Genomic DNA, 72,089 nt, shown 5'->3' on the forward strand with positions numbered 1-72,089 from the left:
ACTTTAGATGCTGGAGAAAAAACAGCATTCAAAGCATTCAAAGTGGAAACTTCTGTCGTGGCTCAATAATCCAGGATTGGGATGGTGGAAGGAGCAGATCAGAGATCAGGAAGAGATCTACTCGTGCCCTCGAGGAACTGATTTACCTAATGCGTCAAACATTACCAAACATTTTCATCACTCACCTTCATGTCGTTGCAAACCTGTAAGACTTTCGTTCATCTTTGAAACACAAATGTAGATATTTTTAATGAAATCTGAGAGCTTTCTGTCCCTCCATTTCACAGTTTATGCCACTACAACTTTCAAGGTAGTAAAGACATTATAACAATAATCAATATGACTCCAGTGGTTTAAACTCAACTTTATGAAGCGAAGTGAATGCTTTGTGTGTGCAAAAAAAAAAACATGGCATCTTTATTCACAAAATATACATCTCTGACACGTTCACGGAGCACCACAATTCATCAGGGTTGTGTTGGCGAGAGCCGGCCATCTCATGCGTCGGAGATACATCATTTGTGAATAAAGACGTAATTGTTTGCGCACACAAGGCATCTGTTAAAAATATCTTCATTTGTGCTCTCCACAAAAGTATTATGGGTTTGGAGCGACATGAGGGTCAGTAATTAATGACAGAATTTAAATTTTTGTGTGAACTATCCCTTTACTGTTTTCTAATGTGGTTATAATTAGTCATTGTTCTGTTTTATAAACATTTTCAATATTTTAAAGATTTATTGTTTTGAAAAAATGTTTATACAGAAAAGATAGATTAATTTGACCAAAAGTCACAGTAAAAACTTTAAAATTGTTTAAAAAAATAATGATTCAAATAAATGTTGCTCTTTTGAAAGTTCTATTCAAAGAATACTGAAAACTGTATCATAGTTTCCACAAAAATATGAAGCTGTACAACTTATAATAATCATAAATGTTTCTTGAGAATCAAATAATCATATTATAATGAATTCTGAAGGATCATGTGACACTGAAGACTGAAGTAATGATGCTGAAAATTCAGCTTTGCATCACAGGAATAAATTACACACTTTATACTGTATATTTACATGTATATTTAAGAAAAGTTATTTTTATTGTAGTAATATTTCACAATATAACTTTTTTAGGGTATGCTTGATCAAATGCAGGCTTAAGATGTGATCAGGAAAGTGTTTTTTATGTGAAAGATGTATTTGATGTGTCAATAAATGGTTTTATAAACTCTTTCTGAATTTTCGTATTATGAATATTAAATATAATCATGAATTCACGGTTGAAATTAGGCCTGAAAAAGACGTCTTTTCAACTCACTTTACAACCTAATTTAGACGCGATTGGGACGTCATTTTATTGTCGTCTTTTCAACGACCTGAAAAAGACGTCTTTTCACCTTTCACTTTTCAACCAAATTTTAACGTTGTTTAGACGACTGGCAATGTCGTCTTTTCGACGTCTTTTCGACAAGTTTTTGCTGGGTGGGTTAGGCCCCTTTTGAAAGACCCAAAACATCTTATGTTGTAGTGTAGTCTTAATTTATGGTATTTTACTTTATCATAGAGGAACAGGTAGAAGTGGAGGAGCTGCCCCTCACATTGAAACATATGTACCAGGCTGAATTATACATTGTGAGGAACAGTCTTGGGCTTTTCACTGGCCAGGTGCAAGAACCATCATACATGTTGATGGATCATGATGACCAAGTGAAAGCGTGGAGGCAGGGTCGGATTAACAATTTCGTGTGCCCTGGGCAACAAGACTGAAGGCCCCCCCATAGTTAGGGGGGTTCGGGGGCATGCTCCCCCGTGAAAATTTGTATTTCTCTGACCTATTATGTGCAATTTAGGACTTTTGAAGGCCAAAAAAATATAAGAAATATTTTTAAAACCTTGTCATTAGATTATTTGTCAATACCTTCTCTCTCCTCATCTTCATCTTTCTTTTTCTCTCAGTCTCTTTATCCTGGTGTATTCTTCCCTTCCTAAAGCTGAACTTTGACTGATAGTCTTTTCATTTTCATCTGTGTCAGTGACGAAAGTAAACATAGGCTCAACTGATATTTATACGTTTTATGAATCATTTTCTTAAAGTTAATTTACTCAAGGCTACCAGGAAAGCTGTAGCCTAGTCAGTATTGCCATTAGGAACCTTCTGCAAGCTTTGGAATTTGAAAATGTCTGTTTTTAAATGTTAAAAGTAATTTTAAATGATACAAATTATAGGCTACATTTACCGCAGTGCGTGGAATTGGCAGACGTTCCCTTAAGCATTGTGCGCTGTGGAAACGCGTCAAAGCATTCTCAGGTATAATTATGCAGCATGAATGCACAAATGATTTTGAATGAATATTTCATCATGTCGATATATAATGGTCACAAAGCAAACATTTAGGTGAGATTTGCAATTGTAATTGAGCAAAGTTTATATATTAATAAAAGCCTTAATTAAATATGTCATAATGTAAAGTGATCTCTTAAGAAGAAATGACTGATTCCTAGAATTTAAATGGATTGACAAAAAATATATAATATTAAAAATATATGACAGTAGGCCATATATGGCGGTTCTTCCCAGTGCTATTGAAAATAGATACATTTCAAGGTATAGTATCACTGAAGTATCATAACAAAACGTGTGTGGGGTGCTACATTATTATTATTTTATTTTTTTTTTTTCAAAGGGTGCATTGACTGAAAAAAGGTTGGGACACACTGGGCTACACTATTGCATTTAGTTCAAAGTCAAGATCATGTTTATTGTTTCATTTTATGTTGATGCACTACTATATATTCAGATTATTTTATTTTAACAAATGGGCCTTACAACTGGCCTCCTTTCAAGACTGAACTCATAAACACACAAACTTGTTAATTATTAGGCCTAATGGCCTATCTTTGTTTTAAAGCAGGGCTCAGTAGTTTCGGGATTTCTTCGCTGTATTCTCGCTTTTTGCTCGCAGGTTTCTCTCTAGAGCTCCCCCCACAGCTTCGGAATAGATATTTGACAACACTGTTGTAAAAACTCGGTGGCGATTCTCAGACACCAGAGGCTAGTAGATCAATGACATCAAAGCAGACGGGACATTCTTTAAAACATCTTCTTCATTCGGGTTCAAACAGCGTGAGGGAGCGCAAAAATGACAGGATTTTAGCAGATTTCTTTTGGCTGTAAAGCAATTGTTTACATCGCGAGACCTGATATCACGCGATACTTCCTGACGCGGCGGCCCGCCGGCTCAAAGTTGCAAGTGCGTATTTTCCGCTCACGGTCACCAGGGGGGGTGCGAAACGACCACCATTCAACCTGAAATAAGTAATATAACCATTCCAATGACCCCGAAGCTGTTCAGTTAAGGTAAACAAGTTACTTAGAGCACCTTTAAAAGGTGAGCCTAACAACACACTGGCATTCCAGACTATATGTGAATAACTCAGTCTACACAACATTTCATATTAGGCTAATATCTATTAACTCTTATATCTTTTCCTTTTGATTAACAGGTGACCCTAACACACTGGGCTCCCTGAATTTTAATATGTAGCCATGCACAACATCGGACATTAACACACACCTATTCATTCTTAATATCTTTTCTCTTCCTTTAACAGGTGATCATCTTAACACACTGGCCTTCTTGACTGTACATATGTAAACCCATGCACAACATCTCACATTAGCACACATATATTAATTCTTACTATCTTTTCTCTTCTATTAACAGAAGAAGTAATAGAATCCACCTCTAACGGGAAACGGGTAACAGGTAAAAGGGAAACTTGCAATAGGTAAGGATGTCCCAAAGGGAAAAGGTTACCAGGTAAGAACACTAAACTAAATCATGAGATTTTTGCCCTCTTTTTTCATGAGCTGAACTAAAAAATGTGGAGAGTGGAGTGGCCTTTTACTGTGGCCAGCCTAAGGCACACCTGTGCAATAATCATGCTGACTAATCAGCATCTTGATATGCCACACCTGTGAGGTGGATGGATTATCTCAGCAAAGGAGAAGTGCTCACTTACACAGATTTAGACAGATTTGTGAACAATATTTGAGAGAAATAGGCCTTTTGTGTACATAGAAAAAGTCTTAAATCTTTGAATTCAGCTAATGAAAAATGGGGGCAAAAACAAAAGTGTTGCGTTGGTTTTTGGCACCACATTAATCTGCAAACTTCCTGAGACACTGATCTCCCCTGTAGTATGTGAGGCAGTGAGGAACAGCGAATAAATATTCAGTCTCTAAATCTGATGATTATGAAGAGAGAGCAGTGTGGTGTGCCAAACAAGAATTTGTCATTTCACGAGTTAGCAACACTGCCACTTTTCTTCCCCTTTTTCCCTTGAGCTCGACCCGCTCAAAGTACATGCACAATTTCTGTTCATACTCAGACAAATTCATTTCTTTTTGTGTGATTGAACAATCTTGTTCCAGGACTCGTCTCCTATTGAAAAGCACAATCTTGGTCAGTGTTGTTCTTGCAACATTGGAATAGCTCTGTGGTGTTGCCACCTCCCCCAGTGCTGGAGTTGCTAACTTTGATTTTATCATCAAGATGCTTGTCAAGCTTCATGTTGTCTTCGGGGAGTGGTAGTTTCGTTGGCTTGTTACATTTTGAATTACTAATCGTGTTTAAGGCACTGTGTGAAAAGTACTCAGATGCTTTCCAGAAGCTTTATCGTGCCAAGTGGTTTGAGGACTTGATTAGGGTTTTCATCTCCAGCCATGAGGGCATGGCAGTGAATTATGTAATTTCCTTTCAACAGGTAGTGGCCAATTTTTAATGCAAGACTTGGAGTCACAGCCTCAATCACATTTAGGAAATTTGATGCTTTAACTGCATCCTATAAAGTTGGGACCGGAGACCTCTTGCACATGGTCTGTAGAAATCTGCCAAGCTGGCGGATTTTTTTGCCGAATATAGTCATGTTTTGAGGGGTCATGTCCGTGTTTACTGTAACAGGTAAAACAGGTAAGTATATTCCAAAGGGAAAAAGGTTACCAGGTAAGTACACTAAACTAAATTATAAATGCAACATTTTGTTTTTGCCCCCATTTTTCATGAGCTGAACTCAAAAATGTGGAGAGTGGAGTGGCCTTTTACTGTGGCCAGCCTAAGGCACACCTGCACTTCCACTTCCAGTGCGCGCTCACACACACACACACACACACACACACACACACACACACACACACACACACACACACACACACACACACACACACACACACACACACACACACACACACACACACACACACACAGTCACCATCAAATCAAAACGGACAATTTGTGCTTTTTTATGGAATATTGCAATGTTTAATATAAATTATTTATCGGTGCACATCAATTCATGTGGCTCATAATCTTGATTAATCAAAATAACTTGTATAGTAATAGCTAATCTAGTTATCGTTATAGTTATCAGTCTTGGTGTGAACGGGCCTTTAACCCATGTAATATTAATTAATAAATACATGAAACCTGAGCCTGTCAAGATCAATAACGTGTCAAATTTAATATATCAAAAGAAACAATAAACTATATACAAAAAGAACATGAAGTTCTACTATATTCATCTACTATAACAATATAACTTTGACAGTGTTAAGCAACAGAGAATGGATTTTGTTTAGGGACTTGTGGTAAGGTCTGAATGTTTATGAATACCTTTTTAATGTACCATGTAGATTGTAAAAGGATGAGGAAAGCACATTTACTATACAAGGATTGTTGCTAAGAGTAATCCATACCGCACCCCGGTTCAAAGCTACAATTTTATTTTATTTACTTTATTTTTTTATTTATTTTTTATTTATTTTTTGTTCAAAATTGAATGTCTTATCAATAGGGGCATTCAAGGAAAACCTGCTGTGACTGTATTAAAGTATTGGCTGTGTTTTGCCTTGTTATTCTGTAAAATTCACATTGGGAAAAAGACAATAAATTATAAAAAAAAAAAAAACCTTGTTCAGAAGGGCTGTAGCTTTCATCATCATATGATTCCTCCAGCACCAGCTGACCTCTTATTCGGAGTCCCCTGGTCACCATGGTGACGGTGGTGCCTTTAATTAATCACACTAAATTACTTCAAAACTTTAGAAAACACAGCATGTTCCTCAAATAGCATTTACTTACCACTGAAATTATTGCTTAGTAAAGAAACATAGCATCGACATAGAGGTATTTGTGTTTACAAAAGAAAAAAGCTGCTCTTTGTTAATAAAAGCAGATATAAACTGGGCTTTAGTTATTCTCTATTATGTCTAACAAAAATACATGCTAAAACATCATCAAAGTAGTCCATGTGACATCAGTGGGTTAGTTAGAAGTTTTTGAAGCATCAAAATTACATTTTGGTCAAAAAATAACAAAAACTACGACTTTATTCAGCATTGTATTCTCTTCCGGGTCTGTTGTCAATCCGCGTTCACGACTTCGCAGTGACGCTGCTGACGTGTCATCAGATAAGCCCCAGTTAAACTAGAATAATGCATTAGTAATAATAATTACTTTAAAACTGGTGCTCTTAAATGGTTGTGAAAAATATTCAAAATTTGTACCATGTACAAAAACTAGTTCATTTACAGAGAACGGTAGTTTTGATCCTGGGAAAACTGCTGATAATAAAACCCTCCAAAAGAAACATTGTGAATCAATTCCTGCATTTTAATTTTTAGATGGGACAATTTCTCTGGGGCTAGTCTCCTCATGCTGGGGGCCAAGCTGGAGAGAAAGGTGGACACCTCATCAGTTTGCAGGTCCTGTCTGGCCTGACGCTGCTGTCGCTCTGCTCTCTCCTTCTCTCTCCTTTCATCCCTTGCTTCTCTCCATTGACAGTTAGGTTGTCTTCACTCTCTGCCTGCATCTTCTTGCTTTTTGCACCGCAGCTACCTGAAGGAGTTGTGCTGCCCTCTGTCTCTGTCTCCATCACTACACGGTCACTCTCCTTCTCTGTCTGCGTTCTATCATCTTCCCCTATTCCATTCTCATCCTCCTCCTCCTCATCATCATCCACCTAGATATTACAATCTGACCTGTTGAAAGTAGGCTATCTGAGTTATGAAATGATAGGGTACACTGCACTCTGCAAGCTTTCTGTGTTGCATTTATTACCTTCTCCTTGCCAAGGAATTTTGCAAGAAGGACTTCTTTTTTTTTGCTGGCCACCTGTCCACTTCTGCCCTGTCCTTCTTTCCTATAGCGGACATATGTGTCCCGCAGGTTTCGCCAGAAAAGACTAAGACTAAATCAGAATTTGCTGTCAAAATGAACACAAGGAAGGAACATTTGAATTCTTATGACCCCTGTAATGTTTCTAAAAAGTAGAAATAAGCTGTTGGAGCGCAAAGAGTGTCCGGTGTAGACAATATCACTGATTGTAATCAATGCGTTCTGTTTATACACGGTGGCATGCTGATCACTTTCACAACAAATATACTTTAAAACAAACACCAGAGATTGCTTAAACAAATGTTTCACATGCTGAGAGCGCTAACCTAACATATAAATCATAAATGTTTAAGAATCACTTACCTCCGGGTAATACATGATCAGGTAGAACAGAATAACGACCTCTTGAACCACCAAACCTGTGCCAGAAAACACTACTGCAGCTCTGATATTGGACAAAACGCTCTGTTCTACTTTTCTGAGACCCTCTACTCTTCCCTGTGATGACCTCTGATCTACTTTCTGTAGGATGTGAATTTCTGCGTTTTGAATTTTAGAATAATGATTTTGATGTTCCGAATTTCTTCATCTTGAAAACCTGAAGATGTATTTTTAAAAACAGATATTTGCAGTCTAAGAGAAAAATCTGGATTTTTTTAAATGCTTGTTTCCAGATTTCCGTGAGGAAAGTGTTACTGATGAATTCAGACATATTTATGGACTGTTTATTGCTTTTTTTTTCTGTCCTTGTTTTCAGTCGTAGGCTGTAAAGTACATTCACTCATTATAGTACATTTATAGTATGTGTTGACTAACAGATGCTTGTTTTATTGATTAAATGTCCAAGAACAACATTTAAATGTTTTTTCAAGCTTGTCTCAGTGGTTTATTTCCCTGAGGTAGGAGTAAAGTAAAAAAGTTCATAAAGTCATTAGTGTTATGCTGTATGGAAACTTCAGAAGTTGAAGCTTTATTTCTCGTTCATTTAGCTACTGTATCAAATAAATACCTTTACCGTGGTTGTGTTTTTGTTTTCTTCTAAGAGAGTAGGAATAATAAGCAGATCTAGCAGTTTTTAAGGTCTTTCTGTACGCAACTGTGCTTTCCTTCCACAAAATGTGAAAAACCTCTTTTCTTCCAGTTGTGCTCCATTTTTCTGGCTGCTCTCTTGAGGGCCAGAGTGTGCTCGTTGTACCACGGTGTTGGACTATTTTCTTTAATCTTCTTTAAGTTGCTTATCTTCTTTAAGCAACTGTCTTTAAGTGCTGGAAAAAAGAGAGTCAAAAGTTTCTGTTGCAATATCGAGTTCTTCTGAGCTATCTGGGATGCTGAGATGATGAAACTGATCAGGAATATTGTTAATAAAGCAATCTTTAGTGGCAGAACACGGAGTCGGCTTTGCAGCCTTGGCTAAATGAAGTTTACACAAGACTAGATAATGATCTGAGATGTCATCGCTCTGCTGCAGAATTTCAACTTTATCAACGTTGATTCCATGTTACAATATTAGGTCTAAAGTATGATTACGACAATGAGTAGGTCCTGACACGTATTGTCTAACTCCAATAGAGTTAAGAATGTCTCTAAATGCCAATCCCAATGCGTTGTTTTCATTATCTACATGGATATCAAAATCGCCAACAATTAGTACTTTTATCTGCAGCCAGTACTAACTCCCGATAAAAAATCAGCAAATTCTTTGATGCCCTGGTGATATTACTATAAATTACAGCAACAGCCCCTGCCTTTCAGACGAGGCTCATGTTTATAACAGTAATCTTGCGGGGTTGACTCATTTAAAGTAATGTAATTGTCTGGTCTTAGCCAGGTTTTTGTCAAACTCAGCACATCTAGTTTATGATCTGTAATCATATAATTTATAATAAGTGCTTTTGAAGAAAGGGATAGAATATTCAGCAACTTTATCATTTGTTCATCTGTATTATATTTGTTGAACATCAATAAAAATTTTACCCTTAAATGGGTTTGATTTTTTTTTTGTATTTCCTAATTCAGGGAACAGACACAGTCTCTATATGATGATAGCTAGGTGAAAGAGGCTCTATGTGATGGGATTTATCTGACCTCTGTGATTTGACACAGCTAGCAGACGGTCGGTTTTGCCAGTCTGTCTGCTTCCTGACCTGAGTCCAGTTAGTCAAGATTCAACTCTAAAACTATGTGCCATATTACTTGTGCCCTTGTTGTATACATGTACTGGCCAGTAGCATTCACACATTAACATGCACAGGCAGGTTGTGTACTGTTTGAATACTTAAACCGGTCTAAAAACAAAACTTAAATGTTGCTTCAAACAACTGAATTGTTTTAATCCATGATCTGTATCTCTTAAAGACACTTTAAAGTTTACTTTATCATAAGTACAAAATTAATGTTAAACCACATCAGGACAGATTGCAATTGAGAATGTTATTTCTTTTTTAACTTAACTTAAGTTGATTTGACTTTAACAATATTTTATTAGAATAATTCAGCACTAGAAAGATTCAAAATAGTTGAAATTACTTGTAAGTTGATTTAACTTAAGTTCAGTTGCTGCCTTAATTTTAAGTTGAAATGGGTGATACTGTTTAGTGTAACATTACAAAAACATTCAGCAAGTATTAATTACATCACAAGAATGTTGTTCTAAGAACAATTACTCACAACATTACAAGAACATTCCATAAACATTATTTTGAGAACGATTTGTCCTATTAATTTTCAAAGAATGTTAGTTAAAGTTATGGGAATGTTCCCTGTTAGCTGGGATGATGTCCTACTTGCCTGTCAACGTATGTATTTGAAACTTCTGTGCACCTGCTCACGCAGACATCACATCATCAGTGTGTTCCTTGAGTCGTAGACAGTCACCAAGTGCCACAACCAATCAGCCACCTTTTGCAGTTCCTCCATACACAAAACAACTGTTTTCACACCATGTCAAACTTACCGTAATTCAGAGATGGCAACTTAATTTGGGTTTTATTTAGCAAAATCTGCGTGGCAAAGCTGCGTGGTCCCACTGGACAGCACGGAGATGCATTTACATTGTAGCGAAGCACAGACCACTCGATTTAAGAGTAAATACACAGTAGTCATAACTTTTATTCTGGATGGATTTTATTTATTTCATGAGCAGAACGGGCTGATCTTCAGATGACCAATCAGCGGAAAGGGGCGTTTCATGCACATGTGGAAATCGAATTTTCAAGCCGTTTATCCATTTCTACCCCTAAACCTAAAAACATAAAATCAAGCTGTTTTCTCCCTCAAGAGAAAGAGTGTGCCAATTTCTGATTTTTATACTTTCAATGTGAAATAATAAAAAAAACTAATGAATGCAATATACACGGACCGAAATGGCTCCTTTTTCTAAACCTTTTGTCACACTGAAGTACATTGCAATGTATTTACAGGATGAGTTTGCAAATGACGCTTCAGGTCTTTTTGATATGTGAAACTCTTTTTACACTGAAGACACGTGAAAGGCTTCTCCCCAGTGTGAACTCTTATGTGCCTCTCAAGGCTTAATTTAACTGTGAAACTCTTTCCACACTGACAGCAGGTGAAAGGCTTTTCTCCAGTGTGAATTCTCATGTGAGTCTTCAGGCTTGTTTGGTTTGAGCAAGTTTTTCCACAATAATGGCACATGAAAGGTTTCTCTCCAGTGTGAGTTAATACATGACTCTTAAGGTGATTGCTGTCTGTGAAACTCATTCCACACTGATGACATATAAAACAGTTCTCTCTTGAATGAATCCTCCTGTGGTTATTAAGGGTTACTTTATGTCTGAAACTCTTTCCACACTGATCACATGTGTATGGCTTCTCTCCAGTGTGAAGGTTCATGTGACATCTTAAGTTTAGTTCTGCTGTGAAGCCCTTTCCGCACTGGTGGCAGGTGTAAGGCTTCACTCCAGTGTGAATTCTCATGTGCCTGTTAAAGCTTCCCTTTTGAGTGAAACTCTTTCCACACTGAAGGCAGGTAAATGGCTTCTCACCAGTGTGAATGTTCATGTGGATTTTAAGGTTTGCTTTTTTAGTAAAACTCTGTCCACACTCCTGGCAGTTGAAGTAACTTATAGTTTCTGTCTTAAAAGCTCTTTTTTGTGAGGATGAATTTTCAGTCTGTGAGCAACTAAATTTTTCTTCTTCAGTGGTGAAATCATGATGTTTCTCATACTGGTCTTTTTCCATTTCATCTAGTACTTCACTCTCCTCTTTCAGCAGCATCAGGTCTAAGGCGAAAAGAGACAAATACAAGTTTAATGCCACTAACAGACATTAACACATTTAGTCATGTAAAGCATCAAAACCAACAACATGTACCCTACAACATTAGATCCTATACCCACAAAGCTAATAAAAGAGGCGTTACCTGTAATCTCAGAACCTATTGGAAATATAATTTATTCTTTGCTTTGTTTATGACATGTCTCAAATAATTTCAAGCTGGCAGTTATCCAATCCGATATTATTTATAAAGCACAAAATAAAATAACATAATTGACCACAGTGCTGTACAATGTAATAAAATAAAATTAATTACAGAAATTAATTTTATTAATTTTTTGTTATTACCACAAATTTAAAAAATCAAAACACACCATTCAAGGACATCTCAGACGAGTAGCTATAGTGACAATACCACAACGCTCATACCCAATCAAAAGCTAATGTAAAAAAATTAGGACCCTGACTGAAGATTTTCTAGTCGACTAGCAGTCATTCATTCAAGTCATTACTCAACTAATCGCATGTTTATATTTGCTTAATTACTCAAATAGCCTACTGAGGAGAATCCTAAACCATAATGAGCGTTTAATACAGTCGTCATATTATATAGAGTCTATATTCCGAGCTCAAGCACACTCATAAAGTTTGACGGCTAAGCATCAGCAACAATAGCAAGGAGACATTTTAATTATTTATTAATAAACTAGTGTTTTCTGTCTCAGTGTCGCTGCAAAAATGAAGTTGATAATGTTGATTCGCCATCTCCACATGACAATGAACATGAATAAGATCAGCAATGTATAGAGGGACTGTACCATGCAAAGATTTAAAAACAAAGATTAGAGTCTTAAAATTAATTATATAAGGAACTGATAACCAATGCAATGATCTCAAGACAGGGGTAATATATTACCAAGTACCTGCCAGCCAGTAGTCTTGCGGCTGCATTTTGCAAACGCGCAGTTCCATGCAAATGTCAACACCTTGCCATGAAAAAATTACGTTTTTACCAAAAGAATGAAACCCTACTTATGTTTTGCATTTAGGTCTGTATTTTACTGCATTAATGTGCTTTAATAGAAATTTGAAGGAGATTGCTGTTTATCCACCACATATGCATTTTTTCATCAACTATATTTCATGTTTTCACAAGAGAGATCAAAGGCCACCCATCTTTTTATTCATGTCAACAGTAAACATTTTGTAGAAAAATAGAGACCTGAACCGTCACGTCCGTAACACTGATTTTTCTTCCGAAAAAAGTAAGTTATGTTCTGTGATGAGCCAACCCTTTTCCACTCGGTAGATATAGTTGCATTGTAATTCACAGAAAGTCTACAAAATATGTTGTCTCCTAAAACCTTTTTTTGTCACTTCCGTAACGCATGTATTTCCCTCATCTAAAACTTAAAACACATTTATAGACTGATATTTTTCATTTTTATCGTATCCAAGCGGCGCTTAAAAACATAAGAAATCAAATACTGAAAGTTTGCCAAAGATTATAACTTTTTTTAGCCTAAAAATCTAAATGAAACATCTGAAGAGAAGGAAGACCCAACCATGTTGCGGCCGCCCACTAAGCAAGCTGCGCCCGCACCTGTCACCGGAGATGAGTTGCCCTGTCTCTGATACCCAGCCCCCGCCCCACTATTCGGTGGTAAGCGAAATCATGCTTTCCGATGACCCAGTGCTTTGGCCTGAGAAAATAAATGACCAACAAAGATGCAGTTTTGTCAAAAGGGGACCAGTTCAAATAAAGGATTTCGATTTTCCTCAAAATAGTAACAAAATTCCTTATTGTTATTGTTATTACAAAAAATAAAAAACAGGAAAGCTGAAAGGACTACATTTTTTGAATGTACAAGACAGTGGACAAAAAGTAGACTCTTGCTCAAGGTAAAACCAAGAAACCAAGATAGGGCCCCCAAAATGGTAAACGCCCCTGCCAGTACCAGAATACCGATGGAAAACACACCTTCACCCCCCGGGGAAAAACATGAATGCCCTTCCCAGTCTTTGGCCTCTTAAAGGAGCCTAACCACTGCAATCTGGTTAAGTCGTGACGTAACCACTCTCCGATAATAGTGTTTTCCAGGGTTCCCACGGGTCCTTGAAATCCTTGAAAGTTTGTGAATCTGAAAACAAAAATTCAAGGCCCTGGAAAGTTTTTGAAAATAAACATACATGCATACAGGTCCTTGAAAGTGCTTGAATTTATTTTGTGCAAGAAGTTTTCTGGAAAAAATTCCATATTATTCCCTCCGGTCCGCTAATGTGTTATTTCACCAATACTTTGTGGCCTATGCATACTAGCTTGCTTGATTTACGTTAGTTACGCTCATTTACGCGTTACGTTTAGTGTTTTCCGCGTGAGGTACTTTGTGTTGTACGTTGCCATGACAATCAAGAGCACAAAACTACTATAATGGTACCTCAACAACAACAAACGTGTCCCCACATTAAGTCCTTGAATTTGAGGGTATTGGACCTGGAAAGTCCTTGAAAGGTCCTTGAATTTGAAGTTAACCAAGTTGTGGGAACCCTGGTTTTCGGGTCCTCTCTACCTACCTGCTGCTTTCACTCGTGTTTGTACCATGCCGCAGTGCTGTGTCCCGTGTTGTTTGAATAGATAAAAAAACAAGTGACATTCAACTGTCATTTTACTGCTTTCCCTGTGACAAGAAAGAGAAGAGGAAATGGCTGCAGTTGATAAGGTAAAAATCAAATCTTAAATGAATGAAGAAACTTTGGTGCCAGTGGGTGCTAACCAAAGCGAAACCGGCCCTTTGAGAAAAAGGATTACGTAGTCTATGGGTTTTATATGTTGTTTGTTGCTATAAACCCAAATTTCGCATCACGTTTCAGTTGTCAGAAACTAGCTAGCTAACAATCTATAGACAAGCCGAAGATGTGTGTAGGTTACGTAGCAAGAAAAATGTTCCCTGAACATCCCGTCTTTCCTTGTCAATGGACAGTTTACACAGGAGGAAGTGAACAATAACAGATTAATCTCAAGAGCTAGGATACATGTGGAGCGTTCAATTCAGCGACTGAAATTGTTTCACATTCCATACCAGTTGGAAAGTATAATATAAAAAATATAAACAAGATACTTAAAGTGCATGTGTGTGTCTTATCCAATTTCACAGAGAATGGATGTTTGTAAATTTGTGAGTTAACAAATTTATTGTGTTGTACATACATGAATTTCTGTATATTTGCTTGCAGAAATCGGATTAAAAAGTCGCAAAACAGGTTAATGGGTGTAATACATTATGCCTGTATATATTAGGGGTGGAACGGATCGCAGTTGATCCCTGATCCGTACGGATCAGGCCCCGCGGTTCAGCACGCATGTGATTCGCGGATTAACTGCTAAATTTAACCTACATAGAGTGAAAGTTTATAATTTGGATGTGTTTTGTCTTGCCAATTTATGTATTCAAACCATTTTAAACGTGGAAGAAGAGGCGAAAATCGGAACTCGCGCGTTATCTGTATGCCCACGCACCCGAAGCGTGCGCACAGAGAGAGAGACATTATGTACACACACATATATATATATATATATATATATATATATATGTGTGTGTGTATGTATAATTTGTTTGTTTTTTTGTTTTTTTTGCTGATCCGAAAAAAATATCTGATCCGTGGCTCAAAACCCACAAATGATCTGAACCGTGAATTTTGTGATCCGTTCCACTCCTAGTATATATATGTATATAAATAACTGTATAGTTTTATTTTTATGTTACCATATTTTTATGTTACCATGTTCTAATACACATTTAATTATCTGTTATAAGTTCTGTGTGAGTAGCATGAAGGGCCTACAAACTTGTATAATAAATAAATTGCCTTGATTGTGTGAAATGCCAAATTTTCATTTATTATAACCCAGCTTATTTAAAGGACATCAGTACAGCTTATGAATGCAGGGTACTACGAGCATTTAACGTAAAAAAAAAATGTTTTGGACCAAACATTTTGATCAGTGAACCATTACAGACTAAAGAAATATAAATAATTAAGGTAAACAAGAATACAACAGGGAGACTTCAAGTTCAAGTAGCTGCAACAGAGAAAATTAACACTGACCGACATATTAACTTGTCAGTACATAAACACTATTTTGAATTTAGAAAGTTTTACAGTTCTTGCAACTGTGAGAGAATGTATGGTAGGAAACAATCTTTATAAAATATTCCCAGAGTGTCAATATTAACAGTCCATGTAGGGTCTTTGAGCACTGACAGGAGGACAAGGTCAAGAGGAGGTGACAGCTGTTAGCTCTGGTAAGGTGTAGGTTTCCCTGGATCTGATGCCAGTAGTTTAGAGTTTGTCAGCTAGGACAAAACCTGGGCTGGTCACCAGCCCATCAAACGTCTTGATTGGGAGAGTCTAGATTTAAAGTTAGGCACAAGTTGTGAAGTACATAATTAGCCACATAGTGTATACAAAATACATTTGAAATGAAAGCAATGGTTTACATACATACATATGTGTAGTTAACCACATTTTTCATGAGCCAAAATTATGTAATGTTAGTTTTTAACTATATTGCACAGTTTGAAACCCCTGGTTCAAATTTTGAGAAATTATTAAATATAACACAAAATTATAAACTAAATTGTCTAAATTGTTACTAAATTGTCACTGGTTTACTGTAGAGTAATTGTGATGTTTCTGCTAATTTTAAGGGTACATGAAAGTACAAAAGTAAAAAAATCTTACCTGGACTCAAAATCCACCCCATCCCAGTAAAACGCCCAAGTTGCAACAAGGATGCGTGAGCCCATTCTTTGTCCTCCTGGGTGACAGGTCTTTTGATGCCAGCTGAAATAATAGTATAAAACTGGTTATAAAAATTAGTAATAGTATTTAAGATAATTTCAAGTGATGGTAATATCTCAATTTACCACTCTTTTATTATGATCATTCATTTATAGCACACAATCAAAGCTTTTTAAAAAATCAATGTACACCTCAGCCTCACTTTAAACATGGTTATAAAGCTTACGATCATGATTTTTCACCTGCACTACAACACACTGTGAGTGTATGTTAGAATAATTTCATAAATATGATTACTCTTATTAGCAATAGCTTTAAACCACATTACATTACATAGTTAAGAAAATAATTAAAACCACGCAACATCAACAAACTTATTACAAACCTTGTGTTGTGGATGGTGTCATCTCAGAAACTCTCTTGAATGCAATTTGGTCTCCCTTCGGAGTGTTGGTCTTCTTCCACACTAGAGGTGGGACAAAACAAACAAACAAAAAAAATCGATATGCCGATTTATCGCGATATTTCCGGCCGCGAGACGTTAACGACACTCTGGCGCCAAGTATCGATATTTTTTTTAGGCATACAAAAGATCCAAATTCATATACCCACACTGTGGAGGTTTCCCACTTTGGCTTACCAGAGCGGCAATACACCCAGGCTTCTTGTGGTGGCGCTTCCCAGATTGCAGGTGGTCAGATAAATGGAAATTGTAATTCACAACCAAGAAGAAATACAAGCATAATGGCGGACCGACAACAAATCAAAGATGCACCGGCGTCTTTTAAATCAAAAGTTTGGGCCAAGCAGCAACCTCCCTGTCTCTCTCTTGAAACCAACACGGAAGTGAATTAAACGGCAATTCATCAACTGGCAGCTTGAGGCTGGCTGCAAAAGTGAGTCAAAACTGCATCTCCCCCATGTTGAAATGCCCAACTTTACAGCAGAAAAAAACGTTTACAGCCTGGAGCAAAAAGTGGCTTTGGTCTATACAGCTAATTTTGCCCTTCATGACAACTGTGAGGGGGGTGAATTTTTTTATAACTCATCCGTTTAAATTATATTAAGACTTAAATATCTGCATAATTAAGGGTGTGTCCACTTTTGAGTGACAGGTGGATTCCCGCTGCTGTGGTCATTACTCATCATTAGCCGTTTGTCTGCTGTCTGTTAGCCGTCACGTTACCTCAGCTAATTGTCTGACTGTAAAAATAAATAAATTCCAGCCACTAAACTTGGCATCTCTGTCGTGTTTGTGATTTTTCAGGATTATAATGTCTTGCTGTGGGGTTAATTGTATTAACAGACCGTCCAAGAAGCTTGGACTCCATTTTTTCCGGTGAGTGAAATTCTATTATAATTTAATTTATTCATTTAATTTCTAATAATTTATTTATTATTTATAATTGTATTTAAAACTTTATTACACTCCAGAATCCAACAGACTGTGATTAGCTGTAGGCTGAATACCTTACAAAGAGTCAAGCAACATTATTGGTTGAGAAGTATTGACCAACATACATTCATTTACATTATATTACTAAATATTTGATTAGGTCACTGTTAAGGTGAAATTAGTGACACACCAGTTAAGTTTAGTGTTTTCACCGATGCAAAAATCCGAGTGAAGATTTTACCAATCAAGCAACATGACCACTTTTTGCCAACCTTTACATTTCAGTGCATTTAGGGCTGCAAGATATTGAAGAAAAATGCGATATGCGATAACTCATTAAATAATGCGATATTTAGCCAAGAGCAGTGAGTTATTTTCTTTGTCTTTTGTTCATGACCCCAGTTATTGCAAGCTGTTGTGGTATTCATATGAAAAATCAATGTATGCCATAAAAACAACAGTGCTCAAACAACAGTGAAAGACTGAATCTATTTAATGTAATGCTTCAGTCAGGATGATATCGCTGCAGAGTCCATGGGATGGTGGTGGTGGTGGTGGTGGTGGGAATGTAGGGATGAGGAAGAGCAGAGGTGGTAACAGTGTTATGGCTACAGGTGTTTCTAAATTAACATAAAAAACTCAACATTAGCCATGATGGTCTGGGCTATATTTAGGCCTAACAAAATTGGCCCTAAAGGCAAAATTCAAAAGCAGTAACACTGCCAACTGCAAGCAGTTTACTGCATTTGGATGTGGCCTTTAAGGCAGTTAGCTATTGTATTTAAAAACATATCATTTCCCCTAGGTGTGAAATGAACTCCATCTTTCAAAAATAGCCCAGGACTGTCATGTCTAATGTGAGGGTGCTCAATCATGGCACTATTTAAGCTACGAACAAATGTAGCCATAACACTGTTAACAAACTTCCTAGCCTTGTCAAGTTTCACCGGATTGGCACCAGCCTTCCACCGGCACCTCTGGGTCACAGCTGACAACATGATCTTCATGCCTGGGTGCCGGAGTTTAAGCTGGTGCAAGTCCTCCTTCATGGCGTTCACCAGCTTGACGCTGCTGACCTCCCCCATGTCATTGCCGCCACAGTGGATGAGGAGGACATCCGGTGCTGCTCTTCCTCGCAGGGAGTGGGAGAAGAAGGGGAGAATTCCTTTCCACCGCAGTCCACCACAACCAAACCAACAGACACGGACGCCTGGCAGACTGAGGTTGCTTCCCATGGTCTCTACAGCTCTCTGGGCACCACGTCTCACATAGCTGTCACCAATGATCCACACTGTGTGTATGGAAGGAAAATAAATGAGTTTAATAAATGCTTGAGGTAATGAAAATTAAGAATTTAACTATGAAAGGTAGCTCAGTTTTTTATGTTGACAATACTGTCACATGTGGGAGAACGTAGATCAAGGGAGCAACACCTCAAAATATAGATGACAAACTAATTTGTTGTTGTCCTTTTAAGACAGACATTATAATATCAGCTGTCAAATAGCCAAGACTAGTACTTAGAGTTTAAGCTATGTGCAGACGTGGTGGATGTGTCACGGGTGGCCATCACCTTAAAATCGATCACTAAAAAAAATACACAGCTTGTAAAAAATACGCTAACTAATGTAAATGGGTAATAACATTTTTAATGTTAGCTAATACGAATCTAACCCTATCTTAATAACGTTATATTCAGTTGACATCCAAATACACACTCATAAATTCAGGTTAATTGATTTGCTTCAAATTGTTTCTTTGAGATGCAAGTTTTTAAGTAAAGTTAATAATGTTAATTCTTATTCATGACAACTGTTAACGTTTTCTACAAGTCATCTAGTGTTGCAAATAAATGTTACCACATGTATTAAAAGTGCTGCAGCGTTTTCAACCTTGTGTAGTTTAATATCAATAACATATAAATAGTTATTTCAAGTTTTGTTGTGTAGGTTCAGGTTAATTTACCTCAATAGTAAGCTTGGTTCAAATCGGTTCAAAATCAACCGCCAATATCTTCCATCCATAGACAACTTGATCGCGTCGAGCTAGGTGGGCGTGGTTTCAGCACCAGGCTCCTCAGCTCCACCCACGTCCCGCCTCTTTGCCCATTTTCGATTATCCGGGAGTGACGCGCTGCCAAGATGGTGACGGTCGGCTACGCCCACTTTAGGCTTCAAAAACGGTCTTTAGAATCCCTACGGGTGACGTCACGGACACTACGTCCATATTTTTTTTTTAGTCTATGGTTTGGGCCCACTTTGGATTTCGTAGTGGCGATACAAATCTCACTAAAGACTGTAATCTGCAAGAACTGTCTCGGAAAAATAAAATACAATGGCAACACAACCAACCTGCATTGTTCGCTATCACTCTGATTTGTGTGCAAAGACAACGAAGAACAATGCTTCGGTTACAGTAAATCAGCCTACGCTGGGTGACATTTGTAAGGCAAAGCTTCCTTTTTCATCGCCAAGGGCGTACTAACTTTCTGGGCCGGCAAGTTTCAATAACATAGAAGCCTATGGAGGAGTGATCCAGCTCTAAGATTTCATCAAAAATATCTTAATTTATGTTCCGAAGATGAACGAAAGTCTTACGGGGTTGGAACAACATGGGGGTGAGTAATTACTGACAGAATTTTCATTTTTGGGTGAACTAACCCTTTTAACAACCGGAGAGACAGTTGGTACAAACAAGACTAAATACCAAAATTCTCCACACATCTAGATCCCAATGGCTGTATGTACTGTTACAATGTTTTCTACGATTAAGAACCTGGGAGTTGTGTTGGCAGTAGGGATGTAAACGATTAATCGACGATCGATTAATTGTCGATAATACATTTAATCGGTTAAACTTATCGATCATCGATTAAGCAGGTTCATGCGTTTGCATGCTGCTCAACCGCAAAACATGTATAGCGGAGTTATGTTTGGGACCATTTTACACCTTCATCATGACTATAAGTTTGCGTGTGCATTCGCAGCCTTTTGTTTTGTGCAAATGTAAGTTGTAATGTTGTGTTTATTTTGTGTAAGCCTAACGTATCTATATCTGATTTATCTCATATATGATGCATTTTGTTAAGAATTGATGTAGTAACGCTTACGGTGATCCTCTTCAGTTTCAGCGCGCGCAGCTCAAATGGCAATACACGACTAATAATGACTATTGGACTGTCATATTACATAACATTATAAAGAGAAAAATATTGTAATAAAATACTGTGAATTATTTGGGTTTAGTTGCCATAGTCGCGTTGCTCCAGAAATAGCGCGTCCACAACATGAGTCATTCTGAATGGCACGTAACTTAGTTCAAGTTCACTTGTGCATTCGCTTCTTTTGTGCAGATATAATTTGTAATATTATGTTTATTTTGTATATATCTGATTAATCTCATATACGTTTCTTTGAGTTAAATAACGCGCTAGCAAAGTGCTCCAGTTTAACGTTACTCATTCAGCGCGCAGCTCAAACAGCAATGCACGGTTAATAATAACTATGATTAGGACTGTCATATTACATAACATGAGAACACTGTTTTATTAAATCGTTGTGAATTCATTGGGTTTAGTTGCCATTTTCAGCGCGTTGTTCCAGGAAGAGCACATCCACAACAGTCACATATTCCGAGCACGCATCTGAGGCGTTGGTGACACTTTTCATTAGTCGTTATATTTGATTATTAAATAATTAATTTAATTAAATGATCAATCACATTGAAACATTTTACAATCCTACTAGCCCTTTATTTAGATTAAAAACCATTCTTATTCATTTGGTGAGGAACATAGCGTTTTGTGCAGTATATTTGTTTCAGGAGAGGTAGCCTGTATCTTCATTTGACTGTTCTAAGGGACACCCTCTAATTTTACTGTCACCTTCCTCAGGGATGATTTAAATTGTGTTCAGGTCTAGTAATCTTACTGTTACCTTTCTCAGACCAAGGGGGATTATAAGTGCTGCTGCTAATGTTTCAAGTTTTTCATTCAAGTAGTTTACCAGATAGATTATTATATTTAGGCTTAATATTGTAGGCTAAGCCTACCCATATAGATTTTTATTTAAAATGTATTTTATGTTGCTTAATGTTTCACATGCAACAGGTGAGCCAGAGCACAATTATTTTTTATGTATTTTAATTTTCTGTGCATAATTTATTTTGTTAAACTACATAAATGCCATTATCTGTACCGTATCCCAACTGTTACAATAAAACATCAATTGAGCAATATAACATGCATTTTTATTCAGTATATAAGCAATATTTTGCTTTTTATGTTAAAGACACTATTGATACCGTGAGAAATTTACATTCTCAGGAAAATAGCCGCTTATCAGTTAATCGTTAATCGATCGATAAGGTCAATCAACTAATGATTAATGAATTAATTGATAATTTGCATCCCTAGTTGGCAGCAATTGGTTCTTTGATAATGACATTTCTAATGTTTATAGAACAGCCTTCGTCCACCTTAGAAATGTTGCAGGATCAACAAATCAACAATATGATCAAACAAAATATCTAACTGGTTTAACATGTTGTGCCTAGAGCACATACTTAGACACAGTATGAATGAACAGTTAGGGTGCTTTCACACTGGCAGTTAAGTTGGTGAAAAACTGTTAATGTGAAAGCGGTCTTGCGGACCATGGAGCGCACCGGGTTACTGAACCCAAGACTGGCACTGCCACACCTGCCCTTACAGACGACCCTTACGGAATGAAAATATATTTCCCATATATGAATGAGCAATATATTAAATGGTTTAACGGTATATTTGAAAATATACAGAATACTATATTGTGTAATATATTATAATATATTGAATAATACAGCAGGAATTGCCGCTTTTCATACATTGAAAAATATGTGAAAATATATTTACTAATATATCATAATGTATGTAATTTTATATTCAGCAATACACTTCATAATATATAGATATACATGTGATCTGATATGGTACTACATTGTGTAATATATTGCAGATATATTTACTCATGCAGCATAAACACACAGATAAATATTTAATGTAATATATTTCTTTTTTCTTATTATAAATGTTTCATATTTTTAAGCTAGTTAAAAAAAAACACACCTGCATGTATTAAAGTAGTTAGCCAAGAGACTATCTCTGTGCTGAGGAGTGCACAGTCATTACTTTTAAAATATAGTAAATATGGTCTTAATGGTTTTTCGGCTAATCATCAACCGAACCACAGATTCTACAATGTAACCCCAAAAACTCAGACATACCAGAAAACCTTTTAAATTAAAAAAATATTATAGAACATTAACAGATCATGCAGCTTTGAGAATAATGAAACCAACCTGTTTGTTCCTCAGTATCTTCATGTTTCACTCTGAATGTTTCTTCAATCTTAATGTCTTCACTCTCCTCTTTAATAAACGACATCTTAGTTTGTTCCTCAGTATCTTCTTGTTTCATTCTTAATGTTTCTTCAATCTTCATTTCTTCACTCTCCTCTTTAAGAAATGCCATCTTCATAATAGTGTCACGTGGATCTCAGTCGCTGTGTCACTTTTTCTGTGTTTGGAGAATTTAAGTTTAAGATGAGAATAATTAACAGGAAGAAACATACATAACTAAAACGAAAAATAAATCCACACTAAACCTCTGTGTGTCTCAATCAGCTCTAACGTTAGTTCAGTAGTTCAGTGTTAAGAGAGTCCGTCAGAGTGAGAGTTTATGGACTTAAATGACCTAATCAGCCAAAAACATTCAAAACTAACACTACAGATTAATAAAATAACTCAAATTATATAGACATTTCATATTTGATTTGTAGATCACTTAAAAGATTCCACTGTTAAAGAAAACATTAGCAGTTGGTTTGTCAGTTGTCTTCTTTTTTTGTCACATGATGTTTGTTGTTTGCGTTGCATTTACACTGTTTTGAACAGCATGTATCGATTCGAATCACTGAATTAATTTGTTTAATCATTGATTAGAAGAAAAGTTCCATTAATATTTCCCATTGACCGAATTCGTGTTTACAATAAACTCGTTCACGATATTGGGAGCGAAATGAGACGCACCTTTTCAATAACTCCTGTAAGCTTTGTTGAGAGAAATAACTTATATTAATGTTAAATAAAGCATTCTAATTATTTATAATTATTATATTTCATTATAATGATTTAATGATGAATAATTCATATAGCAATGTTTAAAAAATGTAAATGTTTAAAAAGACAAACCTTTCTTCAGCTGAACCACAACAGATGCACGAGCGGGGGCGCGGCCATATGACGTCACCAGACCGCAACAAAATAAAAGCCCTGCTCACACTCTAGAACGACAAAAGTGCATAGAATAGTAAAATAGATGTCAGGATAATTAAGTTGAATTCTTTGTGAAATATTAACTGCTATTGAAAAAGTGTGATATTTTGTCTAAAAGGTAAAACTGTTTAGGGTAAAAAAGCATTTATACCAGATATCCTTGTATTAAAATGCAAATAGTGAAAAATGTGATAAAGCACACTTGATAAAAGAGTATTCATACATCATACGTCAGTATTTAAACATAAAAGTCAGTGTGGTTTTTTTCTTCATATATTAACATGTGGAAAGTTATATTAAAGTTAATTTGAATCTAAAAATACCTGAACATTTGTATAAAATCACTAAAAATAATGATCTTCCGAGAATCAGTAGAAGACAAATAAAAGAAGCAGCAAGAAAAATGTCAATAATAAATGTGATTCATAAAATACCAGAAAGTACTGATAGAAAGGTTGTTGAGTCTAATTTTAAAAACGATGCCTATGTAGAGTGATTCAAATCGCTGGGTACATTATGATGAAGATGATGGTATGTAGGGCGTAGCAGATCGTATAAACAGCTTAATGTTAACAAAACAGAAGAGTGAAAGTCAACATGAAAAAAATAAAATAATAAAACAGTGTGATCCATACAAAACCAACACAAGACATTGAACTATAAGGCTACATCCAGACTGCAGGTAAATGTGGCCTAAATCCGATTTTTTTGCTCACATGACTCCGATCATGACAGTGTGAACAGCACAAACCACATGGAATCTGATCTTTTCAATTCCGATTTGTGCCACTTCCATACATGTTCCTAAATTCAATACAGGTCAGATGTTTTACAGTGTGACCGCAGTCCAAACAGTCTTATCGGAATTCATGCAACTTTTACGTCATTTTAGAGCAACATTCTTTTCAGTTCTGCGCTCATGGGAGTCACTTCAAAAGTTTTACATACCCAACGTTATCAAGACAGCTGTGAAAGGTAGTCAGTGAAGGACAGTGATGTGTCAGAATCACTAAATAATATAATAATTTCTAAATCACACGAGGTCCCCAGATAATACTAATCCAGTGCGAATAGGGCTTAAGACATATTACTGTCTGAGAGACATAAAGTGGCCATATAAATAACAACTGAACCAAATTGCTATTTTCAGTTTGGGCCTCTGAATACAATTGAGCTGTAAGTCTTTGGTTATTGAGTGCAAACAGTGGGAAACTCTGTATATTCGTGCAGTGTGCACATGTCAAAAAATATATTTCAATTTGAAGCTTGTGACATATAAATGCGCACATCAACCCGAACACATGTTTAGCGTTCATGTAAACACTACATTCAGATTCATTAATCGTAATGAAAAGTTGTGCATGTAAACATAGCCAGTGACTCACTGCGGAGTTACCAGTTTTGGTGGTCTTTCCAGCTCTTAACGCCAAATGTGCTCTTGGATGGTTAGATACATGATGGCCTAATGTAGAATCATTAATTCAAGAAACCTTAAAAATATATTCTGGAATGAAGAGAAATCACCTTGTCTCAGTTACAAATTTGACTGGTAAATGATAAAGAATTTACATTTTCATTCAGCGTCTCCTTCACTTGTTCGCTCCTCGAGTGTGCGAGCCTCTTTTATGCAGCAAACAGGCACTGTTGATATTCTGAACCAATTGATAGAAACAACGTCAATCAGAGTGTGTGTGTGTGTGTGTGTTTGTGACAGAAGTTTATCGATCAATTAAAGATCAACGCAGATAGCCTACTTTGAAGTGGGCTTTGTCTGAATGTGTGTTGTGATGACGTCACACGATGTGTCTAGGCCAAAATCTGCAGAAATTTGAGAAATCAATTTAGATTTTTTTTTTTTTTTTTTATATGATAATTCTTATTTGTTTGGATAAACTATCCCTATGATATCTAAAGAAATAAGGTTCTTACATCTGATTTATTAACTGGATGAGGAGCAGTTGTAGGAGATGCAGCTGGTGGACAGGTTGGTGCAACAGATCTGATTATATTTGTATTTGGCATCAACTCCTCAAATCTGTTAATAATATCTAAATATAAAACAATAACAGAAAAGTTCACATGACCTCTGTAATCAACACCAAAAGGAAGTGTTTTTCATTTTCATGATTTTTAAACATCTTTAACAAATTTAAAGTTCAGTGCCTTTAGCTCCAGATTTTTTGCCTTTTAAGCCTTAACCTGTCTTCTAAGGTCATTCAGTTTGCGGTTTTCTTTGGATTTCTCGCTTCTTTTTTTGTAGTATGTCTTCATGTGGTTCTTCAACCTAAAAAAAGAATGTGATTAATGTTTGATGCATTTGTTAACATTTTGTTGATATAATTTGTGAGGAAGAAAGACTTTACTCTTCTGCATCTCTTCTGTGATGGCTGTTTTCTGGACTAAATATTTCCTTCCTTTTATTGCTCTTTTGTCAGGCAGTTGGCCATCCACTTTTTGCTTTCTCTCTGACTCTATCTGATGAAGACATTTCAGTTGCCTGACCTTGTTTTCTAAACAGGAAAATAAAATCATTGCTTTATAATATACAAATTCCATTCATGGAAATATAAAAATAATTACAATATTTTAAAATAATGAAGTTATTTAATATAAATAACTGAAACAACTGAAATTCTCAAAACTGCTTGTTCAACCTCCATATCATCTAGTCACTTGTGCACATCATAAAAGCAATTTCTCATTCTTTTAAACAAATTGCAAATGCTTTGGTATAGTCATGTACTTGATTATGTACAAGGGTCTGCTGTTTCCTACATTATTAATTGCTTATATCATGTTGATCAAAATAAATTACATGGTTCCCTGTTGAATAGTCTCCCCCCTCAAAACATCAAGGCATTAGTTCCCTAAGCATAACCCTTCCAAATATTATGGTTTTGCTACTCTAACCATAGTTTATTTAACCATTGTATTTGTGGTAAAACTGTGGTTATACAAATGGTAATCAATTAGCCAGAAAAACATGGTTACTACATTTTTACTATAATAAAACCATGGTTCATTTTCATTTTTCGTTAAGTTTAATTTATATAGACAGAGTACAACACAGTTACAATTTCTGACAAGGGTGAACAACCAGAAAAGGAACAGGGTCAACAGCCGAGAGGAAGAAGAGGAGTAAAGATGCATGGTGGAAAGGTACGGGGCACAACTTGAGTCAAGTTGTGAAAGAAGCCGGAAGTCTGTCGGCACCTACAGCAGCATATGAGCTACGAAGTCTAGCATGAGCTTTGCGATGCGCCACACATTACATAATCGCGTTGGAAAGGTCATGCTGGGTAGGCAGAAAATGGAGGGTAGGGTGAAAAAATCCATCTCATTTTCTCCTCCAACTTCAAAAATTGTCTGACATCGTTGTTTTACCTTTTATTTCATTTATGTTTTTGTAAATGCAAGTTTGCTTTGTAAACACTAGGTCGATACTGCCACCTATGTAATGTGTGGCACATCACAGCTAGTGCAAGATGATAATTTGTGGTTAAAAAGTATATAAATGTTTATTTTTTTATAAAATGACCGATGGTTTGTCTAGATAAGACCCTTATTCCTCGGCTAGGATCGTGTAGAGCCCTTTTAAGCTGCACTGAAACTGACATTTTGGACCTTCAACTCGTTGGTTCCCGTTTGAAGTCCACTGTATGGAGAATTCCATCCTGGAATGTTTTCCTCAAAAACCTTAATTTTTTTTTGACTGAAGAAAGACAAAAAGACAAACATCTTGGATGACATGGGGGTAAGTAAATTATCAGGAAATTTGAATTCTGAAGTGAACTACTCCTTTAATAGTATCTAATACTGTTGTTATAGGCGGTACAGTTATCTCGCCTATCGCAGCTTTTTCAGCTGGTGCTGGGGCTTAAGGTGGGAATGTCAGGGTTGTCATCATGTCCTGTGTTGTCCGCCAGATCCGCCAGGAGTTTCCTGATCCTGCTGGATAGTTTTTTTTGGCTTTCGACCACCCCTTGACTTAAGCGAGATACATGGCGGGCAATCAATTCTTCCTTGGAGGGTTTTTCAAAATGTGATGACAGAAATGGGGGAATGGGAATTTTCTGTGGCTCTTCAACCTATGGTGTGAAAAGCAAGTAATTATCTAAACTACAAAATAAAAAGCAGTCAGAATGATGTCATCCTATGCAAGAAGTAAATTCCCTTTTCTTCAAAGGCTGGAGTTGAATCAGTCACCTGGAGTCTGAGAGTGTCTCATATTCTCAGATCAGCATTCTCTTACATGCAGGGCAAGAATTTGCAGTGGCATCATTTTGAAAGGATTTCTTGCATTCTCTGCTTTTGGCATGGGAGAAAATTATATAGCATGGTTATATAGCATGGTTTTCCTCACTCCAGTTGCACATCTGATAAACTAGATTCAGCCGCCGCATTCCCTGTCCACCTGAATAAAAATAATAACTATCTATCCATCTATCTATCTATATATATATATATATAAACATGAACCAGAAAAAAACGTGATTTACGTTAAAATGGTTTCTGGATCGAGATATATATATATATATATATATATATATATAGAGAGAGAGAGAGAGAGAGCGAGAATTGAACCTGATGTCATCGACCCACAGAGCCACAACCATGTATTTGATCAGGCCCCCTTGTTTACTACACCAACCATCACCCATCGGAACAACCTCGACTGTGAAATTAATCAAAGTGGCAGGGAGATGGTAGGTTCAGAGGGGACTCTATAGGGAGATTCACCTACTCCTCAGCTCATGGATCTAGTGTAGTAGACTATGCAATCACTGACATGGACCCCTCAACTATCAGTGCATTCACTGTCAGACAGCAATCCCCACTTTCAGACCACAACCAAATAAATCTGTTCTTTAAACTCCCAGATCAATTAAATCCCAAAACAAAAGAACCCAGTAAGCTGTATGAGTTAAATCCTGGCTACAGATGGAACCCAGACAGTGGAGAGAAACTCATCATGGCCCTGAAATCACCTGATCTGATGAATGACATATCAACATATGACCAAACTCAATATGTCCCTACCAAAAACGGTGTAAACAAGGCGATTGATGACATCAACACGATATTCCATAAGGCAGCTATCAGAGCTGACCTCATAAAACAGAAACATAAGCCTATTAGAAGACAAAATGTTGAGAAATGGTTTGATAAAGAATGCAAGACCATCAGAAAGGACCTTAGAAATATAGCAAATGAAAAACACCGCCAACCAAACAACCCGGCCTTACGCATTAGATACAATGACATTTTAAATAAATACAAATGTACAATTAGGAACAAAAAAACAAAATTATACCCACATGAAACTTGAAGACATTGAAAACGCCATTAATCAAAATCAATTCTGGAATATGTGGAACAAGTTCAACACAAAACTACAACAGACATTACCCATCCAAAATGGTGATATCTGGAAAGCACATTTTGAAAACCTCTACAAAGACATACCAATTAAACAAATTAGACCAGAACAAAATATTATAAAAGAAAAACTCCAAACATTAGAACAAACCATTAAAGACAACCAAAACCCTCTTGATTCTCCAATTACTTGGGAAGAATTGATCACACAGACAAAATCTCTCCAGCCGAGGAAAGCTTGTGGTCCAGACAGCATTAAAAACGAGATGCTCAAATGCAGCACCCCAGAGATGCAGGCTGCAGTGTTAAAGCTGTTCAATATTGTTCTACAGTCAGGATGTTTTCCTGACATCTGGTGCAAAGGGCTCATTTCCCCCATTCATAAGAGTGGGGACAAATCAGACCCTAATAGGTTGAGGTTGAGACAGAGATGCACTTTCTCCTACAATGTGAAGCGTTCAAAGACACAAGGAACCTTTACTTTAACAAATTTAACCATATAATCCCAAACTTCAAAGACCTGAATGAAATTTCTAAATTAAACTTTCTCCTGGGAGAAGGAGACAGAACTTATCTTACTGCCCAATATGTACAAACATGCCACAACCTGAGGGGCAGTGAGTGACCGACACACAAATATATCCAAACATTGTGTTAAGTTTCATAACTTATACTATAGTAAAGTTATTACTATATAAAAACATTACTATGTGTTTTTATTTATTTTTTAATTTTTTTTTATTATTATTATTGTTCATATAACTGTTTTATTATGTTTATATATATTACGTATATATTTTATTTATATATTTTGTATATGCTTTGGCAACATTGTTTCAAAAACTTTCATGCCAATAAAGCCCCTTTGAATTGAATTCTCACACTCCTCTGGAAGTTTCTCTACTTCAGTCTTACCTGTGAAAGGAACAGTCTACTTAAGAGAGTTACGGCAAGTTGCCCGGACAAATATGGCGGCGCCGTCGAAGATGAAGCGACCAATGGGGCGTCTATGTATTTATTATGTCTATGGCAACAGCCCAGCAACTGCATAGCAAGAGCCTAGCAACCACCTAGCAACACTTTAGCAAAAACCCAAAACATCTATCTATTCTGGCCTAACTGACTAAACTACATTTTTTTAAACAAGACTTTAATTTGGCTTTAAGAAAGGCCAGTATAAATTTGTTTTTCAAACGTTTCAATCTAGTTATTAGTTATTACGCTGTACACACAATTCATGAAACAATTCACTGTTTTCTCACAACTATAAACACAATCTCAAAACTATATACCAACTTTCAAAAACCAGGTTAAAATAAAATATTAGTCAAAAACATATTCTCTTCTGTCAAAATCAAACTTCCAACACAGATGACACAACTTACAAACACAGGCTTACTCCACTGTAGATTTCAGTAGATGAAAAGCACTAGAAAAAGAAAAGTTAAAATACCAAAGAATTGTATTTGAACTTGGTATGCACCACAATACAGAACAGTACAGTAAATTCAACATCCTCTGCACATTTGGTCCAGTACTATAGCAGTTTATTGGTCTTCTGACACAAGACTATATCTCTAGGCAGTCATTTCTCAGTTCTGCAAAAATACAGTAGGCTACACATAAAAAAATGGCTACAATTAAAGTTGACAATTACATGTTTGAGGGTGTACATTTGTTGTAGTTTACTGTACATAGAATAGTGAAATTTCCCTCATCTAAAGTACTGTGCCCGGTTGCATAAAACACCTTAAGTGTTGCCCTTAGGTTTCCCTTAAACTTAAAATAACCGTTAAGTGTTACCTGACGGTTTCTTGAGGTGAAACGTCATACACCCTAAGAATTTCCCTTAAGTATCTATTTTTCTCTTAAGTAATCCCTTAAAAACCGTTAAGTGTTGCATAAAGCCCATTAACTGTCATTTTCCTAAGTATAGCTTAAGATTATGAACACTTTACCTTAAATGAGTTTTGCGAACACAAATGAGAAAACATGGCTGAGTTTATCGATCCCGTTCAAGATGTTGATGTGCCAAGGTGAATTTTACGTGATAGGGAGAACCCTCTGAACCATCTTAGCGACGAAAAACTGTTGAAACAATATCAATTTGGTCGTCGCGCAATATATGAGATCGCTAACAACCTAGAAAGTGACCTTGAACATGTCACCCATCACAACCACTCACTACCCTCGGTGTTACAGCTGCTTATAGCACTTAATCTCTTAGCAACTTTGAGTTTTCCAGTCTGTAGTGCGAGATGTTTTCCACACATTCATAAATCGTCTGTTGACGATTCAACAGTAGAGTTATTCACCAGGTTGCAGGGGCCCTTTGCCATCATTTAAGCCAAACCGTGAAGTTCCAATCTCGTGTTGAACTGGCTATAATTACAACCTCTTTTTTTTTTCCGGAAAACGGGGTTTCCTCGTATAAGTGGTGTCATTGACAGCACGCATGAAGATCAGACGTGAACAGAAAATTATCAAAACAAACTATCATTCTGTTAATGTGCAGTTAGTGTGTGACCATCTATGCAGAAAAAGAAATGTTGCATTGTGGCCAGGGAGTACACATGACTCTAGGATTTTGGCAGAGAGCAAGATTGGGAGAGATTTTGAGGCTGGAATGCATGGTGGTCTCCTACTAGGAGACAGTGGTTAACGTAGTTGTGCATTGACACAAACAAGGTCGTTAGTTGAGGGGACGATCGGACAACTTAATCGCAGAAGTTATCAGCGAACAGCGAACTGGACATTGAACCTCCAAGGGCTTGTCAAATTATTGTCGCCTGTGTTGTTCTTTTTAACATATCCAAGATGTATTCTGGCTTAGAAGAGGAGGATGAGCTCGAAGAAGAGGCTCATGAAGCAAAGATTTCCAACAGGCTGGATTTGCTGTCTGATGCCGTGAATGCATTCTTTAATTATTATTAGACAATAGTTGTAGCAGAAGTAATATTACAAATAAAATGTATTAGTAGCAGTAGTAATATTAATAATGAAATGTATTATAGCCTATTAGTAGTAAAGTTAATGATAAAATATAGGATAGCTATGTATTAGTGTTAATATTATATGAATGTATTAGCTATATATTATTAGTTGTTATTATTTATTTTGTTAATATATTTGTTCCCTATAATTAGCACATAAATAAATAAGAAAACTTTTCAGATCTGTCATAAAATGTATTTATTCATCAATTTATGTGACTGTTATTTTCCCTTCACTTTGTAGCTGCAGAAGCTTATTGTTAAGAATGAAGTTGTAAAGGTCTTCATTTTCCTTATCTCTAACTGCAGTTTTGTCTTTAGTAGCTGTAGGACCTCTTTCTGCAGTTCCAGCACTTCTCTTGTAGCGACTGGAGAGGGGTTTTGCGTCTTTCTGCAGTTCACAAGTGTTTTGGAGAAATTATAAAATAGTCTAAAAAATAATATTGAGGCTGTTGTAAGTCAAATTAACAAAAGACTGAAATAATTGTTAACAAAGAAACAATAAAACCTCATTTGGTTGCTCCCTGGTTTGGCGAACGTCTGGCGCTTGTGTCTGTGTTGAAGCTGTTTTAACTGCTGGAAAGGTCACGCGTGAAACAAATACCAATCATCATATTATTTTGTTGTCATATATTATGCCTGTCATGATCTTTAAATCATTTATCCTCAGCAGTAATAAGTTTTATTTGATTTCAAGACAATACTCTCTCCCTCTGTGTTATACTGTTCCTCTGGTTCAGCTTCACTCTCTAAACCACCAGGGATGCCAGCCAGGACAGGTGAGTCCGTCCCAATGATGTCTTGGACCATTTTAGTAGAGTCTGACAATTCAGTGGGCGGTGGTCCTCCACCTGCAGTGTTGTTACCATTAGCTCTCTGTGATATGGCAACAAAACGCACTCGGTGCGGTGAAAACAATCAACCAGTTTTGTTGGACTGTTCTTTTTCGTATTTTTTTATTACCTCTGAAACTGGCCTCTTATAGATTTCGTGCGTTAATTTTCTCTGTTATTTCCTCCCACTGTTTATGCTTTTTAGCAGCAGTTACAACAGGATTAAGGTTGCTTTTTAAAATTAATTTTCTTTTCCCATATTCATCAAGTCAAGTCACCTTTATTTATATAGCGCTTTTTACAATATAGATTGTATCAAAGCAGCTTCACAGTGATAACATGAAAATAGTACAACAAAGTTTGTTTCTAGAAGAAAATTGCATTATCGTCCACCTTAAGGCAGATAATTAATGTTGTTGAATATTAAACGTCCCCAACTAAGCAAGCCAAAAGCCAAGGCAACAGGGGCAAGGAACCAAAACTCCATCAGGTGACAGAATGGAGGAAAAAATCTTGGGAGAACCCAGGCTCAGTCGGGGCCAGTTCTCCTCTGGCCAACGAGCGGACAGTGTATGATTATGATTCAGGCAGCATTACAGGTCAGAAGTCAGATTGGATCAGAACATTCAGAATATTATCCAGTTCCATCTGGTTGGAAGTTGGAGTCATCACGCCGGTATGGAGACGAGTTTGTTGAGGATCAGTGCCAATGGCTGTCGTGTCGATGAGGCCTTCACAGGGCTGATGAGGCTGGCACTTCAGGGATGCGTCGTGGATGGGTCCAGACGCAGGTCCACCATCTAATCTGGATACGGCCCGGATCCGGCTGACTTCAGTAAACCTCGGAATAAACAGAAAGACTAACGTTAGCGTAGATGCCATTCTAAGATGTACCGAGTGTCACGGTTCATCGATCCGTGTGTTCATTTTGTGTATCTGTTGGTTGTTGTGGGTGTGGGGTCTGAGTGTGTAGTGCTTGTTTGTTGCTTAGTAACCAGCTGATCACTTAATCAGTCCGCAGCTGCAGCTAGTTACTTCTGTTGTTAGCTGCCTATATCTAGTGGGAGTGATTATTGCTTGGTGTCGGTTCGTTACTCTTGTTTGTGCTTTCTTACCCAGTTCCGGTGCCTGAGTTTCCTTATGGAGTTATTTCCTCGATCTCGTCTGTATTTCCAGACTTCTGGAGATCGTTTGGAGTTCTCTTCATCCAGTTCCAGTTTGGCATCCGCGGTGGATTTATTCATATCACTCATCCTCTCCTGTGAATTTGTATCCTGGTCGCCCGCCTGCTATACGTGGTGTTTTGAGTATAATCACTGTTTCAACCTGTCTTCAATAAACTGCTTGCTTGCATTTGGATCTACGACTCTCATTCTGACACCGAGTACATCAGGAAGTGTCCCCGGTTCCGGCTGACCTAATCTATGCAGCCTAATAATCATTTAACTGATTTGAATAATAGAAATGTAATGTTCTATATGAATGCCAGGTAAAAGAGATGCGTTTTTAGTCTAGATTTAAACTGACAGAGTGTGTCTGCTTCCGGGACAATGTTAGGAAGACTGTTCCAAAGTTTAGGTGCTAAACAGGAGAAGGATCTACCACCAGCAGTCGATTTTGATATTCTAGGTATTATCAACTGGCCAGAATTTTGAGATCGTAATAGACTATAAGCGTTAAGAGCTCGCTCAAGTACTGCGGTGCTAAACCATTTAGTGCTTTGTAAGTAGTCAGCAATATTTTTAAATTTGTACGATGTTTAATAGGGAGCCAATGCAGTGTTGACATAACTGGGCTAATATGGTCATACTTCCTGGTTCTAGTAAGAACTCGAGCTGCTGCGTTTTGGACCAACTGGACTATGTTTATTATGCGTGCAGGGCAACCACCCAGTAGAGCATTACAATAATCTAGCCTTGATGTCATGAACGCAACTGTTCCGCATTTTTCATTGAAAACATATGTCGTAATTTAGATATATTTTTAAGATGGAAGAATGCGGTTTTACAGATGCTAGAAATGTGGCTTTCAAATGAAAGATTGGTATCAAAGAGCACACCCAGGTTCCTAACCGACGACGAAGACTCAGAGCAGCCATCAATTGTTAGACAGTATTCTGGGTTAATACGTGCAGAGGTTTTTTGCCAAATAATTAGAAATAATTTTTTCAGAATTAAGTAGTAGGAAATTACTAGTCATCAATTTTTATATCAGCTCTGCATTCCGTTAATTTTGTGAATTGGTGCGTTTCGTCAGGGCGTGAAGAAATATAGAGCTGAGTAACATCAGCATAACACTGAAAACTAACTCCATGCTTCCTAATGATATCTCCCAAGGGTAGCATGTACAGAGTGAACAGCAACTGTCCTTGTGGTACGCCATATTGAACTTGTGATCGATGAGACATCTCTTCATTTACTGCTACAAACTGATAACGGTCAGATAAGTATGATTTAAACCATGCTAGTGCAATTCCACTAATGCCAACATAATTTTCGAGTCTATTCAAAAGAATGTTGTGGTCAATCGTATCAAATGCAGCACTAAGATCCAGTAACACTAATAGAGTGATACAACCACGATCGGATGATAAGAGCAAATCATTTGTGACTCTAATGAGAGCTGTCTCGGTACTATGGTACGGTCTAAATCCTGACTGGAAATCCTCACAGATACCATTTCTTTCTAAAAAGGAACATAGTTGTGAGGATACTGCCTTTTCTAGTATCTTTGACAGAAAAGGTAAATTCGAGATTGGCCTGTAATTGACTAATTCTGTAGTATCAAGTTGCGTTTTTTTTAATAAGAGGTTTAATAATAGCCAGCTTAAAAGTTTTCGGTACATATCCTAGTGACAAAGATGAATTAATGATATTAAGAATAGGATCTATGACCTCTGGAAGCATCTCTTTTTAAATAGCTTAGTCGGCATAGGCTCTAACATACATGTTGTTGATTTAGATGATTTAACAAGTTTAGACAATTCTTCCTCTCCTATAGCAATGAATGAATTAAATTTTTCCTCAGGGAGACTACAATGCATTGTCTGATGCGATACTGTATTAGACGGTTGCATAGTTATAATTTTCTCTCTAATATTATCAATCTTGTAAGAAAAGAAGTCATAAAGTCATTACTGCTGTGCTGTTTGGAAAAATCCGGTGTTGAAGCTTTATTTTTTGTTAATTTAGCCACTGTTTCGAATAGATACCCAGAGTTGTGTTTGTTTTCTCTTAAAAGTGTTGAAAAATAAGCAGATCTAGCAGTTTTTAAGGCCTTTCTGTACGCAGTCGCTCTCTCTCTCCACGAAATGCGGAAAACTTCTAATTTTGTTTTCTTCCAGCAACGCTCCATTTTTCTGGCTGCTCTCTTAAGGGTCCGAGTGTGCTCGTTGTACCACGGTGTTCAACTATTTCCTTTAATCTTCTTTAAGCGCAATGGAGCAACTGTGTCTAAAGTGCTGGAAAAGAGAGAGTCAATGGTTTCTGTTGCAACATTGAGTTCTTCTAAGCTATCCGGGATGCTGAGATGATGAAACTGATCAGGAAGATTATTTATAAAGCAATCTTTAGTGGCAGAAGTGATAGGTCTAACATATTTGTAACACGGAGTCGGCTTTGCAGCCTTGGCTAAATTAAGTATACACAAGATTAAATAATGGTCTGAGATGTCATCGCTCTGCTGCAGAATTTCAACGGTTTCAACATTGATTCCATGTGACAATATTATATCTAAAGTATGATTACGACAATGAGTAGGTCCTGACATGTGTTGTCTAACTCCAGTAGAGTTAAGAATGTCTTTAAATGCCAATCCCAATGCGTCTTTATCATTATCTACATCGATATTAAAATCACCAACAATCAGGACTTCATCTGCAGCCAATACTAACTCTGATAGAAAATCAGCAAATTCTTTGACAAAATCTGTACGGTGCTCTGGTGGCCTGTAATACAGTATCCAGCACAAATGTCAAACGGGATTTATCACTTACACAAGATAACATTACAGAAAACACCATCACTTCAAAATAATAATATTTGAAACTAGAATTCTGAGTAATACTGAAGATATTGTTATAAATTACAGCAATACCTCCCCCTTTTCCTTTTAAACGAGCCTCGTGTTTATAGCAGTAATCTTGCGGGGTGGACATTTAAAGTAATGTAATTGTCGGGTTTTACCCAAATTTCTGTCAAACACAGCACATCTAGGTTATGGTCTGTAATCATTTGCTTTTGCTTTTGAAGAAAGGGATCGAATATTCAGCAACCCGAGCTTTATCATTTGTTCATCTGCATTATATTTGTTTTTTATTTGTTGAACATTGTAGTAGATTTTTCCTAAACCTATTTCGCACCTTACCTAAGTCTACCTGGGTCTCGTCTACAATCAACGTCCCCGAACGTCTACAGTCGACATTAGTTTCTCTGGGTCTGGTTTCGCAATCCTTGACTTGTTCCCCTAACTAGCTTGCTCCCTCTAAAAACTAATTCAGAGGACCTTTAGTCATTACTTAAATATATATATATTGTTGTGAAATAAAAAATCAAGTTCTGAGATACTGTTAAGACTTTTTACTTGTAATTGTTATTTTATTGAGCTTGGATGACACACAAATTATGCCTATTGATTAAATATACTATCATAACTTGTCAGAGTTTAACATTTTCAGTTAATCAAAAAATAATTACATTTTAAGTTCTGTTAATGTAAAAAACAATTTGATGACGTGTAAACGGCCCACAGTTTCCACGCATGTTCAAGGCCAGACGAGAGGGGCCACAGCTGAAAGCGTAATGTGAAGCGTAATGTGGTGAATGGTAAGTAATTTTATGCTTAATTACACATATTCGCATTCGCTCAGGATTCTGTTGGTGATAGCCTACTGTAACCGAATACTGAAATCTGGAAGTCCTTACTCTGAAATTTGAGCAGTGTTGATAGTATAGTCTGTGTGCCGAGGTAAAGTTAGCTAGTAGCTGTAGCCTGTCACTGATTGAGTAGCTACACTATTTGTTCAGATACTTTGCTCAAAACCAGTCGGAGTTATGTAGGGCCCTATGAATTCCGTTTTATTTTTTCCTAAATTTCTTTTTATTTATTTTTCCAAATTTCGTTTTTTTCCGTTTAAATTTTTTGGAATTCCATTTTTTACCTTTTGCTCGTATTTTACCACAAAAGAGTGTTTTTTTAATGTTTATGAATAAAATGTAACGTTACACAAATTAAATAAAAATGACCAGCGTCTGTCTCCTGTTCTCTGCTGTTAGCGAGCAGCTGCTCTCTCCCCTGGTCTCAGTGCTTGTTTTCAACAGAAACACTCTGACAGCCTGCTCTCATTGTCTGTTGAGAGTTTATTTTGAAGAACCATATTTCATTTATAAGGGTTAATATTCATGTTAAGACAGTTAATGTGATAAATAATTAGTTAAAAACATGGATTAAAGTAGGGCTGGGCGATGAAACGATAACGATATGTCTTGCGATAGACGTAATCAATATCAATAAAAAATGCGTTCGATAAAACGTTCCATTTTTTTTTTCTTTGTCGGAAGAAACCAGAGGTTGCGAAGCAAGTTTGGTTGCATGAACAAAGGCACTCCTCTCTGGTAACCTAGCAACGTAGAGAGTGACACGCTAACAGCCAATCATGTAACAGTTTGGTTGCGCCATATCGTTGTCTTTTCTAACTCGTTAGTTTAGATCGTATTTAGATATAAAATGTATGACAAATAAGGGTGTGGTTAACTTTGATTGACAGCTTGATTGACAGCTGATAACGAGCATAGGCTGCACCGAGTGGAATTCCTGAAATTTGGGGTGGGGGGGTGGGGGGGTGGGGGGGTGGGGGGGGGGGGGGGCTACATTCGCCGTGGAATGGAGAGGAGGCCCCTGGGATGGAATGGCCAGGGTGGATGAGGGGCTTTTCTTGTGGAAGGGGGAGTGGTGGGCAAATAAATAAAATAAAAATCAAATTGAATTGGTGAATGAGGGTTTTTTTTTTTTTTTTAAATAGGGAATGGGGCAAACAAAAAAGGTAGAGGAAGAACAGTAATTATGTTAAACAGTGTTATGGCCAGCAATGCTATATGAATTTAAACTAGATAAAAGGTACACCACACCACATATAGTATTCAAAAGCCTGGCCATTTCAGCTGTAAAAGGCATGTCTAAAAGATGAATCCAGAACCACCCCTACTGGATTAAGTCTTTCAGACATTCAGCGATGCTATTTAAAAAATATTCATTGCCCCTAGTAGACAGATGAACCTGGTCTCTATGAAACAACGCAGGGTTGTCAAACACTATGTGTGGATGGCGTACGATCCCCCCCTTGAGACCCAACACAAAGCTGGCCATCACACTGTTCACCCATACCAGGGACCGGTCGATCTTCTTTGGGTCTGTGGATCCCCATCGACGATACTGGGTGATTGCAGATATGATGATGGTCATCTGTGGGTGCCGCCGATGGAGATCACACAGGTCCTGCTTCATCTCTGCGGCGAGATCCACGCTCTTCATCTTCCCCAGATCGTTCCCGCCGCAGTGAATGAGCAGGACCTCCGGTAAACATTAGGTAAACATTTCATTACAGTCATACCTGTGTAACCTACAATGTAATGCAATACAACACAATAGTGCCAACTAACAACACTTGTAATCACCAGTAGTCGCGATTGTGATTTTAACAGTAAAAATACATATTGTGCAAACCATTACTCTAAAATGTTTAGTTTTACTCACTGCATAATCCATAACAAAACATCCCTTGTATATATATAATATACGTACCTCTTACGTTAATGGCGTCCATAACGAAAACTGCAGAAAAAAAAAATGAATATTTACATTAAACAATTGGAAATGGTGACCAAGTATATCAAGATACTGCCGGCTCTTTAATTAAAGTTAGACTGCCACTGACCACTCGAGCAAAATAGCGACAGTGCTATTTGAAATGGGTCTTTCTTTAGTGACAAAGTATACCAACATCGGACTCTTCAACTGGCTTTAACTAACCTTCATGTCTGATCGTAAAATGGCTGCAATTTTCAATGTCATGCTGATATTTAAGTAGCTGCTAGACAGCCACTGACCACTCTAGCGCAATATAGATGTTATATTATGTTAAAAAAATAAAAAAAATAAATGATGTACACCTAATACAATACTAAGATTTTGCAAAACGTTGACGGAATAAAGCGAGCTAGTTGATGTTAACGTAAATTAATGTTAACGTTACAATGAAATGGCCGCCGTATATTCAATGTCACAGGGTCATACAGTCAAGTTAACGTTTTATAGGATAACTACATTACGAATAATAAAATGAGTATAGAGATGGGCAACGTTAATCACTAAAAAATAAAGCCAAAGATCAATGTATCTGTAGTGAGTTGGAGTACCTGTCTAACTTACTCTATAGTTTACCGTAAATGGGGTAACGTAACGTTAACAGTTAGCTGCTAACGTTAGCTTATTTTACCTAGAAGTTGCAAACACAACTCCGTTCAATCGTTGTAGTACTAACTTGTTAACTGTTCACATGAGTTTACCCGGATAGTACCTTGCAGGATACATAACTATAAGGTGTCTGAACATGCCTTTAAGAGACATACATGAACTTCACGTTACAACTTACTAGCAAATTCAGATGGGTTGTACTCTTCAGCAGCTTTGCAGTGAATGTAGTAGCCATAGACTGTAAAAGGTAGCCTAGTCTGCCAGTCGATCTTGTAACGTTACAGATAGCTGAGGCTGCTTAGCTGAAGAGGCGGGTCCACCGGCCGGCTCGGTCTCACACAAAGCCCGTCCTTTTACCCATATATGGATTGGCCAGAAGGTGGGCGGGGTTAGGATTTCCCAAGATTTTCCAAGATGGCGCCGCCCATACCCCCCATAAACGGCCTCAAAACCGTTCTTCAGAAAGTCTATGGGTGACGTCACAGACGCTTTGTCCATATTTTTTACAGTCTATGCTCTTCAGTAACAGAACCGGTGTGGAGTGATAAGTGGAAAGCCTTATTTGATCGGTGAGTGATGTAGATGACTGTAGTGATGGTGAAATGAAGCTTTGTGAAGCACTGGGGCTTTCCCCCTCGACTGTATTGTAAAATGGTTCATTACTCGAAGCTTTTCAACATGTTACACACTTACGACATCTTGTGGTCAAAAGGTGGAAAAGCTGCCTTTCTGTCCCAGAAGACCTTTTTTTTAATTTTTAATTTTTTAATTTAATAAATCACTTTCTGCTCTGTAAACCACAAAGCAATACAATTAATCCTCATAATTCAAGTGTTAGTGTTGATGTAGTTCTTATACAATGTATGAACAAACAACTGTATGAATTAATTTATGAAAAAATAAATAAATAAATAAATGGGACTAATTCACTTGTACAGAAACAATTCTTATGAATCTGCTTTGATCTACAAATGCAGCCTTATTCACATAAACTTTAGCCTCAGTCCTAATCCTACGAGTTCATAGGCAAGGCTCATGTAGGCATATATAATCAAAATAAAATAAAAAATTGTTGTGGAATGGTGAAGTGCTTGTGAACTGGTGAGCTGACATTTTATTTTGTGGGTAATTTAATAAATTAATGTTTTTTTATTAAGGAACAGGACTTGTTCAACAGTGTGAGGGCTAAGTCTATTTCTTTCTTTTTTTACTACTACCGAAGGGTATGACACTCGAAACCTGCTCAAGGGGTTTGCGCTATTTTTGAATCTGAATCCGAAACAGTCACGTGACTGTGTGTGGAAACGAAGCTTCACAGATCACGTGGTTATGGCAAAACGAATCAAGCCCCGATACACTGCTTCAATGTGTGATGTTTTTTTGTTTTTTTTAAGCCTCAGTGCCGAACGTCACATCACTAGATGACTGACTGCTGCACCAATTGTGACAGGCGCCCGCACATGTTACTGAGAGAACGAGCAGAGAGACAGGGGGGCAATGTTTCAGAAAACACTGAAACTTCCCCGGACGCTACCATTGATTAGCAGACCATCACCTGCTGTTAGCATTCCATTGACTCCCATTCATTTTGTAACTTTACATCTGAGGTGTTTAAAGACTCCATTTGTCCATTATTTATTTCTAAAAAAAATGTATAAAAGGCTCCATTACCTTAGGTATCTTACATTATGGCCACGTAGAAGCAGTTTTTGTAAAAATAGGCTTACGATTGCGTCATAACCACGCGACTCTCTGTCGCACAGTAGAGAAATTACCGTATGGACAGGAGGAGAAGCTTGCGGGCAATCGGGGGGAAGTGGAGGCAAAATGACAAAATAATTAATCAGAAAACTTAGCAAAAGTTGCTCCTGCTCCTAGCTCATGGACACCTCCTACTCACACTCTCTGTCTCTGCAAGTTTCGTAAGGGAATGATTCAGATTTCTCTTGGCACAGCTACTAGAAGACAGACAGGTTGCTCATGTCACATCTACGTCGTCAAGCTCAGTTTGAGTCTGCGCAGTACGCTTAGCCATCAGGAAGTGAGTGCTTCTAATTGACTCTCCCTCCCTCCCTCGCGCATATTAATCAAAATTGATATTACCATCAATATCAATTGAGAATTGACACAATGGTAATAGGTCGGAAGACCGAAGTTTCACGTGAAGCATTCAGAGATTTTTTCCCTGAGTTACCGCTGGGTGTGAATTGTACTAAAATAACGTTGCCTTATCTTCTCTGAAAAGTGTTCCGCACATTCAGCTGACATAAACCACACTTTAAATAAACGAACAAAACCTATCCAGTGATGAAATGTTTTCTGTGTTGACACAAATCTTGTGCGATGTCCTAACTACCGGGATAATCACACGTGCTGTTGCCACGTCATGGTAGGTGCACCTTATATTTTCCTGCTTTTTTGTCCTTTGCCAATCACACCTATGAATCAGAGGAAGGTTAAGTTTAAAATAAAAATGTTTAAATGTAATATATTTTTCTCCTGGTCCTTATTTTAAATAGGACATAATTATCGATATCGACCGATATGAAACACTTATATCGTGATACAGTTTTCAGCCATATCGCCCAGCCCTAGATTAAAGTTCTCCGTCGCTACCACGGATTTCCGTCATTCAAACTTCACAGAGGCAATTTATGAGATCAATGTAGATCGGAGGAGAACAAAAAAGTGTTGGCTGATTTTTATTGACAGATTGTCACACTCTACAGCCAATGCTATCATTAACAGCATGTGCGCACCCGACCAATGACAGTGTAGTGACCATACATTTCAATTGAATGTTTGATTTGAAGTGATAATAGTACATAGTACACAGGTTGCTTTACATTGTATTAGAAAGGACAGTAATGGTAATACAGTTCATTTAAATGTTTTGAAAGGGAAATATATTAAAAGATGAATGTTACATGTATGTTTAAAAGAGAAATATATTACAATTTAAAAATGGTGCTAAAAAGATAAATAGTGATTGGAAAGCTGTTTAATAATATACATAATTCCTTATAAAAGTCAGTAATTTCATTTGTGTTATTTAAAATATAGATTGTGAATAATTATTGTTTTATAATAATAATTGTTTTGTTTGCACTAAAATATCCATCCTCCATGAGCAACCTTTAAAATTTCCCTGACATTTTCTTGTTATAATTTATCTTATTACCAGCATTACAAGGCTTGCTTTAAGATTGGCCCCCATCACAAAAAACACACTTGGCCACTGGTGGGCCACCCTGCCACCGGCTATTACAAGTTTCAAATCATTTTACTTAATTTATCTCCCTACTCAGGTCTTCAGTCACTTTGCCGTGTGCCTTGCAAGGACAAAAAACTCGCCTTCATCTTCTCCTGGTGTCATGGACCAAGGGGTTCAAGTTGAGATGTGGTCAGCCTCTCAGGACAAACTAGACATCACCTTCTCCTTCCCCTGAGGTGAGGAGTGGTCAGAGTCCATCTACAATTAGTGACGATGACACAGGTGAAACTTATTGAAGACTCACAAGTGAAATTGAAAATACTGTTGTGTGTGTGTGTGTGCAGGCGTGGCTTTCTGCCGTGATCCAGTATCCTGGTGTCGTGGATCAAGGGGTTCAAGTTGAGACGTGATCAGCCTCCTAATAAAAGCCGTGAAGAAGTACGGGTTGAGACAGAAACATTAACACTTAAATTTTGTAATTCAGATCTACAGTATATAAATCAGTTGTGTTCACACACACACACACACCTCCTTGAATCCTTTTACTTAATTTATCTCCCTACTTAGGTCTTCAGTCACTTTGCCGTGTGCCTTGCAAGGACAAAAAACTTGCCTTCATCTTCTCCTGGTGTTGTGGACCAAAGGGTTCAAGTTGAGACGTGGTCAGTGTGAAGAAGCATGGAGTGAGACAGAAACATGAAATATGGATTGGCCGTGCAAAATCTGTAAATTTGCGACCCCTACTAAAGACGAGTTGTTGAAACATTACAGGTTACGTCATATCCGCGGTGGGCAACATCTGCCATGTCCTTACCTGGATTGTTTTTGTTTATTTAAATCATGGGGTAGCCTGAAATCACATATATCAAGGAAACACTCAACTCACTCAACAAGAGTGAGAACCTCTGAAATACTCAGTTTCTGTTGCCAGTTCTGTAATGTAGGCACATTCTCCACCGAAAAAGAGTATTTTGAACACCTTCGTCAACATTTGAAAAAGCAAGAAACTGTCACCTGTGTTTTCAAAAATTGCAATTTCAAAACTAATATCTATGGACCCTTTGCTTCACATAGAAATCGCAAGCATACTCCCCACTCATTAAATAAGTTCAAAGACGAGGTGATAAAGAGGTATGAAAACCCTTCACAAGCAGATCAGTGCAGTGATGGAGTTAATCCAGAGGGTGAGCAGTCTGATCTTGAGTGAGGCAGAAGCTCAGAGAACTGTGTACAAGTCATTTCATGACAGCACCTTTTACAAAACCAATGAGCTGTTCTCAGGAAGTGACCTTACCATTGCTCTCAATCTCTATGTGGATGACTTTGAGATATGCAATCCTCTTGGTACATCCAGGAAAAAACACAAAATCACAGCTGTGTATTGGGTGTTAGCTGATGTCCCCTCATTGCTCAGATCTGAACTAAACTCAATCTTCTTAGCAATCCTGTGCAAGGCTGAGGATGTGAAGAGATTTGGTTACAGTGCTGTGTTGGAGCCACTGCTCAAAGATCTTGTGTACTTAGAGGAGGAAGGACTGTATGTTCCAGCATTGGGCAGAAGAGTCAAAGGCACAGTGTTTAGTGTGGTCACAGACAATCTAGGTGCCCATTCTTTGGGGGGATTTGTTGAGAGCTTTTCCAGTTCATACGTCTGCAGATTTTGTCTAGGTGAAAAGTCACAGTTTCAAGATGGAGAAGTGAGAACAGGGGCATTCCCACCCAGAACGAAAGAACAACACACACTGCATATTCAGGTACAGGAGAATGATAGTTTGGTGCATTTGTATGGCGTGAAGAGACAGTGTGCACTGACAGCAAAACTGAAATATTTTGAGAAAGAATCTGAAAAAAACAAAGAAGGCTGAGGTGAACTACCTACCCCCTCATGCTCAAGGTGAAACTACTGCAAGTTTGGAAAAACAGAGAGTGGAGCTCCTAAGTGAAATGATGAAAAGGGACAACTCCAAGGTGGTAGCTCAGAAAATGGCCAAGACGTTCAGCCTTCGTCGGGAGGAAATAGTGAAAGAGGTCCCTGCCATCAGTGACTGCATGAAGCGCTGGCCTGCACTTTTTACTGAAGCACAGGTGAGATTATAAAATGTTTATTAAACCATTATTTTTGTACTGTGGATTGATATAATGTGGATACATGTCCACAAATTGAAATAAAATAAATAAATGTAAAAATACAGAAATAGCCTTTTTCATTTCCAAAATGTACTTGTTTTTTCACATTTAAATATTTATTTCTGCATTTATTTCTTTATTTCTTTATTTATACTTATGTCATGTTTGGTCCTTCATACTGGTGTGCCCTGTAGATAAGTGAAGAATTCAAGAGGATAACAACAGTTAGCCTTGAATCAACCTTTCTAGCCAAGCTTGACCAATGCCCCCCGAAATTGATGGCCTTGACCCAATCAAAAGGAGGAGCTGCAGGCCTGAAGATAAGGCACATTAAGGACATGCTTCTTGAGGTATAACGACTAACTTTATTATGAATAGACCTTTATTTATGTTTCTGCCTCACTGTTTCATGTCAATTGTCAAAATGGCTGCTATGAACAAGGTCAATTGCATATTTGCAGAATTTGCACAATTGCAGGCAGATTCAGGATTGAATGGGAGAGGAATAGGGTACACATGTGGGTGCGCAGATCAAAACGTATAAAACATAGCCCGACCAAATTACACACATCTATAGACGAGACTTGTGGCTACATTGTGACGTTTGAATGGAGTCTGTAGCTAAAAGTATGCAGGAATAATGTATATATTTTGAAAAGCCTGAAAAATTGTATAATAATAAAAAGAAACGATAAGAAACGATACAATAACAATAGGGTCCTTGCCTCCAGGCAAGGGCTGGAGTCCTCGCCCTCTTTGCCTTTCGGCTCGGTCCCTAACTAACACTAATTTTTTTTCAAATTGTCATGCTTGGGTTACACTTGCATCTGATTTTTATTGAACACCTGATCTATTTTTTCCATGAATCAGGACAACACAGTTGAAAGGCGGAGAGAAATTGCCATTCGCTGCTTCATAGTCTATCTTGGAGAGAAGGAGGAGGACCTTTTCAAACAGTACCGCGTAAGTAATTGAGTATACTTTTAATTTTTACTTTTGTTTGATCTGCATGTCTCTGTAGCCTTCCCACGTGGAGATATGGCCGTTTCAATCCCGTGCACCAGCCTCCTGTGGGCTAGGCGTTGAAGTACATGGTCACCCTGCATTCCGCATTCCATATATTTTATTCCGTGATAATTCTGGGGTGGCAGTAGGGTGGCAAAGCTTTTTCTCCCGGTAGATCCGCCCCTGTTTCATTGTATGGACATGATCAGTATGGACATGATAATTTTTTTTTGTCCTCTTTAATTATTTAGCTGTTCATTTCAGGTATTCACTCATATTTAATTGCTGAAAACATGAATATTGACTATACCAACCTATTAGTTCCAGATGCCTTGTAGAGAAGCCATCCTCCGGATGCTGACATCATTTATGGGTATGCTTCGCAAAACAAGCTGCAAACCTAAAATCCATTTAACTCAAAATTACAACAAATTATCATTATAAATAAAATTATTCTGTGTGTCACCTATGAATGAATATTCTATGCATCACGTCTGAATGTGTCAAATCATCATTCATTGATAGATTTCGTTTTCCCAGTCCAGCCTGCATGAGTTGCAGCTCCTCAGCTGATGAAGGGGTCATTTCGGAATTTTTATGTAAAAGGAACGCTGAAAACATGAATGGTTTCAAAGATTTGCTGAACTTGGCTTTAATCAAAAATTAGTAGCTGAAAACAGTAGTAGTACAGTAGAACAATATAGAAATGACACCAACCTCAACATCATTTTCTCTGACTACCACAGTTCCCCATATACAGTGGTGTGAAAAAGTGTTTGCCCCCTTGGTAAATATGATCAAATATGGCTGTAAAAAATAAATCTGCATTTTTAATCCTTTTGATATTTTATTTAAAAAGTGTGCAAAAATCTAACCTTTCATTGAAGTAAAATAATTGAAAGTGGGGGGAAAATCACATTATGCAATAAATGTTTTTCTCCAAAACACGTTGGGAACAATTCAGCCCTACAAAGGCTAAGAGCAGTATCTTCAATTTTTCAAAAAAAGTTTTTTTGCACAAATAAAAAGTGCAGGATCTGCTCTTCAATCTGTTAAAATTTCAAATGGCTACCTAATACATTTCTTACATAAATTTAAATTTTTAGTTGCAGTATTGTATAGAAAAGTAGGGTGAAACCAAGGTAGAATGCAGTATCTGCCCGTACTGCCTTGGTTTCACTATGATACTGCAGTTTGCCTTTGTGTCGGCATGAACATTGTTGCAACTAGCTAAGTGGTATGAGTCAGGTTTTATACCATACAGTATGTATGCTATAAAACCTCTCTCAGAGAAGAAAGGAACTGTCAAAATGGCTTCACTTTTACGTGGAAAAATGCTGGTGAAACTTGCCTTAAACAACAAGGCACCAAAAATTGATACGTTTTAAACCTCTTAACTCATTTTTTGTCAATTTTGTCTGTTTAGCTCTTTCTAGCTAGCATTAGCTTTTTTACAGCATTGGGATAGCAACGATACCTTGGGGAATACCTTTTAAAGATTAATGTGTAATACTGACTAGTGCTGCAGTAGTTACTGCAAAATAGTTACTGCAGTACAAATTCAAAATACTGGAGTCGTCTCCCCCGCCCCCTCCTCTCCAGACTCATGGTAATAAAAAAATATTTGATTTATGATTTATGATATAAGCAAGTGATTATGATCACTTGCTACACTTACTGCTATATGTTATTGTATGGCCATGTAAGTATACGCAGTAATGCAAAGGCAAAGCGCAGTATAGCCAATAAAACTACCAAATTTTGCCTGACTGTCAAAAAACGAAATGTTTAATATTCACCTCACTCTGATCTATCTAATTGTACCCTTTGTTGTTAAATTTAATTGGATGCTTATATTTGGTGTAAGAAAAACACAAAAAGCTGTTTTTCTCAGTTTGGCATTTTTGCTGATACTGCTCTTTGGCTTTGTAGGGCAGAATTGTTTGCCCCCTTTTATTAAATAATTTTTGCAACCTCTTTTTTCCAAGATAACAGCTCTGAGTTTTCTCCTATAATGCCTGATGAGTTTGGAGAACACCTGACAAGAGATCAGAGACCATTCCTCCATACAGAATCTCTCCATCCTGTTCTCCGATTTCTAGAACAGGCTGTCAGGTTTAGATTTCTTTTCTGTTGGTATTTGATTGAATCCGTGATGCCATGTATCTGAACAAGATGTCCAGGACCTCTGGCAGAAAATTAGGCCCACAGCATTAAAGATACAGCAGAGTATTTCATTTTACACATGGGGTACTTTTTTATCCCTGTGTGCACCAAACCCATCTTAAGTGTTTGCTGCCAAAAAAGCTAATGTTTTTGTTTCATCTGACCATTATGATCCATCAGGTCAAAAGCTGTCACAGATGCCAAAAGAACGACCCCATAAAGACTGTGTCTCCTGCCCTTCACCCTATTAAGGTAGAGCTTACCTTGGTGTACCACTTGAAGCAACAAGTTAGGTGATGTGGTAATAATACATATCTCTACAGGTGAAAGAGCCGTGGGAGGTGGTCGGTATGGACCTCATTGGTCCACTGAAAAAAAAAACATGAAAGACCATCAATACGTCCTCACGGTGACAGACCTCTTCACCAAGTGGGTTATCGCTGAGCCTTCGAAGTGTGGCTCCAGCACTGAGGTGGCTGAGGCACTTGTGTCAAAGCTCTACACATTTGGTATGGTCCGGAAAATCATCACTGACAGGGGCCGTGCATTTGTTAACGAGGTATGTGTCCTTATTACCCTCTCCCTTCACCCCCTTCACACAGGACATATGACATCATCACAATTCACGCTGTTTTAAGTGGTCATTGGGAATTTCTGGACCAATAAATATTGAAAATAACCATGTGTGTCTGAATTATGTACAGCTTAATGCACACATATTTGCGGCGCTGAACATCAAGCATGCCATCACAAGTGCATACTAGTGTTGTCACGATACCAAAATTATTGTTTCGATACCGATACCAAGTCAAGTATTGCGATTTCGATACTTTTTCGATACTTTTCCTGAAAAGGGAGAAACACTCTCAAATATCATTGCTGTGCTTTATTTTAAAACCGGGACAACATTCTAATCATATAACACACTAATAAATGAACATATGAACAGCAGATATATTAAACATTTGAACAAAATATGAAATATCAAAATATAAAAAAATACATTAGAGCAATGACATTCAAGGTAAAAAAAATGATAAATTTAGCAGCATTATCTCATTTATCATAAGAAACATAAGAGCTTTATCTTGATTCTGAACTTTGAATAAAAATATGAACAGCGATTATATTAAACAATGTTTAATATTGGTAACATATGATAAGCCTCATTGGTGATATATTTGACGTGGGAGAGAGAGTTGTGGAAGGCCTATACTTCATGTTAAACATAAATAGCAGCAAAGACAACGTCGGCAGTGTTGACGGCAAAATAGGCTACAGAATAATTCGTTCTGTATTGAGAGGTGCAATATTTGAAAATCGATAATATTTTTTTAAATTACATTTATATTGTATTTATGTCAAAACTTTCAAACATCAAAATGTCATTTATTAATATGTATTCGTGTCAAAATGACATGACATGACAAATGACATATTTTGCCTGGAAACGCTTCCAACACGCTTGCGTGTCGCGTGAAAAATAGGCGTCGGTTCTATTTCTAGCATGCACACGTTTTCCGCGCGTCTCGAGCTGCGCCCAGACGCGTGTGTCACGCAGGCAGTTAACATGGGAGCCGAAATAAAAACGGACACGACACGCAGCCAGTGTGTCACCGGCCTTACGAATCTTGAACGCGGTCATTCTTAGAAGTATCGATACTAATAAATTAAGGAATCGTGACGTTTTTAATTTCCGATTTACTTTTGAAGTATCAGTGCACCGTGCAACAGAGCAAGGTAGGCAACGTACTTCCATATGTCACTCCTCGCGTCATCTTTTTCTACGAGTCGTGGGCCACTTGTGCTCGCACATGCAGCCATCTCGCTGTAGTGTTTTGTCACATGACACTGACAGCGGCAGGTTCTTTGCTGCGTGCGTCAGGAAAAAAACACAGATGTCCATAGGGAGGCGTTTTTTTTTTTTTTTTTTTTTTTTTAGTATCGATACTGATAAATTTAGGTATCGTGACGTTTTTCATTTCCGAGTATCGCGATACTTTTGAAGTATCGATACACCGTGCAACACTAGTGCATACCATCCCCAGTCAAACGGCCAAGTAAGTGTGCCATCATGACATCCCGCAAAACAGTAAAGTCAACTTTAGCCAATGTATACTAAAGTGCATGTAGTAATTCCTTTCTATGTTGAAGGATGAGAGAACTAATCAAAATGTAAAGAGGACTCTCAGAAAATATGTTAATCAGCACCATGATGATTGGGACATCCACCTGCAGGCCATAGTTTATGGAATAAACACTTCAAAACAGGTTATTATTCAAAATGACTAGATAACGTATATTGCATACATGTTTTAAAAGTTTTATTTTGTGATTTGATGCAAAACATTTTGTTTCAAATTAGAGATCCACCAAGTACAGCCCGTACTTTTTAATGTACAATAGGCACCCCCGTCTACCACAGGCATTAAATGTTGCCTTTGAATTGGCGGACCCAGAGGAGGAGCTGGAGCTAAAACTAGCTGGAGTCAAGGCCCTCAATGAAACGGTTTGTTCAGAGTTGTGTGGATGGCATGTTCAATTTGAATAAGAATGTTCGCATAGTAATATATTCTTATCTTTAAGGTACGGAAAAACATTGAAAAGGCACATGGGAAACAAAAAAAGGCTTTTGAGGCAAAGAAAAGGAAAGGGGTTCGCCAGTGCTCAAGGTAGGGGACGAGGTCCTAATTGGGGAGTCCAAAAAGAAGGTGAAGAAGGGAAATTGTTTACAGGATCTCCACCAAGGCTCATTCACCCTCACATCCCTGACAGAGAAGGGTGTGGCAAGTGTGGCTATGTTAGGGAAAATACAGAAAGTTAATGTTGCGCAGCTAAGGCCCTACTTTCGGCCACAAGGTATTGTAATAATCCTACTTGGTGACATAGCAAATATAAACATGACACTTGACAATGACGATTAGTATTTACTTTCCTGTTGTGTAGATCATAGCCATGAATCTGAGGGCAGCTAAAACGATGCAGAAGACATTGGACTGGTGGACCACCAGTATGCCAATAAAGGTCCACTGTGGTCCAAGAGGTTGTGTCCTCAGCAAGAACAAGTGGTGAGTGCCAAACTAAACTGGATAGTTCACATGCCCAGCTTGTTGGTGTGCTTTAAATAATAAATGCATGATTGCTCATTCCTAACAGGGATATTTTTTATTTCTAGCTGACCTATGTGCTGGACAGAACACATCCAGCAAAAGAAATTGTTGTTCTGGATGGCCCAGTTTGTCTTCAAAGGGAGGACTTTTGGAGCCTGGGGCTAGATGAACAGGTGGAGAGCAATGTAAGTGGATATTGCTGTAAAGAGTTTGGATGGTTCTAATGCCTTTATTGTAATTATGCATAACATGCTGTGCTTTCAGATTGGGAATGCGTGCTTCAGGCTGGTAGAGGAGGCAGCCAGGAAACATGTATGTATTTGTATTTACCTTGATGACTTACACATAAATTTGTGCAAAAGTGAGTACACCTCTCACATTTTTCCCAAATACTTTGTCTTTTCATGGGACAACACTATAGAAATGAAACTGTGATGCATCTTAAGGTAGTCGCTGTACAGCTTGTATAACAGTATAGATGTTTTGTCCTCTAAAAATAACTCTACATACAGCCATTAACGTCTAAACAGCTGGCAACAAAAGTGGAAGATGGAGGAGAGCAAGGAGTGTAACATCCACCAGCTCTGTGATGTCATCATGAAGGATTGGGAGAGGATTCCTATAGAAACCTATGCAGCTCTGGTGAATTTCAAGTCCGTAGGGGTTAAGGCAGTGCATAATAATGGTACTCACACAAAATATTGACAGTTTATGCACAATTAGGCCATTCGCTGTGAGGTGTACTCACTTTTGTTGCCAGCTGTTTAGACGTTAATGGCTGTATGTAGAGTTATTTTCAGAGGACAATAAATCTATACTGCATAACAAACTGTACACTGACTACCTTAAGATGCATTAAAGTTTCATTTCTATAGTGCTGTCCCATGAAAAGATATAACAGAATATTTGCTAAAATGTGAGGGGGGGTACTCACTTTTGTGAGATATATGTATATGAAATGCAGACATACAATTTTATTCAGGGAATGGATGTCCACATTGCTGACCTATTTGAAGTCCCTAAATGGAAACTAAGGGAACCTAGTTTGCCGGTAAGTTGCATAATGTGTTGACAAGTCCAGCAGATACACCTCTTTAAGTGAAGATATGTCCAAGGAGATCTGAACATAGTTTTTTTTTTCATAGGACAATGTGGAATCTAAAGATATCATCATTTTGCCAGCATGGTCTAGGGGGTCACAAACAGCAAGCCACTACATGCTTTGTGTACAGTTACATTGTTTTTTAGTTTTTCCTCTATTTTTAAACCAGTTGGTGCCCCTATAGCTGACATTAATAGGGTATGTTCTTCACAGGTGTTATTAGTTGCTAAGAAGGAGGCTATTTTTCTGGACTCATTATGTCCAAATGGGTTTGGAGATGAGAAATACCGAACCATATTTAGGTTTGAAACGCATAAGCAGAGAACATTAGCAAGGTTTGACCTGTGACTGATTAAGGCTAACACAGAGAACAGAAAGTGCATGTAGTTACATGCTACTATGGGAATTAAGGTTAATACATGATAGGGGGCGTTTTCTACTTTTTTTTTTTTCATCCAGTTAAGCCTGAACAGCACTCTGAAAATCTTCAATCTGATGACACTGTGTAACAGCCTTAACAAATACAGATCAAACTGAGTGAAATGGACTGATATCCTGTTCAGGCAAAGCCTTATTCTCTGGCTTTAGGTTTGAGTAAAAGCCTTGTTCTCTGGCTTTAGGATTGAGTAAAAGCCTTGTTCTCTGGCTTTAGAATTGAGTAAAAGCCTTGTTCTCTGGCTTCAGGTTTGAGTAAAAGCCTTGTTCTCTGGCTTTAGAATTGAGTAAAAGCCTTGTTCTCTGGCTTCAGGTTTGAGTAAAAGCCTTGTTCTCTGGCTTTAGGATTGAGTAAAAGCCTTGTTCTCTGGCTTTAGGATTGAGTAAAAGCCTTGTTCTCTGGCTTCAGGTTTGAGTAAAAGCCTTGTTCTCTGGCTTTAGGATTGAGGAAAAAACCTTGTTCTATGGATTCAGTTTTGCATAATTTTTTTCCAGACAACTTGCAGGAGCAGTGGCTAATGGGCCGTGGGTGGAGAAGACGGGCAAAGATTTTGATGTAACTTTGCTTACTATGTAATTTTGCCATTTCATTTTGCTCAGCGGACACTATATATGGTTGTCAACATCACATCTGAGTAACTGTATATTACTTTTCAGCCATTTCCAGTTCAGTCAGATGGACAGAGCTGTGGGATATTCATGCTTATGGTAAACTTATACAATTTCTACTCAATTTTTCCTGTTTGTCCTAAATCTCCGTAATCATTATTTTTCTCTTTAACAGTATGCCCTCTGCATCTGTACTGGTGCCATGTTTCACTTTTTGGATGTAAGTTGTAATTCATGGAATGTATGTATCCAAGAATGTTAAAAAACAAACAATGCAAGACTCCAATATTACATGTGTATTACAGACTGACATACCATCTATTCGGAAGTGGTGGTGTCTCCAGATTCTGGAGAAATTCTCGATCGCAAGGTAGGACACATTTCAAGCAGTAAAACATTGGTCTGCTTTACAATTATGCTACATTAAAAGTACCATACTTTTGAATAGGCATGGGCAGAACTTCGGGCAGCGCTTTGCCTTCTGGACAGAGGAGACAGAACATGTAACAGTGTCTGGTTTTGTGTATCTGTTGATATGTGTGGGTGTTGCTTATTTGTTGCTTAGAAACCAGCTGATCACTTAATCAGTCCGCAGCTGCAGCTAGTTAATTCTGTTTGTTAGCTGCCTATATCTAGCGGGAGTGATTATTGCATGTTGTCGGTTCGTTACTCTTGTCACTCTTGTGTATGCTCTCTAACCCAGCTCCGGTGTCTGAGTTTCCTGATGGAATTATTTCCGCGGCTAGGAATAATGGAATAGGATCGATCTGGTCTGTGTTCCCAGACTTCTGGAGATCGTTGGAGTCCTCTTCTTCCAGTTACCGTTGTCATTGTGACAGAACGAACCGACCATCATTAGATCCAGCAAGCATGGCGGAATTGCAGAACGAACTGATCAACATGTGGATACCGCGGAGTGAGGTTTTTCCACCTGGAGGAAATTCAGGGTCTCATATTTCCTTGTTTGAGTATTTTGCCATGTGTGCGCGTAAGACTGAGGAGACCATGGCGGTCAGCTCCTCTGAACCCTCTTCCGTCAGCACAGCAGACGACTGGTCAATTAACACCATAGACAATTTTTTGAGGGAACCCGTCTGGCCAGGTTTCCTGGGACTCGTGGAGGCCGCAGGGGAGGAGGTGGTAGATATGAACCCCGACACCACTCTCCATTTCGGCCTCTTTTCAGCCCCGAACCAGAGCTGTCCAGCGGTTCCAAGTCTGAGCCAGGGTTTAGTCTGGTGGTCTAGGGGGTCTCGTCCAGCCCTGAGCCTGCACCTCGCCATCATAAACGGAGGAGGAGGAGGAAGCAGGCGTCCACCGTCCCTCAAGACATGGAGGTCGTCACGTCTGCCGAGCCAGAGACTGTTCAGGTCACGTCTGCCGAGCCAGAGACTGTTCAGGTCACGTTTGTTGATCCAGAGACTGTTCACGTTACATCTGCCGATCCAGAGACTGTTCAGGTCACGTCTGTTGATCCAGAGACTGTTCACGTCACATCTGCCGATCCAGAAACTGTTCACGTCAGGTCTGCCGATCCAGAGACTGTTCACGTCAGGTCTGTTGGTCCAGAGCTGTCCACCATCAGTCCTGTGGGCCAAGAGGCCGTCCCCAGGCTCACTGCCCTGCTGGCGCCGCCCAAGCTCCTTGGCCTGACTGCGCCACCCAAGCTCCTTGCCCTGATGGCACCGCCCAAGCTCCTAGCCCTGCCGGCGCCGCACAAGCTCCTTGCCCTGCCGGCACCACTCAAGCTCATTGTCCTGTCAACCCCACCCATGCTGCCTGTCAAGCCAGAATCTCTTCACGTCGGACCTGCCAAGCCTGAGCTCCTTTGCGCCAGGGCTGCCGGTCCAGAGACTGTTCACGTCACGTCTGCCGAGCCAGTGTCTCCGGACAAGATGGCTGCCGCCGAGCCAGTGTCTCCGGACAAGATGGCCGCCGCCGAGCCTGTGTCTCCGGACAAGATGACCGCTGTTCCTGTTCCTGAGCCGGTGTCTGTTCCTGAGCCGGCTCCTGTTCCTGTTTTTGAGCCAGTGTCTGTTCCTGTTTCTGAGCCGGGTTCTGTTCCTGTTTCTGCGCCGGTGTCTGTTCCTGTGCCATGGCCGCCCAAAGGGTCATCTCCACCATGGCCGCCTGAAGGGTGGTTCCCACCATGGCCGCCCGAATGCTCGTCTCCGCCGTGGCCGCCCAAATGGTCGTCTCCACCATGGCCACCTGAAGGATTGTCTCTGCCCTGGTCGTCTCCACCATGGCCACCTGAAGGTTCGTCTCCGCCCTGGCCGCCTGAAGGGTCGTCTCCATCCTGGCCGCCCGATGGACTGTCTGCTCCGCCCTGGCCGCCCGATGGACTGTCTGCTCCGCCCTGGCCGCCCGATGGACTGTCGATCCGCCCTAGCCACCCGATGGACCGTCTGATCCGCCCTGGCCGTCTGATAGACGACCTGCTCCACCCTGGCTGCCTGCACGACCTGCTCCACCCGGATCACCGGTTAAGCCTTCCATCCAGTTTCCTATTCCCCTCCATGGACCTGGCCCCCCATCCCTCCCCCTGTCCTTCCACCGTCCACCTCTCTCCTGGACTCGTTTTTTTTTTTTTAGGAGCATCTGGTAGCCGCTCCTTAGAGGGGGGGTAATGTCACAGTGTCTGGTTTTGTGTATCTATTGATATGTTGTGGGTGTGGGATCTGTGGGTGGTTTGCTTGTTTGTTGCTTAGAAACCAGCTGATCACTTAATTAGCCCGCAGCTGCAGCTAGTTAATTCTGTTTGTTAGCTGCCTATATCTAGCGGGAGTGATTATTGCATGTTGTCGGTTCGTTACTCTTGTTACTCTTGTGTATGCTCTCTTGCCCAGTTCCGGTGTCTGAGTTTCCTGATGGAATTATTTCCGCAGCTAGGAATAATGGAATAGGATCGATCTCGTCTGTGTTTCCAGACTTCTGGAGATCGTTGGAGTCCTCTTCTTCCAGTTACCGTTTGACATCCGCTCATGGACTATTTACATTACTCATCCTCTCCTGTGTAACTGCTTCCAGGTCGCCCGCCTGCTAATCGTGGTGTTTTTGAGTGTTTCCATCAGTTCAACCCGTTTGTCAATAAACTGCTTGCTTGCAACTGGATCTTCGATTCTCATTGTGACAGAACAGCTGATGGCAGGCACCCTACCACCTATTTATAGGATTTCTTGACCCCAAATAGTCAAGGTATGGCCAAACTAACCAGACAACCATTTACACGTATGCATTCTATACAGGTAGGTCTCAAAAAATTAGAATATTGTGGAAAAGTGTGTGAATTACTGAATTAAATGTAAAACTTGAAACTGATACATTATATAGATTTATACAACATGTTACGTCACGTGATATATTAAAAAATAGAAGATCGTAACAAACAGTTCAAGTCAAGTGGGTTTATTGTCATTTCAACCATATACAGTACACTGTGTATAGTGAGACAAAACAGCGTTTCACCATGGGTCAAGTGGTGTTACATTTTAAGGTATATAAGAAAAAATTTGGGACAGGATACATTTAGTGCACACAGGCTAAAAAAATAGTGCACATACATTATTACAGTGCATCCGGAAAGTATTCACAGCCGTTTACATGTACACCAATAATGAAATTATTTCCAATGATCAGAGTAAGGAGTTAATCGCAGTAAGATGTTTACATGACTGGAGCAAACCTCTTCACTCCTACATGCAGTTTTTATTTTCTGATTATTCACACATAGCCCAATGCAGAGCACAAATGATGAACTCATATACTGTCCACTGTTTTAATTTACGTACGTTAAATAACAAACGGGTTCTTATGGACGTATTTTGTTATTCTGTGCCGTGATGAAGACAGAAATATTATGTCGGTGCCTGTAACAGTTTTATACACTGCTGTCACATTATTTGAGCTGTTTCTGGATGAAAGCAGACTGCTGACAGTGAGTCGTGTTGACAGAGTTCAGGGAAAACTTCCTAATGTCAAGTTTAAAATGAATACGCGCTTAAGGTGCGTGACAAAAACACACGCGCACTTCAGTTAGTGCGATTAAAGTGTTTACATGGCCGCATACTGCGATTAAAAACGGTGTACGCCACCTGTTTTAATACGATTATAGTTGATGTGATTATGAGCTTAATCACATTATTAAGTATTGTGTTTACATGAGGTAAAGTACAGGGTGGGCCATTTATATGGATACACCGTAATAACATGGGAATGGTTGGTGATATTAAAGTCCTGTTTGTGGCACATTAGTATATATTAGTACACACCACCCATCTTGAGGAGTTTGCCCCCTCACATATACTAATGTGCCACAAACAGGACTTTAATATCACCAACCATTCCCATGTTATTACGGTGTATCCATATAAATGGCCCACCCTGTATAATCACAATATTGCTAAAATCCCATTATAATCGCATTATGAGGGCGCATGTAATGTTTCACCCTTTGTTACATTGCAGCCATCTCCTAGAAACATTTGTTAATTTGTTTTCTTCTTAATCTACACTCAGTACCCCATAGTGACAGCAAAATACAGAATTGTAGAAGTTTTTGCAAATTAATAAAAAATAAACTGAAATATCCAGAATTTCAGAAACTGGAACCTGCCCACACTGCCAAAAGTACCAATACCTGGTTTAATGACCAAGGAGTCACTGTGCTTGATTGCCCTGCAAACTCGTCTGACCTGAACCCCAAAGGGAATCTATGTGGCATTGCCAACAGGAAGATCGGAGGTACGAGATACAACAATGCAGGTGAGCTGAAAGCTGCTTTTAAAGAAACCTAGGCTTCCATAACACCTCAGCAGTGCCACATGTGGATTGCCTTCATGCCTCAACACACTGATGCAGTATTTCAAGCAAATGGAGGCCCAACCAAGTATTTAGTGCATATACGTGAACATATTTTTCAGAAGACCGACATTTCTGTATTCAAAATTCTTGTTTTTTTATTGGTTGTATGTGATATTCTAATTTTGTGAGATACTGAATTTTGGGTTTTCTTTAGATATAAGCCGTAGTAATCAAAATTAAGTTTACGTTTTACATTTGAATTATTGAAATTGACAAACTTCCACAATATTCTAATTTTGTGAGACCTACCTGTATTTACTTTGTGCATGTTATGGTTTATATGAGTTATCAGATGCTTTTGTCCAAAGTGGCTTACAAATAAAAACAATAAAAAGGTTCGCAATTAATAGCATAATGAAAATACAATAATATACAAACCATAACTCATAATAACTATTTAATTTATGCTGAAAAGATGTCTTTAGGTCCCTTTTGAAAGACCCAAAACATCTTATGTTGTAGTGTAGTCTTAATTTATGGCATTTTACTTTATCATAGGAGGAACAGGTAGAAGTGGAGGAGCTGCCCCTCACATTGAAACATACAGTGAGGAAAATAAGTATTTGAACACTCTGCTATTTTGCAAGTTCTCCCACTTGGAAATCATGGAGGGGTCTGAAATTGTCATCGTAGGTGCATGTCCACTGTGAGAGAAAAAAATCCAGAAATCACAATGTATGATTTTTTAACTATTTATTTGTATGATACAGCTGCAAATAAGTATTTGAACACCTGTCTATCAGCTAGAATTCTGACCCTCAAAGACCTGTTAGTCTGCCTTTAAAATGTCCACCTCCACTCCATTTATTATCCTAAATTAGATGCACCTGTTTGAGGTCGTTAGCTGCATAAAGACACCTGTCCACCCCATACAATCAGTAAGAATCCAACTACTAACATGGCCAAGACCAAAGAGCTGTCCGAAGACACTAGAGACAAAATTGTACACCTCCACAAGGCTGGAAAGGGCTACGGGGAAATTGCCAAGCAGCTTGGTGAATAAAGGTCCACTGTTGGAGCAATCATTAGAAAATGGAAGAAGCTAAACATGACTGTCAATCTCCCTCGGACTGGGGCTCCATGCAAGATCTCACCTCGTGGGGTCTCAATGATCCTAAGAAAGGTGAGAAATCAGCCCAGAACTACACGGGAGGAGCTGGTCAATGACCTGAAAAGAGCTGGGACCACCGTTTCCAAGGTTACTGTTGGTAATACACTAAGACGTCATGGTTTGAAATCATGCATGGCACGGAAGGTTCCCCTGCTTAAACCAGCACATGTCAAGGCCCGTCTTAAGTTTGCCAATGACCATTTGGATGATCCAGAGGAGTCATGGGAGAAAGTCATGTGGTCAGATGAGACCAAAATAGAACTTTTTGGTCATAATTCCACTAAACGTGTTTGGAGAAAGAAGAATGATGAGTACCATCCCAAGAACACCATCCCTACTGTGAAGCATGGGGGTGGTAGCATCATGCTTTGGGGGTGTTTTTCTGCACATGGGACAGGGCGACTGCACTGTATTAAGGAGAGGATGACCGGGGCCATGTATTGCGAGATTTTGGGGAACAACCTCCTTCCCTCAGTTAGAGCATTGAAGATGGGTCGAGGCTGGGTCTTCCAACATGACAATGACCCGAAGCACACAGCCAGGATAACCAAGGAGTGGCTCTGTAAGAAGCATATCAAGGTTCTGGCGTGGCCTAGCCAGTCTCCAGACCTAAACCCAATAGAGAATCTTTGGAGGGAGCTCAAACTCCGTGTTTCTCAGCGACAGCCCAGAAACCTGACTGATCTAGAGAAGATCTGTGTGGAGGAGTGGGCCAAAATCCCTCCTGCAGTGTGTGCAAACCTGGTGAAAAACTACAGGAAACGTTTGACCTCTGTAATTGCAAACAAAGGCTACTGTACCAAATATTAACATTGATTTTCTCAGGTGTTCAAATACTTATTTGCAGCTGTATCATACAAATAAATAGTTAAAAAATCATACATTGTGATTTCTGGATTTTTTTTTTAGATTATGTCTCTCACAGTGGACATGCACCTACGATGACAATTTTAGACCCCTCCATGATTTCTAAGTGGGAGAACTTGCAAAATAGCAGGGTGTTCAAATACTAATTTTCCTCACTGTATGTACCAGGCAGAATACATCGTGAGGAACAGTCTTGGGCTTTTCACTGGCCAGGTGCAAGAACCATCATACATGTTGATGGATCATGATGACCAAATGAAAGCGTGGAGGGTGCTGATGGAGTCGATGAAGTGCGATGCCATGGAGCCTTTCACGTTCATTTTTGAAAACATCCAGGACATGGAAACCTTCATGATTATTTGCAAAGACACCCTCAACCTGAGAGTAAATGCTGGAGTTGGGATGCACAGTCGTCCATATACATTTTGTTAGTGTGAGTGTATCTGGGTGACTGTGCACCCCACACTCTGCGTGTGTTTGTGTGCGTGTGCGTGCGTGTGTGTGTGTGTGAGAGAGAGAGAGAGAGAGAGAGCGAGAGAGAATTTTTCTTAAATAAAGATACTCAAAAAGTGTACTTAACTACTGTCCACCGCTGGTCTCATGTCACTTCTGTGTGCACACATGCTTCTTTCAAGTCATTTCCATTGTCAGTTTGAAATACTCCATAACGTTTCCCCAGACTTGTTTGTAGTTCTTTCTTCATGTAAGTGCAGATAGTCTAGGCAGAAATGCATATTATGTTCCTTATTGTCTTCTGTAAACAACATTGAAGGGATTATTTTCCTCATTTAGATTATATAGATATATATTTGCCTATATAGACCCATACTAATACAAAATTACTCAACTTTCTTAACTAATATTAGCAGCTTTTAATAAAAAAAAAACGACAAACCGTCTTTGACAATACTACTGACCTCAGACCAAAACACGGCAAGTTAAGTAAGTTAAGCCTAATACCATACAGCAATGAATCGCAAAGGAGAGTATGGAGGAAACTGATCATGTATGTTCATGTAACAACTCACAACTCCTTTATTATTTTGGATTGGCAACCACGTAAACACATCGTAATGCATAGCGTAAGCTACATTTAAAAGCACCAAAATAGACCCGCTGTGAAATGTTAAACACAATACAACTAACGTTACACAAATATGCCGCAAGTTGTGCCGCCTGGCCGTCAAGTGTTTCATCGCACGCGTGGTACCGATAGTGTAGGAAAACCGTGACGTTTTCTACTATGTAATTACGCGCATGCGTGAAACGGATCGTGCAGGTGGAACCGATCGTGTACCAACAGAGCCCATTCCACCGACTGCACCAACTGCGAGCAATGTTTTTTAGGGTTTTTCCTGCATAGAGAATTATGAGGCAGGCGCCTCTGTCAAATGTCGTGCCGCCTCCAGCTCTCGACAATGACAAACAACTATGGGAATCACCGAAAACGTGAGGATGATTCTGTTTTATTTAATTTAATGTAAGTGGCGATTGATAGCCTATAGTTGATAATAATATAGGCCTACCTAATGAACTGACGGTACCAATGTTGCGCTGTTGAGGCTCGCGCAGTTATTTATAACATATTATAGTTAAGAAACAATATATAGCCTAGGCTACACACAACCAGAGTGATGTTTTCCTGAATGCCATCAAGATTGAAACCAAGAATGATTTCCATAACAGTTCAATAAACAAATAGTTAAAATTAAGTCACTTACATTTTAGACGCAATGACTGTTTTTGTTCTGTTTCAGCAGTGAAAATAGTTCCAAACAAAGATCACAGCAGAACCATTGCGCATCTCACAGCAACACTTGTTGCATTACTGAATGATTCAGCGTTTTGAACGAATCGGTTGAGTCAAAGATTAAATTACCCATTCATAAACTGCCTCATTCTGAATAAATCAGCTGTTTGAACGAATCATTTGAATGAATGACTCAGTGACTCGCTCATTAAGACGGTCGCCTGCCGCCTCCTACTGGCGGTTTAGTTTCATAAAGTATCATTCTTTTCAACATTCCTTATTTGTATATTCAAAAATATTTAAAATAATCTAATTTAATACAGTTATAATTTTTCAATGTAAATTATTTAATTTCATTGGTAACAGCCTAGTGTCTTATTATTTTAATTGAATATATTGATCAAATTTAAGAATTTGAAATGAAAGATGGAGCATACATTTAATAAAATTAGGGGCAAAATGCCCTTTATAAAAGGTACAAAAAATTAGTGTTTTCAAACAGTGATGTAATGAAACATTGACAATATAAGTTTGAAGGGAGTAAAGCCTCTGTTTAGGCTATTAAGGAAATGTAATTTTGCCAAAAGAAGAACTTTTATTTTAAATAAATGTTCATTTTAAATCAGCCTACTTCAGTGTGATATGTTACCATATTATAATGCTTAACACTGAGAATTTGAATACCGTAAAACTTCAAATAATAGCCGAGTCCCAAATAGACGCCTGTCTCTTTTACACGCCTGGTGTGGCTACAGGTTTGGATAAATAAAGGCCGGTCTTAAATAGAGGCCCGGTCTGTTTTTTAGTTTCGGGTTGTATCTAATCTTCTAAAACCCGTCAGATCGTCTGTTTAAGCCAGTTCTATGGTGCAGATTGCGCACGCAAGAGAGCCCTGCGCATCTGGGCGGGAGCTGTTAGCGCAGGCCGGCAGAGAGAGTTAGCGCCGCGTCGCGTCTATGACAACTCGAGGTATCGCACACCGGACGCGCACTTTGTCAGTTTATGGCCAGCAATATTGTTGTTTAAGGACATTATGGAATTAAGATCATGTCTGTACTATGTTATGATTGTACTGTACAATTAAATACAATCGTTGCTTAGTCTGCAGTTTGAATTCACTTTACCTCAGAGCGTCCGTTAACTGAATGAATTGAGAATATCACCTGAAAATCCGATAACATCAGCAGTTTTCATCCACGCAGTTGATTTCTGTGAATGAGTGTAAAACTAAATGTATATTGCAGCACAGGGTGAAGTCTCAACACTAAATTAAAGGCCTGTCTCATATAGATGCCTGTCTCAAATACAAGCCGGTGCAGTTCGGTGATTTGGGAAAATAAAAGCCCGGGCTATTATTTGAAGTTTTATGGTAATTGTAATGTGATTATCGTATGCAGATATCTAAATCAAAGAATATGGGTGGTTTGCGGGTGAATTATCTATTTTTAACAATGGATTCGGGTGACTCAAAGTGCACCAGATTAATGAATTTATCTTTAAAATGTACAAAATTTTCTTCCGGGGGGGCATGTCCCCGGACCCTCCTAGAGGTACCGAGCTCCACCCACAAAAATAATGTGGGAAACACATTAGGCTATATGATGATCTACAAAAAATACAAATTTAAATATCTTATGATTAAAATACATTATTAGGATTTTACCACCTCCGCCTCATTTTGAGCCAGGAAAAACCCTGTTTTTAGTTCTGATTTCCGCTTTCATCTGCGTTTTTACGTCGTTCGAGCTCACAATCCAGAGGAGGCGTCGGTCAGCTACTCACAGATCACACCTTCGTCGAGAGCTTTTCCGGAATTTCTCAAATAACGTAAGTATCATAATTTATTTAGCTAATAAATTTTACCTCAGAAAAAAACACACACACAAACCTGTGAACGATGACAGATGTTGATTTTTGGCAAGGAAAAAGTAATTTATTTGCTTGTGCTATTACCATCGATGAATAAACATGAATGAATCAATAGAGATACATATATATGCATGTGTGTGTGTATCTCTATTGATTCATTCATTGATGGTAATATATACGTGTGTATGTATATATATACAGACCCTTTCCAAAAAATTAGAATATCATGGAAAAGTTTATTTATTTCCATAATGAAAATGAAGGAAGGAAAATGAAGGAAGCATGAAGTGCTCTGAAAATGTCCTGGTAGACGGCTGCGTTGACTCTGGATTTAAAGGGGTCATATAATGGTACATGCACTTTTACAAGTTGATTGTAATGAAATGTGTGTTGGCAGTGCTTGTACACAACCATCATAAAATGATAAACCGCCGACCGGCGCGTTCATTGTTGATAGCTGGAGTGCTGAGTAGAATGGCGTCTAACGATTGTGGTGTTCTGTTCTTGGGTGTAATAACGAACACAGCAGTCATATTGATGATGTTTCTAAATCCGTACAGCTGAAGACGCAGTGGCTGAGTTTGTTTTCGAAGGGAATATTCCCCACGATCAACGTCAATGCTTTCATGTTTGCGCGAATCATTTCACCAGACTGCTTTACAAACGAGGGTCAGTATAAAGCTGGATTTGCTAAGAAGCTGCTCCTGAAAAAAGGATCAGTACCAACTATTCATGTTCCTGCTGAACCTCCAGAAGAACAAGTGAGTGTAACGTTTTATTGACCTTTATATTAATCTTTATATTAATCTTTGCAAATAGCTTGCACGCTTCACATGAATGTGGCTATTTTTACACTCAGGGTACATTATGACATGTTTTCTATGTACGACATTATCAATATAATTCATAATCCCACGTTTATAATGAACGACGCGTTATGGTTATTGTCAGAGAATGTCCGTAGACGGGCTCTGGTTATTGTGTTATTGTATTACAAACGGTGTACGCACAGAACAGAGGGGCGGGGTGAGCAAAGCTCATTATCATTTAAAGACACATGCACTGAAACGGCGTGCTGAAAACAGAGCTGTTTTTGACCAGGTAAAATGAGTGTTTTCTTACAATACTAATGAGAATTTTTAATTAAAGTATATTACAAACTTTTAATTTAGACCCTAAAGAATCATATTAGCTTGTACAAAAATGACATTATATGACCCCTTTAATAAAGCACAGTGGACCAAAGTTCTCTTTTCTGATGAGAGCAAATTTTGCATCTCATTTGGAAACCAAGGTCCCAGAGTCTGGAGGAAGAATGGAGAGGCACACAATCCAAGATGCTTGAAGTCCAGTGTGAAGTTTCCACAGTCTGTGTTGGTTTGGGGAGCCATGTCATCGGCTAGTGTTGGTCCACTGTGCTGTCCACTCAACGCAGCCGTCTACCAGGACATTTCCAGAGCACTTCATGCTTCCTTCAGCAGACAAGCTTTATGGAGATGCTGACTTCATTTTCCAGCAGGATTTGCACCTGCCCACACTGCCAAAAGAACCAAAACCTGGTTCAATGACCATGGTATCACTGTGTAATTACTGTGTGACTTCATGTAATATTCTAATTTTTTGAAATCCTGTTTTCGTGGGTTTTATGAGCTGGAAGCCCAAATTATGTACAAATAAACAACTAAATACTTGAAATCGTTTAAGTTGTGGGCCCTGAATCTATAATCTATGGAAGTTTAACGTTTTGAATGGAATTATGGAAATAAATAAACTTTTCCATGATATTCTAATTTTTTGGAAAGGGTCTGTATATACAGATTGTGATATTACCATCAATGAATGAATCAATAGAGATACATTTTTATTTTATTTTAATGGCAATTTTAATGGCAATAGCTTTCATTACCATTAGTGAAATAACTGAACATAAATATACAAGCTTGATAAAAATTAAAATTCTAGAAGAAATTTTCAATTGGCACTTAGAGGCTTTTACATCTCTGATGTCTTCATTATATTTATATTTATAATATATACACACATACATATATTCAATGCATAATAAATGGATCATATACATATAAATACAAACATATTATATTTATAAATAAGCCAACACAGGAAATAAGTATCTTGTTAATTCAAATTGTATTCTAAAATAAAACTATATACACGTTTACAGATTGTGAGCCCTACAACCTACTGCCACCTGAATGCTGCTGTGCCAATTCTTCGGCTGTATTTTGAAGATGGAGCTGACCTCCATTCCAACCTCCGACCTTCACGGCAGTCCATCCAGTCCCTGATTGCTGCAGTGAAACCTGATTGCGACCATGGGTGGGAGAAGGACGTTGAGGTGTTGGTGTTCCTTTACTGGCTGGCCCATGCAGCATCATACCTGGTAGTGTCACTCGCCTTTGACATCCCAAAATCTACTGTGCACGACACTGTGCACAGAATGAGCAAGGCACTCATCGGCATTTTGAGGCAGCTCATCGCTTTCCCTAGCGCAGATGACCTGGAGGCGGTGGGAGCAGGTTTTGCTCAGCTGGCAGGGTCTCCAGCTTTCAGTGTAGTAGCTGGTGCAATAGATGGCTGTCACATCCGCATCAAACCACCAGCAAGTGACGTCCAGTGCTACTTCAACCGGAAGCTGTTTAATTCTGTACAGCTGCAGGCCATCACTGACCACCAGGCGAAGTTCCTCAACATTTTTGTTGGGTATCCTGGGTCAGTGCACGATGCCAGGGTGCTGAAGAACAGCCGTGTGTACACTGGCCGCCTTTTTCCACCTGCAGGAAAATGCATCCTTGGAGATGGTGGGTATCCTTGCCTGAGTGCGCCCATCTGCCTCATGACGCCATACAGAGAGCCTGTACAGAATGCTGTACAGGCTCGCTACAACAGGAAGCATTCTCGTGCACGGAACATCGTCGAGAGGGCCTTCGGGATGCCCTTTTTTTCAAGGCCCTGGAAGTCAGCCCTGCTTTTGTGCCAGATGTTGTTGCATGTTGCACGGTGCTCCACAACCTCTGTCTTCTCAATGGGGACATTGTTGATCCAGAAGTGGAGGATGACGATGGCCCACTTGAACCCCGCAACACAGAAGCCAGCGCAGGAGAGCACGAGCGGGACAATCTAGCTGCAGCGGTGTCTGCACCAGGCAACTGTGTGCCTGCTCTTCATGAGCACGATTACCTGTAGGACACTTAACACAGGTTAAGACACTAAAAATTAGTTCTTGTTCTCAGATTGACAGTGTTCCAGCTTGTCTATGTTTTAGTTATGTTAGTTATTTATGTAAATAGTTAGGTGTGTGTGTGCTGTGATGCATACAGTGCAGTAGTAGTAGTTAGAGAGGTGCATGGCTATCTGTGTGCATCTCTCTGGCTTACAGCTCACTGCTGCTGGACAAAGCCTCTCCATCACCAAGACTCCTGTCGGGCCTCCTCGCGGCTCCACATGGTAACTGGGGATATTGCAGACCCAGGCTAATCGACAGGGGATCTCGGAGCTACAGTGGTCCCTAGAGGTGACACCCACCAACCACTGGCACACTGCCTAACTGTGCGTTCACACCGCCGCCGGCGAGAGCGGCAAAATTCGCTCTCGCCGCCCTGCAACCGACGCCTAGAAAGATTCGGGGACGCTCTGACGCAGATTAGAATGTGTGATTTTTTTGTAAACTTTATTTAAAGGGGCCGCAAAGCAAATAAGAACTTAACATAAATCAGTATCCTATTTTGTGCAGAGTGGCCTCACGTAGGGTATAAGTTAACCTAATGAAATCTTTTCAATTTGAAAGTAACAAAATGGCAGATGGAAAGACCTTAACAATTATAGTTATTTTGCTAACGAAAATAAAAAAAAATAAAAAAATCCATTTGTGTGTTCTGGCTTTTGTGTTCATGAGTCTAATTTCAACATGCAGATAATAGGATGTTTAATAGACTTGGTATAACATTCATTTGTGTGCAATCTACATTAAAATAACTGTCCTGGTTGTAGCTGCAATTGGTCAAAATCATTATTATTTTGACCAAATGAATTGCATTCCCGCTGAATAAACAAGTGTTCTAGCGCGAAAATGTTGCCTATAAATAATGTTGCGCGGCTTTTTCTAATCAAACTGACAACACTATGGATGAGCAAGTTATTGCGTTTGGTGTGGCATTGCTCTACCTGCGGAGAAGACGTCAGAGATCAGTGTGGGTGCATGATATTCTCCATGCCCGTCAGCAGCTTGGTGAATATCACCGGCTGGTGCAGGAGCTGCGTTTGGATGACAGCAGGTTCCAGCAATATTTCAGACTGGACAGGGACCAGTTTGACAACCTGCTGTCAAAAGTGGGGCCGCGAATTGGAAGGCAAGATACCAACTATCGGTGTGCTATTAATGCGGCTGAGCGCCTCGCAATCTGTCTACGGTGAGTTCGAGATTTTTGTTCTTTATGGTTTAATTTGTTTCTTTATATTTTTATAAGTATTTCGTTTTGTATTTTCAATGGGTTGGATATTGAATATTGTTTTCATTGGTTTTTAAATGCTATTTTTTGTTATAAATAAAAATTTATAAAAGTATAATCCGGTCTAAACATTTCTACAAACAAGTATAATCAGGAAAAGTGAACTGTGACTATTATACTATTATATAATTATTACTCATGCATTAATTAAAATTATTATTATTATTATTTATTAAAATATAAAGTAAATGTATTTAGCTTCTTTTCACCACAGATTTTTTTTTGTTTGTTTGATCATTTTTCTTAAGTAATTATTATTATTATTATTATTTCAGATTCTCGGCCACTGGAGACTCCTACCGCACCATAGCTTTTAGCTATCGTGTGGGAGTGAGCACCGTGGCAGGTATTGTTGGAGAGGTCGCAAGGGCAATATGGGATGCCTTGGTGCAGGAGGTCATGCCAGTCCCCACCACTGAGGACTGGCAAAGCATCGCCAATGACTTCCTCCATCGGTGGAACTTTCCAAACTGCCTTGGTTCCATCGATGGTAAACATGTTGTTATCAGGGCCCCTGACAACTCAGGCTCTTTGTTTTTTAATTATAAGGGGACCTACTCTGTTGTCCTCCTGGCAGTGGTGGACGCACAGTACTGCTTCCGGGTAGTGGATGTTGGCAGCTACGGGAGGACAAGCGATGGTGGTGTGCTGGCTAACTCCACCTTCGGCCAGGCACTGCGAGATGGGACCCTTGGCCTGCCACAAGATGCTCTGCTACCAGGTGCAGAGCATTTGGGACCACAGCCACATGTTTTTGTGGCTGATGAGGCCTTTCCACTCCGCCGGGACCTCATGCGGCCTTTCCCAGGACACAATCTCTCCGGTAGACAAAGGGTATTCAACTACAGGCTGTCACGGGCAAGGCTGATTGTTGAGAATACCTTTGGCATTCTCACAGCCCAGTGGCGGATGTACAGGCGAGTTATTGCGATCAGCCCTGCCAACGTGGACGCCTGTGTGAAGGCTACATGTGTACTGCACAACTTCCTGAGGAGGTCCACCAGCATCACCAGGACGCCCATACCATCTGCTGGAGACAGAGAAGCTGCTGGCCTACAGGAGGTCAGCCGAGTGGGCAGCAATAATGCCACAAGGGAGTCCATCCGTGTCCGGGAGAAATTCATGACCTATTTCTCCACAGAGGGAGCTGTCCCCTGGCAACCTGTGGCATAAGCCATGCCTTTAAACGGCTCTTTTAAGAGCCACCAATTAAAAACAAATTTAAGTTCATATTCATGGTGTCTCGATTTTTTAAAAACACATTTTAGTTCATATTCATGGTGTTTCGATATTTTAAAAACACATCTCGGTTCATAAACATGGTTTCTCCATATTTTAAAAACAAAATTTTAGTTCATATTAATAGACTGAGCAAGACTGCTCTAAAAACACTTATGGAAGTGTACTTTTAATCTCACCTGGGTTCCCTACACGTTTTCAATATGTGGTAGAGTATGAAAGATTTGTAATAATATAAAACACACATAACCAGAAATGTTGACAATATTTTATTGCCTCTTTTACTAATAACGTAAAAAAAATAAAATGAGATACAAATGAATAACAAAGTTTTAAACATAGAACTAATACTTTCATACAATACTTTCATACAGAACAGTTTTGTACTTTTGAACTAATACTTTCAGAACACTTTTTTTTTAACACTGTTAGAACAAAGGGAGAAAGCACAAGGTGCAGCTGACAAGACTGCGAGGGAAATAAGCTTACAATCACCCCTCACAGACTTGTCAGCTGCCCCCCGTTACTCTCACCCCAGTGTTCTTCAACTTCAGTCTCCAGACATCGAGCCTCATACACAAGCCTGTGTATTTTAAACTTCAGGTCCTGTCTGGTCCTCACAGACAGCGACCTGAAGTCTTCCACGAGGCTTTGAAAAAAAAGGCTGTCACTGTCCTCATTGGTTGTAGCTCTTCTACTAACAGCTTCCAAAGCTGTTAGCATGCGCTCATCAAAGTTGGAGCTGTGGTGTGGTCTCTTTCTCCTCAATGAGGAGGGCTGAAGGCTGGGCTGGCTCTGGCTTCCACCTGCCTGTCCCTGGCTTATACCTGCCTGGCTCTGGCTTCCACCTGCCTGTCCCTGGCTTATACCTGCCTGGCTCTGGCTTCCACCTGCCTGTCCAAGAAGGCTGGACTGGCTCTGGCTTCCACCTGCCTGTCCAAGAAGGCTGGACTGGCTCTGGCTTTCATCTGGCTGTCCCTGAAGGCTGGACTCACACTGATGACTGCGTGTGCGCATCTCCTCTACCTGACTGTGCCCGGCCATGGCATATTCTCTTTCCTCTGGGGTCAGGTCTTCCCCAACCCCCCCTACCATATTACTGCACGTTAACCTATCTTCTAGGAATGGGTTGAGGAAGCCCATGACCCCACTGTAGCGCCATGGCCGGACACTGCTTGCGCCTGCCCCACTCCTATTCCTCTCTGCCTCCTTCCTCTTCTCCTTTCTGAACGTGTCTCTAAGGGACTTCCATCTTTTCCTGCACTCATCCGCTAGTAAAAAGACAATATGAAACTTTATTAAATATGTGACTGATGACATTTTTTATTTATTCAATATGTGACTGTAATGACATTTATCATTATTTTCTCCAGCTAAGCAATTTGTAGATAAATACCACAAGGGGAACAGGAATAGTACACTTTTGTTTTTTCCTTGCAGAATTATTTTTAATTAAAAAAAGGCAGAAGTGACTGCTTTCATTTTAAATATGTAAGAAATATG

The 72,089-nt window shown here is 38.8% G+C and overlaps 2 protein-coding genes across 6 annotated transcripts; one reads left to right on the forward strand and one right to left on the reverse strand.

The window, feature by feature from the left end:
- Positions 1-10,261: 10,261 nt before the first annotated feature.
- LOC311081045 (uncharacterized protein) lies at positions 10,262-23,903 on the reverse strand. 5 transcript variants are annotated; one of them, XM_084111442.1, is made up of 6 exons: positions 23,835-23,893; positions 23,673-23,693; positions 22,944-23,160; positions 16,596-16,676; positions 16,151-16,252; positions 15,280-15,817 (listed from the first exon to the last, which is right to left on the reverse strand). In XM_084111442.1, the coding sequence occupies exons 3-6, from the start codon at positions 23,119-23,121 to the stop codon at positions 15,795-15,797; spliced, it is 384 nt and encodes a 127-aa protein (XP_083967568.1). In that variant the 5' UTR covers positions 23,122-23,160; positions 23,673-23,693; positions 23,835-23,893; the 3' UTR covers positions 15,280-15,794. The 5 variants fall into 5 exon arrangements, with proteins under 5 accessions (XP_083967565.1, XP_083967564.1, XP_083967568.1 ...); XM_084111441.1 differs by lacking the exon at positions 23,673-23,693 and having other exon boundaries at positions 23,835-23,894; XM_084111438.1 differs by lacking the exons at positions 15,280-15,817; positions 16,151-16,252; positions 16,596-16,676 and adding an exon at positions 10,284-11,412 and having other exon boundaries at positions 23,835-23,875.
- A 45,058-nt stretch (positions 23,904-68,961) lies between these two features.
- Positions 68,962-70,520, forward strand: LOC311082159 (uncharacterized protein; the record flags this gene model as incomplete). Its single annotated transcript, XM_084112901.1, has 2 exons — positions 68,962-69,248; positions 69,623-70,520. 2 exons carry the CDS (start codon positions 68,962-68,964, stop codon positions 70,518-70,520), a joined length of 1,185 nt encoding a protein of 394 aa, XP_083969027.1.
- Positions 70,521-72,089: the final 1,569 nt, after the last annotated feature.

Source organism: Abramis brama, assembly GCF_963993115.1.
Source record: "Abramis brama genome assembly, chromosome: 4".
NCBI classification, from domain to species: Eukaryota; Metazoa; Chordata; class Actinopteri; order Cypriniformes; family Leuciscidae; genus Abramis; species Abramis brama.

Excerpts from the sequence above, each read along its gene's own strand:
- LOC311081045 (XM_084111439.1), bottom strand. The coding sequence starts at position 23,121 with ATGAAGATGGCATTTCTTAAAGAGGAGAGTGAAGAAATGAAGATTGAA. Across the intron at positions 11,413-22,943 it reads AGATACTGAGGAACAAACAG|ACCTGATGCTGCTGAAAGAG; the intron begins GTTGGTTTCATT and ends TTTTCGCCTTAG.